Here is a 71635-nt window from a genome sequence, read left to right on the forward strand (position 1 = left end):
GGAAAAACGAAGAGAAAACAAAAGACTCAAGAGAACCACCAGCCACAGGTTGGTGGGGGTATTTATACCCAGCTGCTGCGGCCAGACCGGTCAGACCGGTCCATGGGACCGGTCAGACCGGTCGGGTCTGCAGCAGCCCGCTGTACAGCCTCGATCGACGGCGGGGAGCTTTTTTCTTCGACTCGAAGTCTTTGCTGCGATGCCGCCACGTCGACGAAGTTCCGGTCTGCGGTTTTGGAGGGTCCGCGAAACCCGGGTAGGTGGCCGGTTTTGAGAAAACCGCAAAAACTTCACGCACGGGAAGATTCCCGCCTCCACGCCGTGGCCCTGGACGCCATTCCCGCCTCAGCCTCCTGACGTCCCTAGACGCCGTCGACACCCGTCGCTTCCGTCAGTCCCGAGACCAACGCCCGTGCCTCCACGACTTGGCGTCTTCAACTGCCGTCCGCCTCCTTGGTTTTGTGGCGCAAACCAAGAAACCCGCCTTCCGTCGCCGCTTGCGCCCTTGATTCAGGAGTGGACGCCACAGCTGCCGCCCGGCCTGATCTCCGGTTCCGGCTTCCCTTCACCGCCGTCCACCGCACGGTCCATCGGCCACAGCACCTCCATGGCAGCTCTCCGTCGACACTTGACGCCCGTGTACCTGCAATCCAAAGACCAAACGCACGGCGCAATCTCCACAGAGTCGCGACTACACCACGGTTAGTCCACTCCACGTGTTGACCACCCGTCAACACCTAACGCTCCACACGGGCACTGAAGAAGGAAACACAAGAACATAAACAAAATGCACACACAGCGGTTAGCCTTACACAAACACAAGCCAAAATCAAGCTAACGCGCCAAAACCTTCAAGTCATCACGACAATCACTCATCACAATATATGAGGTCAAGGTACTTGTCAACTTGACCTCTCAATCTCACGATCAAGCTCAATACGCAGCAGCCAAGGAGAAATCTTATCAGGGTCAATATCCTTATCAGACATTTCATAATATGACTGGACAAATTCCACATCCTCTTCAATCATTGTTCTAACTGGATCCGGATCATACCAAACCTCCGTAGCATGGGTCACACTACGCAGTATGGTGTACTCCAAAGCACATTGGACATTCTTAGCCAATTCTTTCTTCTTGTTCACCTCAGGCTTTAGGTAAACAGACAATGATGGAGTTTTTATATTCTTCGTAACATTAATGATCTCTCTCAGCCTGGGAAATCCAAGAGTAACATTCTTGGCACTGACACCTGCATAATGGAAGGTATTAAGTGTCATTTGAGTTGTCGGCTGCCCAATGGACTGTGCGGCAGGTATTAAGTGTCATTTGAGTTGTCGGCTGCCCAATGGACTGGGCGGCCACACATCCAACCATTTCACCAGGAGCCACCAAAGACTGAAAACCTGGACACAATCTCATCAACAATCCATTCAAATGCTTCCCTTGTAAGCCTGTATTCATTCAAGACTCTCTTGCTGGCAAATGTGGCACGAAGTTGGATATTAAAAAACAAAGTTGCATTTTTCTGTGCTTCAATGCTCATAGCATCATCACCAGGCACAACCTTAAGTCTTTCTTGCAGCTTATCTATTGCTTCCACAATTTCCATCGGATGCATGTCCGAACATGCTCTGGTGTCAATCTTGAATATCTTCTGGGCATTCCAGATAAGCCCTTGAGGTTGACAGGCATAGGCCATGCATTAGCACCACTTGTAGCAATCTCAGTCCCAAGCTGGAACTGGTCAGCTTCTCGCTTCTGAAACTCCGCATCTAACATATTTCTGAATTCAATGTTGGTCTTCAAATCATCAACATGGACAGGAAGCAAGTAGTTAGGCCTCCAGTTCTCATCATCCAGTTCATAGCGGAAGACATTATCAAACTCATCCTTTTCCATCTGCAAAGAGTCCAATTGTTGTTCTTCAATCCAAACAGCATCCATGCCATCTTCCCCATATAGGAACTGAATGACATCTCCTAAGGAATTTCTTACGGTACCATCATATTTCACCATGATATCCTCCATAGCTTCCACAAGCCTGCGTTGGATATACCCAGTCTCAGAAGTCTTCACGGCTGTATCAATCAGACTTTCTCTACCACCTATAGCATGAAAGAAAAATTCTTGTGGCGTCAGACCCTGAAGGTAAGAGTTCTCCACAAATCCACGACTTTCAGGACCATAGTCATCCTTTGTGAAATGTGGCAATGTTCGACCACTGAAACCAAATGGTATCCGCTTGCCCTCAACATTCTGCTGTCCAACACAAGCAGTCATTTGTGAAATGTTAATGAAACTGCCTTTGGAGCCTGCAGTGACCATAGCCTTCAAATTGTTGCTTTCAGACAAGCTCATCTGAGCACTGCTTCCAGCATCATCACGAGCCTTATTGAGAACCTGGAGTGGAAAGAAAATGGGTTGAAGTTAAACAATTCAACTGAGAGTGATATTGCTCTTTTGAAAATGAAAGCAATCTATTATCAAGTAAGCAAACAACTACCTGATTTACTTTATTTTCAAATGACTCCATCATTGTGCGTCCAGGCTCAGCTTCCAACTTCCTGTCGCATGCTTGTTTAATAAGGTCCTTCACGTCATTCTTAGCTTTCGAAATTGTCTGATAAATGTTCTCCATAGTGGCCGCATCTGCAATCACATCCCCTATTCCAATACTGAAACCAATTTGAAAAGGCCAGTAGTTGACAAGCCACTGTGTATGACCTAAGAACTTGCGCGCTGAATTTGGACCAACCTCTTCCCTGCAAAGAATTTAAAATGAAACTAGCTTAGTAGAAAGAAATGAGGAAAATTACTAAACCATGTAACTTACGAATCAGAATGTTAATTGCAGCATAATTACCAAATAACATGAATAAGACTTCCAGCGCCTGTTCCCAGAGTCTTTTTGCAAAGTGTACCAGATAGAAGCTCTCCCTTCTCTATCCTGACCTCAGTATCACCAGGAGTAGTAAATCTTGTTTCCTCTTCAGAATGCCAGGAAGAAAACCGAATTAAATTTATTTGCTTGGGGATAATCAGACTAAAAACTTGTTTCCCAGTCCAAATGGGCCTTGGTTTCAGAATAGCAGGAGCAGGAATCTTTCCGTCAAAGTCTTCCCACCACATCAATATGTTCATAAATACATCCTGGAATGAATTTCACAACATTGAACTATAAAACTCAACAGGAAATACTAATGGACAGGTAAGTAGAGTTTATCCTCATTAACCTTATCAATGAGAGTGTCCCTTTTGGTGATTTCGTGACACCCAAGCAGCGTGTCCTGGACAATACCCATCACAGGCCTATTTGATTGTGGACACAATACATTTTGGCACCATCATCAACTCTAGAACTTCAGCTCTGGTCTCAAACGACTGGGGAACATGCATATTCATTTCATCGCCATCAAAATCAGCATTATATGGTAAAGTGACAGACAAATTTAACCGGAAAGTTGAGTAGGGCATAATTTTGATACGATGCCCCATCATAGACATTTTGTGCAAACTTGGTTGCCGATTGAAAAGAACAAAATCTCCATCATTGAGGTGCCTCTCCACCTGGGTGATCAGACATAAAATGGTAAATAAAAAGATTCAGATGGGATTATAAAAAAGTATCAGAGCTACAGTAACAATGATGCAAGTATTCACCTTATAACCAAGCTCCAAATGCAAATCACTACTTTTCTTCACATAACGAAGATCAAGCCTCTGACCATCTTCTCTAATAATGTAATTGGCACCTGTCTTCCCTGGGGGAGGGTAAGCCCCATTTTCTACGAGTTCTTTTAACCTGAGATCATTGGATTTCATTGCAAGTAATCAGAAAAATACAGTAGTTACATGGAACAACAGTGACTTGTTTACCTCTCAATGTTATATGGAGTGACAGTTTCTGGATATGTCAGGTTCAAAGCGATGCTCCTTGGCACACCTAATTCATCAATGTTAATATTTGGATCTGGTGTGATAACAGTGCGGGCTGAGAAATCAACTCGCTTCCCCATCAAATTTCCTCTAACCCTGCCTTCTTTTGCTTTCAACCTGCTGCAAATTGATTTAATAGGCCTTCCAGAACACTGTGTGGCCTGAGAATTTGGGGAAAAACAGAAGCAAAACTTAGCATGATACCAAAGTAACACGAAAGCGATGATTGAGCATTTGATTTAACAAGTAATATGCAGAAAAAAAATTTAAAATACTCACCTTGGGTTGGTCAGAAAGGTCATTATCAAAGTATGTAGCAATGTAAAATTGCAACAACTGGGCAACCTCTGTTATAATATGAGCTGGAGCTCCTTTTGTCTGTTGCCTCCTCAAGTTCTCATTGTGCCGAATTATCATAGATAACTGATGAGTCAAATCATCCTGTAAGAAGCAAATGAAAGGCCCAGAAGAACAACAGTGAGATAAAAAGGTGCATTTGTAATCCATCCATGCATCAAACAATTGGACACAAAATAATAGTGGTACTAGGCTCACCTCACTTCTGGAATAAGTGCCCATCATGACAGATGGTCTAACAGGGGGTGGAGGAATTGGAAGAACCTGGAGTATCATCCAATCTGGACGGGCAAATTTGGGATTCAGGCCCAACAGAAGACAATCCTCATCAGTTATGCGCTTGAGAACGTCAAGGACCTGGTCAAACAAGAAATATATAAGAAAAACACATGATTATAGTATTATTAGAACAACTTGTTGAATTGAATAAAGATCAAATAAATACCATCTCAGCAGAGAGCGACTGCTTTCGTCCCACTGACTCCACTACCATCTTCATACCATCAACTGTAATATTTGGCTGCTGAGCACCGCAACCACCTCTTTTTTTTTACAGGCTTATCAGTGCCTTGATGCTCGTGAATACAAAGGTCATCAACCCTGTCACAGAACTCTTTGCTCTTTGCTCTTTGCTCGTGAATACAATGAGGTATATTAATCTATGATTAGCGGATGGTTACTATAGCATCACTGTAGCAATTATGAATTAATCAGGCTCATTAGATTCGTCTCGCGAATTAGCACTCAGCTGTCAAAAAACATTTATAAACAGATTTTATTTAATACTATAAAATAGTAAGATTCATTTTAATGTGATAGGGACTTATGAAAAAAGTTTGGAACCAAACGGGGCCTCAGAGGAGGCGGCCTCGCGCTCCCCATTGGGCCCCACATGACACCCAGTAGGCAACTGGAAGCCGTGCTCCCGACTGCCCTCGCTGCATGCAAGCCGCTGCCGTCTCACGCGCCTGCTACCCCGAGCGAGACGGTGAAATTGGGGGGCACGGCTCACAAATTTGTGGAGGTGGCGGCGGATCCAGTGGAGAGACAGCGAGGAGGATGGGGCGCGTCTGCGATTTCGATTCAGCATATGCATATGCATCATGGATCTTAATTCAATCCAGAACTCACAGCACACTAGTGTTGGAATATATTTGGAGCAAAAGTGTTTCTATCCCTATTTTACAGTAAAATGGTGATTTTATTTTCATTTTTTTAACTTTGTGGTTTTACTTGGTTGTCCCGCTCCCGCCTCGGCGGCGCCCATTACGCAGGCGCGGCGGGTGAGACCCCACACTCCCACAGCCGCGGTCGCGCCGCACGCGACGCCACGACGCAGGGCCCTCGGAGGGTGGGGAAGAGGATGGGAAGCACCGACGGTCGCTGCCGCCGGGCTCTCCAAACCCTACCTCAATACCTCCGTACGTACCTCACAATAGTTGTGTCGCGTTTCGTTTTTGCGATCCAACCGGATGAATGGAGATAATGCCAAGCACCTCTAGGCATTTTTTATTTTTCAATATTTTTCTTCCATTTAATCACAGCAACCCAAACGGCAAAATCACAAAATTTAAAAAGAAGAGGTAAAATCACCATTGAATGGAAGAGGTAAAAAGAAGAGGTAAAATTTTCAACTCGTTAACATTTCTTAGTAGCTCTTCTCTGAATTTGGGTTTCCAAGCACATTTGTTTTTCTTTTGTATAGCTTCAGTTCTTAATGCTTGTTCACGAAAGATAACAGATCTTCAATTTTTCATCATGATAACTAGAGATCCAGTGCAAAACACAATGATAGCTTCTTTAGAAGAACAATACGGGGGACATCAGATTGGATTTGAGAGGTAGGACCTTTCATGCATAACTAGGCGTATAACCTGCGCATTTGCGCGGCTAGTATTGAAAATTCAAAAATTTGCATGTCGTTGTATCCTTACTTAAAGGTTATACTATTTACCATACATCATCCTGTTCATTATCGTAAATTATGTCTTATTGTTGATTAAAACAATTCAACTATGATCTACCTATAATAACAATTTGATTTGTTGAGCTTTAATAATATTATGCAGATAATTATTCTTATTTTCATTTTATTTTGATTGATTGTTGTTAGCTTTAGATTTTATTAATAGTATATATTTGTAACTGATACATAGCTAAATGATATTTTATATTTAATTTTTCATAATAGCATTAGTAGGTGATTTTTAATTAGCCACAGGGGTATTTTAGGCTAATTTTTATCGTAATGACAGTGGTGGGTAATTTTTATTTTTCTATTTTTCTCCGATTAACGTAAGAATTTCTAGACCTTGAGAGCGAACGTGTAGGCTCCTTTTGTTTTATCGTAATGGCAGTAGTGGGTAATTTTATTTTTCTATTTTTCTCCGATTAATGTAAGAATTTTTAGACCTTGAGAGCGAATGTGGAGGCTCCGTTTGTTGGCCAAATAATAAGATAATTCTACCGTTGGTAACTTTGTTTTCCTTTCCGTCGTCGCCTGGTTTGCAGATATGTTGCCAAGTTCTCTGCGTTACACATGCTGAATGCTCTGCTTTTTTGTGTGATGGAAGCAGAGGCACGTGAGAAACATGGTGCCTAAATCTGGGAGTCGACCTGATCTGAATGAGAAAAGTTGTCATCTAGAATTTTTCGATTTGTGAAACTGTTGCATATTCGGCTGAGAAAAGTTTAATCTAGATTTTCCTTTTATGTATAATGCAGCTTGTCCTTTTCTTGTTGGCCTAAATGGCAACTTAGAAGAAAATCATGCGAATGACCGATACTCGCTTCAAGAATTTTAAATTTCTAAGCGTAGGCATATAATTAACAACTAGTTGATTTCCCCGCGCATTGCTGCGGGAATTTGAAGCTATAGTTTAGATGATGGTTTGAGGTTATTGTTTAGGTAACATATTTGGAGATCAATGAGAAAATATGAATAAGGTATTTCAATGGATATATGAAGATAACAAATTAATTTATAAATGATTAATGGAGAAAAATGTGAATAAGATACTTTCAAGGATATATAAAGAAAAATGTGAATAAGATCCCCGTGCATGCGCATCCTGGACATGGGCCTAGAGTTGCAGGCCTGAGTAGCCGCAGCCGCTCCAAACGGGCAGTCGAAGGGCGCGCACGCAGACTCCTCGTGGCCGCGCTTATCGGTGTATCAGAGGGCCTCGCCGCGTTGTATCTCGTGAACCGGCATGGGGTCACCGTCGGCGCCATGAAGCTCTCCAGCTGCCCGTTGCGGAGGTCTTCGATGAGCTCACTGTAACACCAACACTTCCGATTGAAGCGGTGTCAGTGTTCTCGCCTTCGGGCCACCGGTGAGGAGTTTATAGGCGGGCCTGAGAAAGCCGAGCAGTCAATTGAATGGAACCCGAAGAGCTACGGATTACTCCCTTCAGACCATTTTATTAGGTGCCATGAGGCTAAACACATATACCAAGAAGAAGTGAAACATTAATATGCATATATGCATATGTGATTTTATTAGATTCTGGATAGATTCAGTTAACCAAGGTGAGAGTTACTTGTGAGAGTTAATGTGCATGCATGCAAATTCTCTCCTTGGCTAATGCATGCAAAACCAAACCACCCAAAATAAAATACATGGGGGCATGCAAAACAGACAGACACGCATGCAAAATGGTCATTAGTCTTCTAAGCCACCTTAATGGAAACATAAAAACTGCCTGGGAAAGTAAACAAAAGAATACGGACAGACACGCATACAAATGATTCTCACGTAAACTATTTCTTTGCTGAGAGATAGTGCAACATTTCAATTAATGACGGTTAGTGGGATGGAGGATGATGAATCACATCCTATGCCCAAGATTTATCTATCTACCGAAGATCAATGGTTGAAACAAAAAGGATGGTGTGGCTTAACGTGGTTGCAGAGAAATCAAAGTTAATGATCTTTAGTGGGGAGCTTCTTTATAGGTTTTATATATAATGGAGCCTAGTAACGGGCTACAAGTACAACAAAGGCCTGTTAATAAAATGGGCTTTGGTTGCCTAAGCCCAGCGCGGCATCACCAGAACCATGTCCATGTGACCATGTCTTCCTCAGCAAAGGCCGCGGCATCATCTGCATGAGGTGAAAGTGTGAGCTTTGCTGGTCTGCCATGTTGCTTAGAGGGGTGGACATCATCAGTACCAAGCTCGAATATCCGCTGAAGAGTGTCAATGGCCAAGACGAACAAGTATGGAGAAAGGGGGGCTTCTTGCCAAAAACTGTGCTTGTGTTTGAAATGTTGTTCCAGGACACAATTGAAAAAGCAGGGAACTGAAGATGATAACGAGTTGAAAAATGACTAAATAAGAGCAAGCCAGTCACGCCACCGTGGTGGAAGCCTCTGTATTGAAGCAGCTCAAAACGATAAAGCTACCAAACTAAATCGAAGGCCATGGAAATGTGTAGCTTGAACAGCAGGGACGGTGTGCGTGTTCGATGATATGCACTTGCTTGCGCACATATACAAAAGCACTTTGAGAGCGCGAGATGAGACTGTCCAACTTGGGATCCAACCTGAGAGCTAGGACCTCCAATATAATCTTTTTTTAGAGAAAAGTCCAATTTATATTCTTGAACTAGCGCAAAAGTTCGATTATGAACTTTCAACTACAAAATCGGATAGCATAGACGATCCAACTGCCGAAATTGGGCAAATATGGACCTCAAGGTGGTTTTAAAGTTCATTTTATTTATTTTTTAAAAAAAATCAAAACTAATTCATTTTAAATCAGAAAAATATGAAACTAGTACAATTTTTTTCTAAAAATGTAGCATATTATTGGTCTATTTGAATCTTAGTTGTTTAAAAATAATAGGAACAACTATAAGCAACCAAATATTATGAACATAAAAAGATTGAATCTAAATAACTAACAAGTATCGTGCCAATAGATATGTTACATTTAAAAAACAAACTTTTGATACTCATTTGGTTTTTTTAAAAATAAATTATTTATAATTTTTAGTTTAAATTGAATATTTTTTATTCGCACAAAATAGAAAACTATCTTTAAAACCACCTAAAGGGTCAAATTTGTCCGATTTCAACAATTGAATGGCGTTATCCGGTTTCGTAGTTGAAGGTTCATAATTGAATGTTTATAATAGTTCAAGGGTTTGAACTTTTATAATAGTTCAAGGGTGTAAACTAGATTTTCCTCTTCTTTAAAAAAAAAAATCCTCCAATCTTAGCAAAAGAGTGGATTGAGCTTAGAGGTCGAAAATCCTTCACCATCTCCGCTGCTTCCTTCTTTGGTAAAAGGATGATAGAGGCACTGTTAAGTTTTAACTAAAGGCCCAGTTTTAATGGCAAAGATCCGCAGATTTTATAGAATTCACCTGTAAAACCGTCAAGGACGCATTCTAAACCAAAGATCCAGGGAAGGGAATATCAAAGCCATTGTCCTCCACCTTGCTCAGGTCAAGTTCCTCCCAGTTGAAGGTTCTTAACTCCTTTGTTCTCAAAAGTTCCTGCTACAAATGAAATAGCTAGCCACGAATAACAGATCAAACAACAGCTCACAAGAATTCTGGTAGCTCTGCCCGTCCAAATTGGGCCTGCAATACTCAAAAGAATGACCGTTGATCAGTACTAGAACACACATCAATTTCTGCAGACTGAGAATTGACGTATCCCAAAGTGGTGATTTATTTGCAGGCCAAAGTTTTTTTTTCTTTATGTAGAATCTGGAAATTGCATTCATTTATTGAATTGGGAAACAGGATCACAAGATAAGAGGAACACTGACGCCATGACAAGCCACAAGCAGCATCGTCTCTGAGCATAAATCATACAACGTTTGTTTCAGAAAAAGATCCTAATTTTCCTCTTCACAAGCTTCCAAGCGTAGTCGTCCTCGCTGTCTGAAGAGAGATCCCAGTCTTTGAACACCTCGTCGCGTGCTTCGTCGCTCAGCCTAAATGCCTGAATGCCTCGGCCCTTTCACCGAAGTAGTCGTAGTCGACCTCCACGAATCTTTGGAGGCGTACTCGCGGCGGACCCACGCCTGGAACTTCGCGAACTTCGCTTCATCCTCGTAGCAGAGTCGGGCACAATCGTAGAGCAGCACCGTGAACTCGTCCTTCTCCTCCTCCGGCGACGGCACCAGCGACAGGTTGGCACGCTTGAGCCCTCGGAACTCGGAACAGACAGGCTCGTTCGACTGGGCGAGGATCCAGTCGACCTCCTCCTGCGGCAGCCGCCACATCTTCTTCGCCGGAGCCTCCTCTCCTTCGTCGTCGGCGACTGCCGGCGCTGCCGGCTCCTTCTCCGCCTCAGAACAGTCGATCCTTTTGCTGGCACGTTCCTCCAGCGAACGCTCCTCGCTGGCCAAAGACTCCGCCGCCTTTCTTTTGCTAGGGGAGACCTTCGGCGCACACTCGACGCCGGCCATCGCTGATCTAAGCTCCCCTCGCCTGGCCGAGAGATCTGAGTGGGATTGCGGAGGACCCGGAGATGACACCGTGAGGGATTTGGGACTGCGGCAATTCGTTTTCGATCTGGGGGAGAAGGATCGAAATCCTTAAAGAGCACTCGCGCGCCGTTACTCCTTGGAGCTAACGATGGCCACGTGTGTCCTTACTAGAGAGATACTGCTTCCCAATTTTGCTTCGTATTCAGCCCGCGTCGGCCGTTTCTCAGGTACTGTTTTATATTCCAATATTATTTCGAAATTTCTAGACATATTTTTTTTATCCATTTCCCATTTCCCTTTCCTTTGGTCTCGAGGTGTAGGCAAAAGGGGATCGCCGGATTTGAGGTGATTCGAGGGAGACAAGGCGGCGAATCGCCAGAAATCCGTCTTGATCTCGACGTCGCGCACCGCGCTTGCCGTGCGATTCATCCACGCCGAGGCGGAGTATGCACGAGAAGCGAGCGGAAGCTGCACCGACGCCGAGCTCGCCGCGCCTCCGTTTTGCCTGCTTCGTGGGGAGTACGTCGGAGACGAGGAAGCAGCCGCACCGAGCTTCGCCGCACTTCAGTCCCCTGCATCGTGGGTGGGGGTATGTCGGAGCCGAGGAGGCAGATGCGCCGACATCGCAGCCGTCATTTTGACTGCATCGAGGCAGAGTACGACGGAGAAAGAGAAGGCAAGCCACACCGAGCTTGCCGCGTCTTCGTTTCATCTGCATCGAGCCGAAGTACACCGGAGAAGAGAAGAGAAGCCACGCCAAGTTCGTCGTGCGCCGTCGTTTCGCCTGCACCTAGTGGATCGATGCGTATCGACACCGAGGTAGAAGGGGATTGCAATTGACTCCCCTACTTGCTTTTGAGGGGGGGTCTATCCTCCTCATTGACATCGACCGCAGCAACCGTCGCTGGCCTTCAATTTCAGGTGAGCTACATCGCCCCGTCCTGCCTGTCCCTCGAATGCATGACATGTTCCTCCTGCATAGCACCACGATATCTTCCTCCTGCAGACCACCACGGCAGCACCCTGCTAGGGGAAGCACTTGCACACAAGCATCCGTAGGATTTTGATCTTAGGTTTCTGCATCTGATTATTTATCTCATCGATGAGCTGCCTGCAGAAAGCCTGGCTTTAGTAGGTAAATTTTCATCACAACATTATAAGATTTCAGGCTTTTGGCAATATCACCTTAGAGATTGAATTCAACATACCATTATACATATTGTTCAAATCAAGGATCATCTGTTCTTTTTTTATTCACTAACAAGGAAGACATGTTCCCATCAAGATTTTCTTTTCAGAAACAAGCATGCATAGTTGTTTTCTCTGAAAATTTCAACATAGAGGCATCATATTTTTAATTCTGACCTATACATCATGGGCTACATATAGTCAAAGTAATTATCTGAAATTTAGAGAAAAACTATTGATTATATGTATTCTAAGTTTACAAGTAGTACTCACTGAATGTGTTTTTAGCCATGTGGCTTGAAAAGAAAGTGACATATGAAGTTTTTAGAACATGACATTATAGTTATTTAGCTTTTAGTTACAAAGTTTTTGCCATGATACTTGAAAGTTTGCAGCATCCAAAGTTTTTGACTGTATCATTGTTTGGAGAGGTTTCTTCAACATAAAAAACACCAACATGTTAGCATGTTCCCATTTTTTTGCAGTATATTTTTGCCTAGGCAGCTGCAAAGTTTACTGTTTTTTGGTAGGAGCAAGTGCACTGTGCCATGGAGAAGAAGGTACATATTATTTCTTCCATGTTTTCTAAAATTCTTTTCATTTGCCCACAGACTGGGATTTGCATAGATTCTCTTTTGTACATGCTATTTTTGAATGATATTAGGACTAGCTAGATGTATGTTTCAGATATCACTACTAGGTTATTTTTACTCAATCATGAGTCTACTTGAAAAGGATAATGAGTTTTTATATAAAACTCTTGGTCTACAAATGTAATGTTCAATATATGCTAGCACTAAGTTTCAGATATATGAGTAGGAAGTTTTGTACATGTAATTAAAATCTTTTCAATACCCAATGGGCTAAAATATTGCAATCTGTAATATAAAAGCTTTTACTTGTGAATATGTAATTATCCAAAATGTTTTCGGGATGTACAATGCTCCCTAACTAGCCAACATCTCAATGAGTCAATGGGGTAGACTACTAGTTGAAAAATGCTCAAATGGTCCTTTCTTGGTTCTCTTTAACTTTTTGCATGAAAGTTTAACCTTGCATCTAACTAGTCCTCAAAGAAACTAGCTAGATAAGTGATCTTTTAGCGCTAGAATGAGTAATATTATTGCCTTAATAATTGTTCTATGCCTAAGGTTGCTAGCCCAAGTAGCGACAGTAGCCGATTGGCACCCTGCAGGTCGCGAGTTCGAACCCCGGCTGGGGCGAATTTCAGCCCGCGATTAAAAAAACCCCTTCGATGTGCTCGCCGAATGGCATGGCCCTTGTGGGCATAGGCCAAGATTGGGTTTTTTTTTCCGCAGACGGAGAAGCCGTTGTTGCTTCCTCTTAATGAAATACGGTGGGGGGCATTTCAACCCCCCCCCCCTCCCCGGCCGCATTTTTTTCTTAATAATTGTTCTATAGCTTTGTCACAGTACGACATCTTACAAACAACAGCACTACACTACATACCAAGATTATCTTTTTGAACTAAACATAGTCTCCTCAATCACGCAGATATATTGTTTTTGTACATTGGTTGAACCTCAATTTTCTTTTAGATTTTTTTACTTTAAAGTTTGTGTTCTGGCTAAAATTCATCAGTTTATATCCATAATTTGAATGCTAGACCAAAGTTCTATATTTATAATTTAGAAGTTTGCAACATTCTAGTAGAAAGATTCTGGTATGCAATATGAGAGTTTAGATATAGAAAATATTGTATATATATGTTAAAAGTTTTATATATGAGAGCCAAAAGTTTTTAATAGGCTAGTACAAAGTTCCCAACTTCAAAATGCCAAGTTTTAAGTTAGTTTCTGATTTTGGAGCACAAAGTTCTGTATCTAGGAGTAAAATGTTCGAAGATGTGCTAATACAAAGTTTATGAATACTATTATTTTTGAAAAAATACCTTACTGTGCCTAGTACTCTCCATAAAAAATGAAACTAATGTGTTTTGAGTTGCTAGTATTTGTAGCAATTCACCAAGGCATTTCCACAGTAGGGTCCTTTTGTTTTTCTAAATTATGGTGAATTTTATTTTGTGAGTTGTGACCATGATGTGTCCACATTAACAAGAAGCTTACTAAACTCCTAATGTGTGCAGGTGAGACCAAGGCTCATTGATAGCTCTGAAACAAGACTTTGAAGCCCACCAATTCTCAAGCATTCAGGTGAGATCAAGGCATCCATTTCTGTAAAAAAATTCTATGCATAATTTCTAAGTTTATAAATTCATAATGTATACATATGATTTTTTTACCTGCATAAGCAAAATCTGATATGTGGTTCATAAGTTCTGCATACATTATTCAAAAGTTTTTTGACATGGTGTGTATAAATTTGATACTCCGGTATATATAAGATTTATAAATTTAAATATATATGCATATTCATGGATTCTCGACATATGAGTCAAAAGGTTTTTTTACATTTCATGAGTAGTCATGAATTCTTTACTGATTCAAAGCAATTTTCCTTAGTTTGCACATGTGTGCTGCTAGCAAATGCAGCGAAACGACACATATGATCCAACAAACACATCTTTTCATAGTTTTAAGTTTAAAAGTTTTTGAAACTACAAAGTCTATTATCATGATAGCAGAAAGGTTCATAATACAGATTCCAAATGCTTGCCATGTACCACGGTGCCGAATGACACATCAGTCTGATGCAGTGTTGCCACATACTAGCTACTCCTTCCGTTCTTCGCAAGGGACCAACCAACGGTGCCTGGATGCTTTGCCACAGAGGCGCTCTGGAATCAACTGTTCCCAGATGCCCCGGTACAAATTAAAATACCCCCTGCAGCTAATCATTATGTGTACATGGCAATAATTTTCATCTTCCATTTCATTGATATCTAGTCTGAGGTCCAGAGCACATGCTACTTCACAATTGAGCTAGTCCTACAGCCTTAGCAACCAGCTCTATCTTGTAATGGTAAAATCTGCTAGCATCATCTATTCCCCTCATTCTGACTGAGTCAATTCTGGGGGGAGGCTAATCAGATTGAGGCATACGACTAATATATTTGTATTTGGTTTCAATCTAATTGGCATTAATTTTCTAAATGATTATTTTTTGCATAGGATTAATATAGCAGGGTTACAAGGGTAAGAATCAATTATCATAATTCAAGGATAGAAATCCCAAATTTGCAACCCATTCCATAATTTTCTATTGTTTATTAACTATCATGCTGGAAGCTATTGTACACGAATTTCAAAGTTTTACATCTCTAGGTATAAAGTTTTCAGTATATGTGCCTAAAGTTTGCGCACCAAACTCCACAATAGGAAATAAAACTCTTTTTTATTAGGCACACAAGTTCAAGGTTGTGAATTGAAGGGTTCAAAGTTTTTATTTCATGAATCATGACTTGATATATTCATTATTTTTGTAACTATTTGTCAAAAGTTTCTATATACATGATCTGAAAGTTCCTCAATATTTTCATTCAAAGTTTCCAAGTAGTCATTTTAGAGTTTTAGCATAGAACTTTGTAAATTTGGACTAGTATGTTTTATGCACGTCACAGTTGTTTATATGTTCTAATGTTCAGGATTGTAACATATTTCCAGATAAAGTTTTAAAATCGAGAGTTACAAAATTTATGATAGGTTAGGACAAAGTTCCTAATATGTAATGCAAATTTTTTTAATTATGAAGTATTAGATCTAAAAGTACAAATTTTTAAATGTGGTATAAAAAAGTTCCAGACTTTTTGGAAGAGAAAAGTTGGATTCACGAAAGTACAAAGTTTATAACATGCCACTACAAAGTTTTCTGATTGGGATTGCAAAGTTCCGAGTTTATTTTGCTGAGATATTTTTGACAAGTGATTTGTAAAGATCTTGAGTTGAAAGTGCAAAGTTATTGAATTTAATGTTAATTTTTTATTTCAGTATAAAGTTTTTTATGTAAACATTTATATATATGTATTTATGGAAGGTTTCAAATATCCATGTATAAAGTTTTGTATCTAGTATTATAGATTTTTAAATTTAATTATAGAAAGTTCTTAAATTTACTGTATAAATTTTTGGAATTACAAAGATTACATGTATAAGGCTGTATTCATATTTTTGAGGATTTTTTCTGGTTCGTATTGATTCCATGCCTATTGGTGTAATTATCTTCTCACACACGTCTTGTTGGTTTTGTTAACCCACAACATTAGCTTGGGATTCGCGTGAAGTTTCTAGAGCTGGAGAAAATTTGTTTTCTCCCAATGCAAGATTACATAAGCGGTGTAGTTCGAGAGCAGGGAGCAAGATCATATTTGAGGTGAGCTGGATATCCTCCTTCATGTTCATTCGTATTTTTTGCTGATGCTGCCTACATGTATTAGCAAATTCCCATTCTCTTTGTCTAGACCAGATAGCCCATCCATTTCACTTGAAAAGCCTACCTTTTGTTTGTGAACCACACTTGTTATTTTTATATTTTTGGTCTTTATATGTCTGAAAGTTTGGAACTGTTTTACAGTTATATGTCAAGCATAGGTATCCTATAAAGTTTTATATATAGTAATCAAAAGTTTGGTTATATTCTATTGTAAAGGGTTATGCATGCAAATTGAAAGTCGAGGATATTAGAGTTTTCAATTGTGTTCTTAGAATTTTTTGAACTACAAGTGTAAAGTTTTGTACACTTAGTTCATAAGTTTTTAAAAATACTAATGTGAAGTTTTTAGTTTAGTTATGTTCATTAAAAATTATGGATTCTATATATGCTCTGACATGTTTTGTAAATGTTCATTATTTTTCTATATTTTTCATTTTTTTACCCAAACACAGCACACACCGTGCTCCACACATAGTCTATTCGTGATATATTGTTTTCATATTGTTTTCACGGTTCATGAGTAGTCAAAATATATTAACTTATTCAAAGATCAATTTCATATTTTAAAGTTTGGGACTATAAAGTTTATTAGTGTGCTACTACAAAGTTTATAGTTTCATATTTCAAAGTTTTTGGGGACTACAAAAGTTTATTATGTGGTAGTACAAAGCTCATAGTTTTAGATTTCAAAGTTTTGTTGGACCGGAGGGGGACTATAAAGTTTATTCGTGTTCTTATGCTAGTGCAAAATTCAATTTTTTAGTTTTTCAAATTATTGTGCTAGTACAAAGTTCATAGTTTCAAAGTTTCTATGGCTGCAAACTTAATTTATTACTATGGTACTACAAAGTTCAAGGTTTCTTTTTCAAAGTTTCTTTTGGAGCTGCAAAATTTATTATTGTGGTACCAGAAAAGTTCATAGTTTCATATTTCAAAGTTTTTTGGGAAGCTAATAAAATTTATTAATGTGATAGTAAAAAGTTCATAGCTTCAGATTCCAAAGTTTTTAAACTAATAAGAAACTATTACAGTAATATAAAGTTTATAACTTCTGACTTCAAAGTTTTGAAACTATAAACTAGGTTGCATTTTCTTTTTCTCTTTTTATTTATATTATTTTTTGATGTAGAAAATATTTTAAATAGAATTTTATGTTTTCTCAAGATGCAAAACCATTACGTGAATGCATATTCTACTACTGCTGACAAACCCATGCAACGAAAAGTATGACACCCTTGTGGAGATAAAAAAAATATTAAGCATGCATGTAAGTTCATTTGTGGATATCTTTTTTTTTCTCATTTTTCAAACTTATTATAACAGAGCACAAGAGTCACAATTTCCTTCCAATTTTTTCAGAGCGTCACCATCGAGTTCTATAAGTGAATATGTGCAGTTTACTGTTAAAAAAAAGATAACATTATTGGATGAAGAATATGGACGTATTGTTTATTCTATGTTGGAGAACAACAACCAATCAGTTTTTTTTTAATTTATCCTCCTGTAAGCATAATAACATGGAGAATTGTTCCACATTTTTTTAATCAAATCTCACGACGTTTCTTATTTCTATTTTCTCAATCTTCTTCCTTGCTTCTACATTCATATGTATGTGAAACCCCCCGCCCAATTACTCACTCACACACCCGTTGTCTCGAAAAAAAAAAAAGTAGAGGAGGGGTGGTGGAGGGCGGTGGCGGCCTTATCATTCCGGGTTGCTGGGGGCGGGACGGCTCCATGGCCGCCGGCCATAGAGGAGGGGTCGGGGGCGGCGGCGGCGGCGGCCAGGCGGTGGCGGCGGATCGTCCGGCGGAGGGCTCGGCGGCGCGGGAGCGCCGCCAGCCGGGCGGGGCCGGACAACCGGTGGGCGGAGCCGGCGGCGGGGGCGAGGAGAAGGCGGCGGCGCGCGGCAGCGAGCTCGGTTAGGGAAGGCGGCGGCGGAGGGCGGCGGCGGAGGTGCCGAGGGCGGCGCCGGAGCCTGGGAGGCGGAGGAAGGCGGGGGAGCGGGGGGCGGAGTGTAGCTGCGACAGCTCGGCGCGAGCTCGCGCGAGCGAGGAATAGACGCCCCAGTAATGCTGCCACAGCCACCGTCGTCTTCCCCCGGCCGGAACGAGGCCGGCGGCGTCCGCCTCCCCCGCGCAGCCCCCCGGCAGCGGCACCGACCGCGCGGTGCTGCTCGCCTTCAAGGCCGCGCTCTCCGACCCACTCGGCGTGCTGCGCCGGAACTGGACCGGCGGCGCATCCGCGTGCGACTGGGTCGGCGTGTCGTGCAAAATCTGCATCGTCTGAGGTACATCCGCCTTGATGACAATTACTTGAGTGGGCCGGTACCTTCTTTCATGTTTAACAACACGCCTTCTCTGAGCATGATCAACCTGGATAACAATAGCCTCTCCGGTCCGATACCAGCTAGTGTTGGGTCCCTGTCCGGGCTCACAAAACTTTACTTGCATGGGAACCGACTGTCTGGTCTTGTGCCGCCGGCCATCTTTAATAAGTCTATGCTTGAAGAACTGGTCCTAGCAAGAAACAATGAGCTCAGCGGCCGTATCCCTGATAATAATGTGACCTTCAATCTACCATTGTTGCAAATATTTTCAATCTCTGTGAATAAGTTCAGTGGAAAGATCCCATCGGGCCTTGCTGCGTGTACGTCTCTTCAAAAACTTTCTCTGTTCCTCAATTTCTTCGATGACTTCATCCCACCATGGCTGCCAACATTGTCACAGCTTGATTTTGTTTCACTGGGGGGCAATGAACTTGTCGGGTCAATTCCAACCGGAATGGGCAATCTTACCCGCCTGAATCAACTGAACGTTCTCCAGTCCAACCTAAGTGGAGGGATCCCAGCAGAGTTAGGACAACTAAGACAACTCTCATGGTTGAATCTTGCAGAAAACCAACTAACCGGTTCTATTCCGGCTTCACTTGGCAACTTGTCCAGGATCAATACATTGGATCTATCTCACAACCAATTGGATGGCAATGTGCCTGCAACGTTTGGTCGCCTCAGAGTTCTTCGGTTTTTCAATGTTGAAGCAAATAACCTTGGAGGAGAGCTTCATTTCTTGGGTGCTCTTTCTAACTGCAGGAATCTTCAACTCCTAGACGTTGCGATGAACTCTTTCATGGGCAACATCCCAGACAGCGTGGGGAATTTTTCAGACAAATTGCAAAAACTGCACGCGCAAGACAATCAAATCTCTGGTAGCCTGCCAGCTATGATAGCAAATACAAGTGGTCTCATCTCAATCCGTATCTCTGGTAACCAACTAAGCCAAATGATTCCCCGGGACATATTGCTAATGGAGAATCTCCAGAGCCTAAACCTCCAAAATAATCTCATGGTAGGGGTTATCCCTACTGAAGTTGGCATGCTAAGGAGTCTGGTTGAATTGCATTTGGACTCTAACAGATTCATTGGGCCAATACCTGATGGAATAGGTAATCTTAGCAATCTGCAAAGCTTGACCCTATCTCAAAACAACCTTTCTTCTTCCATACCCAATGGCTTGTGGCACCTCGAAAATATTATCCAGCTTAACTTGTCTCATAACTATCTCAGCGGTACACTACCCGTTGACACCGGGAGCATGCAAACAATAAATCAGGTGGATCTCTCAACAAATCATCTGTCAGGGGTAATTCCTACCTCTCTAGGTCAACTCCGAATGCTAACCTACCTCAACCTTTCTCGTAACATGTTTCAAGACCATATACCAGGCTCATTTAGCAAGTTAACTAGCATAGTCGCATTGGATTTGTCCGACAATTCTCTTTCCGGCACCATACCAGATTCCTTGGCCAATCTCATTCACCTCTGGGACTTGAACCTTTCTTTCAACAAGCTCGAAGGTCAGATACCAACAGGTATGGTGCGTTCTCACATATTGCTCCTGCCTCTTTGGTGGGGAATGGAGCTCTTTGTGGTCTACCGCGTCTAGGATTCTCACCATGTAACGGAGACAGATCCAGTGTTTTAAATAGCTGGCTAAGTCATTTAGCGATCTATGTCTAAAAACAGGCTATAGCCGGCTATAACGGGCTATAGCGGTAGCTAAGAACTAAATTGTATATGAAAAATCTTAGCTAAATCTCTCTCAAACAGCTATAGCGGGAGATAGCGGAAGCCATAGCCGGAGATTTAAAACCTTAGACAGATCCAACTCAACGAAGCTCCATATCTTGAAATATATCCTCCCTAGTATCGCGGCATTTGTTGTTTCCATCACCATCCTGTCACTACTCTTGAGAGCAAAATTCAGGACGCCAAAGGAGGGATCTACTGGGGCCCCCGTAGTGATCGATGCTACTAACCACATGGTAGTATCGTACCACGACATTGTTCGTGCTACAAGAAATTTCAGTGAGGGGAACCTCATCGGCGTCGGAGGCTTTGGGAAGGTTTTCAAGGGCCAACTAAGCAATGGCCTCACGGTTGCAATCAAAGTCCCGAACTTGGAATCCCAGCGAGCCTCAAGGAGCTTCGACGTCGAGTGCCGAGCACTGCGCCTGGCCTGGCACTGCAATCAGATACATGATTTTGATGTCATGTTATTCACTGCTTCCTCTTCCTGTAAAGATAGATAGCTGACTTTTGGACTGATCATACTAGACTCCCCTGGCTCTAGAGGCAAAACGCAAGAGGAACAGACTGTTCCTCTTCGTGCTACTGTGAGCATCGAATTTTTGACGATCCCATGCTAATCCCATGCTCCGTGCTATTGTATCAAAAGATCAATTTTTGATGGCAGAGTTGCCCACCTGGTTCCTTGTCGATGGGCAGGGAGGGCGGGCCGCAGCGGCGAGGTCGGTGGGGAGGGCCGTCGTGATTGAAGGCCGGCGGGAGAGTTGGTGCCGGGCGAGGGAGGCTACCGGCGGAGGAGGTGGTGCCGGCCGAGGGAGGCTACCGGGCAGCGGCACGACGATGATGTCCCTGGCGACGACGTCGGCGGTGGACGGAGCGTGGCCGGGGAAGGAGCGGCAGCGCGGATGGCGGCCGGGGGCAGAGTGATGTCGGGGACGGGATGGAGCAGATCGGGGGCGGAGCAGCGGGGCCCCCGCTAATTTACGGTCAACCGTAGGGACCCCTTCCCTACGGTCGATTCAAATCCGTCCGGTCAATCTCCGACAGCAGGTACTTTCCCTTTTCGGTATATGTGAGGATGACAAAACTTTCTCTTTTCGGTATATGTGAAGATGACAAATTAATTACGTTTCCCTTTCCGGGTTCCGCGTTTTGTAGTCTTGAGCGGCGATTCCGCCATGTGCAGGTTCAATTTTTCAGAAGCTATTTTTTCTCAGGAAGTGGGAAACTTGGGTGTAAAAATTGGGTGGGGGGAGTGAAATTAAAACTAACTTTTAACAAATGAAAATTTCTGGTGGTGCGTGAAAAAGAAAAAAATTTCTTTTCTTAAAATTCATTACCAGACAAAGTTTTGAGAATTGTGTTTCGAAAAAAGTTTTTGTTAAGAAATTTATAGATAAACAAAGTTTACAAATTTAATAAGTATACAAAATATAAATAAATAGCTTTGTGAATTACGAGAACAAAAAAAATTTTGGAGAAAATTTTTGAAGAATAAAAATTTATTGATAAGTAAAGTTTAAAAAGTTTGATTCATAAAATAAAATCCACACAGTAATAAAGTTTAATTTTACGGGCATTGGTAAATTTTTTTTAAGAAAACTTTTTTGGTAGTAGTTAATAAAAAATTCACAGAAAAATACAGGTGGAGGATCAAAACAAAAAACGTGAAAATATGCACTAACACACAGTATGCAAAAACTCTGGCAAATATAGTATAGTAACATTGAAAAAGAAATATATCAGAATACATGTTGTGGTTTTAATAACTAGTATCTGTATTTCTTCTGCTAATCCTTACTACTATTTTTACCAATGCCTGCAAAGAAAAAGGAAAAAAAGGCTATGGGTCAAGACGAAGAAAAAATTATGAAAAATTGGTATAAAAACAGTAGTAAAAATTGAGAACATAAAATGTTTTTGATGGTTAACATTAGTAGGTACCTTTTCCTTTTGCTTGGTCAAACATTCAACAGTTCTGCAACAAGCACACACGCACACTGATAACATAGATGGTGCATCAGTGCCCCCGCACAGGCAATTCATCAATCATTTGACAGGCGAACCAGAAACTTACTTGGATCCATCAATGGCAGCCTTGCACATCTCCCCCTACCAACAACACAGAGATCAGGAACACATTCAGCATGGGAGAATAAAAGAAACAACAAAGTGGAAGGCTCATGAAAATCGCAAGTGTGTTGTGCACCCATCACCGTAGGATCCGCCGCCATGCTCCGACCACTGCTCGTAGTAAGCGGCCCCGCTCGCATCGCGTCGTTCCATCGTGGTCGAAGCTTGCCTCATCTGCCACCGCTTTCGTGAGATCCACGCCATCCCCAGCCCCGTCTCCGTTTCCAGCACTGGAGCGTGTTGAAGGTCGAGCCCGAGCCGCCTCCAAATGAAGCACAATTGACTTGATATATAAAAACAGTGGGCAAACTCCCAAACACAGGTTTCAGAAAGCTCATATCATTTATCAAAAGTAAACAGATCAAGTCATTTACAGACTGACTAAGATGACTTTGCATAACTGAAAAAATGTATTCGGGATAAGAAAATGGAATTGACAATCGCATAAAGTTAGGCCAGATCATATATCTCTGATCGGTCATTGCTGAACTCCTGCATATACTGAGGTGTTTGTACTTAAAGCAGCTTGCGCAAGCTCATTCAAAATAAATTAAACAAGCAAAAGTGTTCCTAAAGCATCTATCCCATCTATTCGCTACAAACTTAAAAACACATACAATTCTATAATTCTATTAGCCAAAGAACCTATTCTAAACTACCTTGAGACCATCACCTGCAGCATGCCATGATAACCCTGTTTGCCAACCAGCACCCCTTCCAATCAAGGAATCCAAAGGATGAAAGGAACAGTCGCAACACATCACCAAGAAACATATATAGCAGGAAACTGAACGTACTTTTGAATGTGTTGCAAGTTAAATATACATATTTTCATGATAAACTTATGTATAAAAAATAATTTAAATTTTAGCAGAATAAACTTTATATAAAAAACAATGTAGGCAAACTTTTTGAGAGGATTTGTTTACGAAAATGGTTTGTAGAGAATTTATATTTTTAACAGACAAGTTTTTGCATATAAAAAACAATGTAGGCAAACTTTCACATAAATTTTTTGGAAGATTTTTAACAAACAATTTTTTGCATAAATCTTTTATGAAAATTTTTTTGGAGAACTTTTATAAAATTTTTACTTTGCTTAGTATGAAAAACTTCTTTCTCAGAAAAACTTAGTTATCAAAACTTATACAACAAACTTATCAAGTTAAACTTTCTGAAGTTAAGTAAAAATGTTGAACCTAAAGTTTATTCAAAAAAATTGTGTAACAAAATTTTCAAACAAATATTTGTACAAACTATTATAGGTAACTTATATAGAAGACTTTTCTAAATAAATTTTTCGTATAGAACTTCCCTAGTAACTTTCTTATAAAACAATCAACTATAAAACTTTGTGAAAAAACTTTGCAAAGAAAAGTTTTGTATAATATTTGTTCCTGGGAAACTTATCTAGAAAACTTGGACTAAAATTACTCCACAAAATTCTTTACGCAGAAATTTTTCTAACAACTTTTGAAAGAAATCTTTGTAAAAGAATTTCCTGGAAGAACTTTGATAAATAACTTACCACTTTTATTTTTTATAGAAATCTTCTTGACGAATGTTAATAAAAAAGTTATGAGCACAACTTCTGTAAAGATTTGTTAGTAGTAAATTAGGAACTATAGAACTTTTTAAAAAATTACGAAAGAGTTTTCACCAAACTTTGATGAATAACTTACTAACATAAACTTTCTTTATTATTTTTAAGGGAAAACTTGTGTTACCAACTGTAGCAACTTCACACTTCACATAAAAGTTAGTCCGGAAGTTTTGCAAAAGAAAAGTTATATCCTATATCTAAAATAAAAGTTATTCAAAAATATGTTAATACCTTAAAGAAAAATGCTAAATGGTAATCCATAAGATAACGGAAGAAGATGCAATTAAAGAAAAATGATGCGCTTGTTCAGCATGGTTGAGGCATACCTTAACGGTGAGGCAACATCTGCAGAGGTAAAAGAAAAAAAGGTTAGGACTGTGGTAATGGGCAGACTGAAAGCATATAGAATATCATCATTTTTTCCCAGTATACATCACAATCGTATAGCATTAATAAACATAGCTGAAACTTTGGAGGTCAGTTGATGTAAAACCAGTTTTTAGTTTGAATTTTTGCTACTTAAGTCACATTTAATTGAAAGTAAGGGGAAAAAATTATCCCACCAGTCAGTGATAAATTTTCATAGGTGATATCAATGAGTTATTGAACATGCAAGATAACAGCACTGTATGATCCATGCGGCTATATTCATAACAGATAAATCTGAATAAAAATCATTGCCAGACAATCATTTAAGAAATAAAGACCAGTTAAATTGAAGGAAGGCCCTTACTCAATGAAGTTATCATATTCAATTGCTCTGCTCTTGCCCTAGTCTTGTCAAATTTAGACACAAGCAGGTCTAGCACAGTTGGAGAGACAGAGTATCCCAGACTGAGAAAGAGCATCACGCAGTTCTGATGAGTCAATCTTACCACTCCGATCACGGCCAAACCTTTCAAATATTGACAGAACAATAGAGCGAAACATTAGTACCAGTGCTAAGCATGACTGGTTTGCTTGCAAGTAAGAGAAAAAGGAATATTAAATTGCAAATCATCTTACTCTCCAATTCTGAAGACTGTAAAACACAGAAGTAAATTCCTTGGGCCCTGAAAGGTTGGAAAAAAAAAAGTTAGCACATGAATACCTAAAAACAGAGAAGGTATAAGATTTAAAAAGGGAAATCATGACTCTAATATTTCGCACTAGTTGAGCAAAAGGACCAAGAAACACAACTTAGCAAGTTAGTTTTCAACTTGTATCGAATGTGTACCAAATGGAATTGAATCTAAAGCATTGAGCAAGCATGAATGTCCATATGGCACAAAATTACCATTACCAGACTACATGCATTACAGGAAAAAAGAGAAGATACAGAGTGACATGCCCAGTAGAACCACTTCATTGTTCGAAAAGTACCATGGTTGCTAACAGAAATTTCCCAGCAGGCCTGGTAGAAACCGTCCATTTCCCTATTCCCGAAGTCAACTACGTTGGGCAGAGTGATGGGCAAATCCGACGGCATTCACGTGCTGTGCTGCGTGCGACGCAACACCTTAACCACAGCATCGCTAACCAGCAAGAGGAGCACGAAGCTGCCCACGACGCACTCGAGGCGAACTAGTCTCAAGGAACATGGCAGGACCGAGAAGGAGGGGAGGAGCGTGATGGGCCTTACCGATCTTTCGGAGCCCGCTGCTGCCACCGCCGCTCGAGGAGCTCAGCCCCAGGGGAGCCCGCCGTCGCCGTCGCCGCTCGCGGAGGTCGACCCCGGGGAGCCCGCCGCAGCACAACTGATTCGCCACCATGGAGCCCGGCCCCATGGACCTTCAGCAGCTACATCGTCGCCGCGCCGTGCCTCTCCCGCTGCCGGCGCGCCGCGCAGCGCCTCCCCGCCGCCGGTCTTCCGCGCCGCTCGCGCAGGGGGGTGGAGCTCTCACGACCGGATCCGGATCTGAGAGACAAAGAAAACGGAAACGAGATTTGGGAAAGGGAAAGGGAGCGCTAGGCCGGAGGGAGGGGTATTCACGTGGGTGTGGGCTCCACCACGTGGGTCAGCGCGTCAGACCGTGAGTTCGCCTGCGGACGGGCGATCGGAAAACCAGCATTGGGAGCGGCGGCGGGGACGGCGGCCAGGCAGATCGAACGAGATGTGAGGCGGGGGGACGGGGACGGAGAATGACAGGTGGGGTCCAGTCGTCAGCGGGAAAAATGGAAGCCCGATTTACTCAATCTGCTAGAGTGGAGGCCCATATTTAAATGAGTAAAATTTAGAAGTGGATTTCTAAATGGATCTTTACTCATCCAAATTTAACAAACCTACTCGAGTTGTTGTTAGCGCCAGCTCCACCCCGGACTTCAAAGCGTTGGTTCTTCAGTACATGCGCAACGGGAGCCTAGAGGCGCTTCTGCACTCGGGAGGCAGCAGGCGGCGGCGCTTGGGGTTTCTCAAGGGGCTAGACATAATGCTGGACGTGGCAATGGCTCGTAGGGCACCTCGACGTGATCCTGCACCTTGACGAGGAGCTCGTAGGGCATCTCGCGGATTTTGGCGTTGCGAAATTGCTGCTAGGGGATGAGACCTCCCCTGTGTCTGCGAGCATGCCAGGGACAGTCGGCTACATGGCGCCAGGTACATGTACAAATATATTCGTTTAATTGTTTCAGTTATGCCTACACAATTCATATTACTTGTGTGAATTAAGCATTATTATTATTTGGTCAGTAGTATCCTTACTTGTGGTGTACTGCATTCAGAGTACGGGGCAGTAGGAAAAGCATCACGAAAGAGCAACGTGTTCAGCTACGGGATCATGTTGCTCGAGGTCTTCACAGGGAAGAGGCCTACAGACCCCAAGTTCGTTGGAGAGCTAAGCGTAAGGCGGTGGGTCCTGGATGCATTTCCAGCTGGGTTCGCTGAAGTTATTGACCCAGACCTGCTGCCCGAGGAGAGAGCAGGTGGTTTTGATGACACGAGTACACGCTCGAATCCCGGCTCTACTCCTACCGCGCTGGACGGCTGCGTGGTGTCAATACTGAAGTTGGGCTTGCTGTGCTCCAGCGAGTCACCTTTTTTTTTTTTGCGAAAGCTCCAGCGAGTCACATGACGGAAGGATTCCGATGAATGAGGTGGTCAGCAAGCTGGAAAAGATCAGGATGGATTTACCATTCCCGGTCTGATGAGCAGTAGTGACCATGATAGCTTGGACAAACTACTACTCTTGTCTTGTTCAATGTTCAGGACCTTGCTCTGGCACCTTTCCCCTTCAGTGATCGTGGATTGCTCATCCTGGTAACTGGTGGTAAGCTTGCCCCCGTGTGGTTTACTTACCCGGCTGGTGTCAGGGTTAACTTTACCGGGGGGAAAACCTAGAGATTGCCGACAAATGCGTTCATTGGATTTCTCGAAAAAAATCAAAAAAAATTCTCAAACTACTCAAAATTATCTAGATTATCTCCAAATAATTTAATATGAAAAACAAGACATCACAATACTTAGAAATGAGAAGACATATGATTTAGGAGGTTAAGAGTGAGTACGGATTCAAAATTACCGAGAATTTTTGTCAAACCGGTTACCACCAATAAAAGTGATTATCGATTTTCTCGAAATTTTTTCTTCCCAGACGGTCTCTGACTCTCTGTAACCTGGCTGCAGACCGAGGGCAGAGCAAGGCAGGCAGGGGAAACAGGCAACTGGCGCGTGCTGTTGCTCCGCCGTCTGCTCCCTTCTCAACGGCTCCTCGCCGCTGCGATCACGAGCGGCGTCCGGCGTGCACGTGCCACGTGACCCCGCCGCCCGCAACGGTAGGCTCAGGAAACGAGTCTCTTGCTGGCTTGCTGCTGTGCTGGTGGTGTGGTATGGAGTCCAGCGGCAGACAGGTGGGCCAGGGCGAGCGTTGCGTCCTCGTCCTCGTGCCCGTCTGTCTCATTCTCGGTACATGCTCATCCCATGCGGCCATGCCTGCTGGCTGCTGCACCGTCCGTCGGTGGGCGGCGAGAGAGAGCCGACCTGATCTGAGATTTCTCCCTCGCCGCGGGGGCATGGCATCGAATCGTGCCAACACCGCAGACGTGTGCGTGACGCTTGTTCCCACGCGGCCACTTTATCTCCGATCCCCCTCTTCTTCTCCCTCCCGAGTTCCACTTCCACCCATAAACCACACACTCCCACTCTCCGTCTCCCCCACCCAGGCAGACAGACTCGCACAAGAGAGTAGCAGAAGAGCTGAGGCTCCCGGCCTCCAACTCCAAGCAAGCTACTGCTAGATCGATGGCGGATTGGGGCCCCGTGGTGGTGGGCGTGGTGCTGTTCGTGCTGCTGTCGCCGGGCCTGCTGTGCGAGCTCCCGGGCTCCCACCGCCACGTCGACTTCGGCGGCTTCCACACCAACGGCAAGGCCATCTTCGTCCACACCCTCATCTTCTTCGCCGCCTTCACCATCCTCACGCTCGCGCTCCACGTCCACATCTACACCGGCTAGTCTGCTCTGGGCCTCCTGGCTCCTCGATCTGGACACGGGGATCCAGTCCAGATCGGGACAAGCCCTGGCTCCGCCGCTGCTTGTCTGCTCATCCTCGACTGAACACAAGTGAAAGTGCGTGTATGCTACTGCTAGCTATGCAAGACATCGTCTGTAATTCGATTCTGTAGGCGGAACACCTAGCTGGTTGCACTTCAATCGATCCAATCGAGGAGCTATTCAGGCAAACCTAGCTACTAGTTACTGCCTTCTCGTTTTGGTGTGGCGTTTGCCGTCTGCTCACCCCGATCCGTCTGCCTGCTCGATCGTCATGCCTCTCGATTTCATCTTCTTTGCGTTCCATGTATGATCCATGGTATCGAGTAGTGTCGAATCCGCCATGTTCTGCGCTACGCTATGCGTCGGTTGTCTTTGGTGGGTGGGTGCGCGCGTGCGCTGCGGGGGATGCTCAAATCGATCTGAATTCCGACGGAATCCGATCCCCAACTCGATCTGTGCCTCTCGTACACACAAGAGCTAGCGGCTGTCACCTCCTCAGCTCTATGCTCAATCGTTTGGAAACCCAGTGTTCAGTTTCAGACCTACTTGGGGGCAGGTTGGTGAATCTAGCTGCGCATCCTCGTCGTCTCACATACTCCTACGGTTTTTTTCATCGCTTCTGTTCTGGAGCTAGGATACGACACGACGGCCGTGATCTCCTTGGATTTGACACATGAGCAGGCGCGTGGTCCAATCCGTGTTGCGTTTGGCTCCTCCGCCTCACCTGCTTGACCGTGACAATGGCGATCTGCAGTTCTGCATCAGCTGACTCCGGCTGGCTGGCCGGTCGCCGCCACGTTGGCGCGTCGCGCACGGGCGTGGCAACAGAGCGAGCGCGCCGCCGTGGCATACGCTGCGCATCTGAAATCAGCAGTTCAGGTAGCAAGCAGGATGGTCAGCTCAGAGTTTATCCTAGTCTACACACACATTCTTCTGCTCCTCCATGTAATAGACGAGACGAGAACACTAGAACAGGGATGTTGTCCCGGCTGGGAACGGGCTTTTGTCCGGTTTCCCAACCGGGATCGCCAGCCCGGGACAAAAGGGGACCCTTTAGTCCCGGGTCAGCAAATCGGGACGAAAGGGGGCATTTGGTCCCGGTTGGTAACACCAACCAGGACCAAAGGTGCTGCCAGAGCTGACGTGGCAGGCAGCCCTTTGGTTCCGGTTGGTATTACCAACCGGGACCAATGGCCTTGCCGACGTGGCACGCAGCCACGTTTCGTCCGGGTTGGTGTTACCAACCGGGACCAAAGGCCCTCTTTTTTTTCCCTTTATTTTGTTTCTTTTGGGTTATTTCATTTTTATTTTTATTGTACTTTTGCATTGGAATTAAACTGGAGTATGAACTCCACTAATATACTTATATATATATATTCATGTTATATTTATCTTTTATATGTATCATATATATATATATATATAGGAATTCACTTATACATATGTATATATGAATTCCTATATATATGGTACATATTAATTAAGGACAAATATTACATAAATAAAACGACGAATACGGCTTCTAATAAGTCCAACATGCTCCTCTGGGCGGAACTCAAGAGAATGTCTGATGCGCTCCAGCTGATTGCGTGCCGACGCCCGAGGCCCCGGGTGGCCGCCCGACGCTCCAATGCATCATGTTGCGTACTCATACTCGCTACACTTGTCCTTTACAACAACAAAAAATTAAATGAATTCTTACAAACTAGAGTGCCAAAATAAATACATCAATAGAGCACAACAATTAATCATTCCTAATAATATATTGTTGCACTTACAATAACTATTACTTTTATTATTTCATTTCAAATCCATTTACACATACTCTCATGGTAAAAATTAAAACTTTCTATTATCCTCATTTGAGTTATACAAGAAAATCAACTCTATATACACAAGAAAAAATAACATCAACACCCTATTCTCATATAGATGAACTAACACAAGCCAAAAGCTTCTACATATGCACAGCTAAAAGTACCATACCACATTTGAGCTCAAACAGTGTAAAAATCAAGAAAACTTTCACAATCTAAATATCTCCTCCATTTATCAATTTCTAAACCATAAAACGAGCTACACAACAAATGCAAGATGAGAGGAACAAGCTCCTAAGCTTTGAAGCTGTTGAATGGATGGAGAATCAAAAAGTCTTCACAAATCGTAGAGGAAATGGGCAAACTCCCCCCACCCCGAGCCAAGAACAGCATGCAAGAACTGAGCTGAATGGCTCGGGGAGGGGAGGAAGAAGGGGTAATAATTGGCCGTGGGAGTTTTGTCCCGGTTGGAGCCACCAACCGAGACCAAAGAGCAGTGTTCCTGGGCCTTTGGTCCCGGTTGGTGGCTCCAACCGGAACTAATGGTTTGGCCGCCACTTGGTCCCGGTTGGAGCCACCAGCCGGGACCAAATAACGAACCTTTGGTCCCGGGTGAGGGCTCCAACCGGGACCAAATGGCGGCGGGACCATTGGTCCCGATTGGAGCCACCACCCGGGACCAAAGGCCTAGGGACACTATCCCTTTAGTCCCGGTTGGTCGCTCCAACCAGAACCAAAGCCCTTGTGCTCCCCGCTTGCCCGGCTAGCCATTGGACCTGGTCGCTCCAACCAGAACCAAAGCCCTTGTGCTCCCCGCTTGCCCGGCTAGCCATTGGACCCGGGACTAAAGTATTCTTTAGTCCCGGGTCCAAAGACAGTTGGAACAAATGGCTTGGATCAAAGACTTGTTCTGTAGTAGTGGAATAATGTGAACTCCGTCCAGCCACATCCATCTTTTGCAGTGATGCCAAGCAACCTGACCTGTGGAGCTGTAGAGCCGAAAAGGAGGGCGTGTAACTTGATGCCCGCGCAAAGCTTTGTGATTTTCCAGGCTTCTCTCCTTCGTACGCCGCACACAAAGGGATCAGTAAAAGAAAACGGCGGTCTTTGTTCAGCGGGTTCCTTTATTCTGTACTAAAATGTACCAGAAACAGGATGAGCTCTTTTTTTTTTTAGAAAAGTCTAATTTTCAATCTCAAACTATAGCAAAAGTCTAATTTTCAACCTTCAACTACATAAACCGGATAACATAGACCATCCAATTGTCAAAATCGGACAAATTTAACCCTTGGGATGGTTTTGAAGGTGGTTTTGTATTTTTTTTAAAAAAAACTAAATAAATCTAATTAGATCTAAAAAAATCAAAACTAATTCATTTTAAATCAGAAAAATATGAAACTAGTACCAAAATTTTTCTAAAATGTAACATATCTATTATTGCTCCATTTGAATCTTAGTTATTAAAAATAATAGGCATAACTGCAAGCAATCAAATATTATGAACATAAAAAATTAAATTTGAATAGCTCAGAAGTCATGTGACAATAGATAGGTTACATTTTTAGAAAACTTTTGATACCCATTTCATAATTTTTTGACTTAAAATGAATTAATTATAAATTTTTAGTGTAAAATTAAATATTTTTAATTCTCACAAAATGGAAAACCACCTTTAAAACCACCCCAGGGGCCAAATTTGCCCGGTTTTGACAGTTGGATGACCTATGTTGTCCGATTTTATAGTTGAAAGTTAAAAATCTGACTTTTGCGATAGTTGAAAGGTGTAAAACGGATTTTTCCCTTTTTTTATGGAGATGAGCTCTCCTTCGACGGCGGCTGGCCAGAGGGACGTATCTCTGGTCTGGCACGATTTTGCTTCCCGTCTCCAACAACTGCCTACCATAATGATTTTGAAATAATGCCGCATCACAACAACTATCAGTCTGAAAAGCCTAGTTGCTGCCTTTCAATAATAAAAAGAAAGGCGCTCATTTCATTTTCTTTTTCACTTTGAGGGAAAAAAAAAGCACCTATTCTGGGCACCGACTGGACAAGGACAATACCACTGGTACTACGTGCGGCCGACGTGCGGTCCAGCTATACGGCTTTACCAGGAAATTTAACTAGAAAAGCAAGCACTACGACTGCATGGACTCGATTTTGTGGAGAGATACTAATACGTAATATTCCACCAACACAAGGCGACTCCTGCAGGTGGGGTGTGAGATCAGTAATCGAGTCGATTACTTAGGTAGACCGGACGCGATCCTCTCTTTTTTTTTTAAAAAAAGAAAGGCGCTGTTTCAGTTTCACTATGGAAAAGTCAGCTAGGAGTATTGGGTGCTAGAAATGGCCTCTTTCCAGTTGAACTATATATGAACTAGGTCAACAGGCGCGCTACGCTGCGCCGGCAGTGGGCTGAATTTTCTATTTTGTTTGGATTGGGCCGGCGGGGTGTTTGCGGGCTGGGCTTTGTTTGTTATGCCTGTGGATTGGGCTGCTGCCACACGTTGTCTTTGTTGCTGTCTGCGAAACAGGCGAACGGCGATTCCAGGAGCCGCGATTCCAGGAGCCGCGTCGGGCGTCCTCTGCCAGGGCACGTGTCGCCCGGGGAGCAGCCGACCGCTGCCGTCCCTCTCCGTCCAGGGCGCATAGTATTAAGAGTATGCTACTATGCTAGTACGTGAGATGTGAGATCTGTGTCGATTACTCGTATTCAGATAGCCCGCCCTAGCTCGCTCCACCTTTCCTCTCAATTCGTTGCTGAAAGACCGAGACAAGGCATCATTCTTCCATCATTCTTCCTGTCCTCTGCCGTAGCAGCCGAAGCTTCCACTACTAAAAACAGGCCTTCGGCACCGGCTGAGAAGGGCCAAAGAAACCGGTTTCCCAACCGGTGCCCCGCAACCGCGACCAATGGCCTCAGTATAAGACACCGGATTTCTCAACCGGTGCCTTAGGCATATATGGGTACCGGTTGGAAAGACCAACTGGTACCAAAATATTTTTGGCAAACAAAAAAATAAGCAGGCATCCTGTTGCCGGCGCTCGGCCCCGAGCTCCTGCTGCCGGCACTCAGGCTCGGAGCTTCGCCTCGTCGCCGTCGCCGCTCCTGCTGCCGCGCTCCGAGCCGCTCGTGCCGGCCGCCGCTCCTGCTGCCGCGCTCGGGCCCGCTCCTCCTTTGGCCGCCGCGCCGCCAAGAACCGCCGTCCTCGCGCCCCTGCTCGGGCGCCGCTTGCCCTTCACCGCCCGAGCGGCCGCCACCGCGCAAGGCCACGCACGGCCCGTGCCCGCGGGGTGCGCCGCCGCCCAACAGAGGTGGGAAAACAGGGGCCGAGGAGGGGGAACGCGCCAGGACCGCTACCGGACCCGACGTCGACCACCAGAAGTGAGGAAGCCCGCTCGCGCCGCCGGCCGCCATGGACGCCGCCTGCGCAGAGCGACCGCGACTCCAGATCCGCCGCGGGCCGCCGCTGCTCCTACCGAGATGGCCCGTTGGCGTGCTGCTCCGCGTGAGCCAGGGGAGCGCCACTCCGGCGAGCGCGGCCACCTCCCCTCCCCATTGCCGCCGCCGTCCTCTCCGCCCCCGCCGCGCCGCTCGGGGAGGCCCAGATCTGCCGCGCCCGCCCCCAGGTCTAGGGGCACCACCGCCGGAGCAGCCGCTGCCGTGCGGAGACCGCAGATCCCGCCGCCGCTGCATCTGGCCGCAGTCGCCGCCTTGGATCCCGCCTCGCGCAAGCTTCCTGCTGCGCGTCCCGAGCACCGCTCCGCCTCGCGCAAGCTTCCTGCTGCGCGTGGCCGCCGGCGGCCCCTTCCTCTGGCGCCGGCCGGGTGTGCACGCCCCCGTAGCATCTCGCCGCCGCCGAAGCGGGCCGGGCACGCTGCCGCCGAAGCGGAAGCTCCTACGCCGGCCGAAGCACCTGCCGAGTGAGAGAGAGAGCTGAGGTGAGACACTGGCAGTGTTTGGAGAGACACGAGAGAGAGCTAATATGTGACGCGAGCACTTAGAAATATCAGAGACACCAGAGGTATGGGTACCGGGTGGTTTCTTCCACCGGTGCTAATGTCTGTTTTATAAGTACCGGGAGAGACAAGTGGTAAAGCAAAAGCATCCTCGCCGTCGCCGGCATGCATGCGGTGATAGGAATCGGCGGACAACCCGAGACTTGGCTCTAGCATCATCAATGGATCATTCCGCGAGCCGATCGACCAGGACCAGCAGGCAGCAGGCAACCAACAATTCAGAGCTAATGCATGCTGCATCTGCTCGTCTATACGAGTCTATGACCGATGATCTGACACCCCAGCAGAGCTTCATTTACACACGTGTACGTGTACTATATAACGGTCGTCATGCAATGGAGTACGTGTCCGTCTCGTCGCCTACGGTCTAGAAAGCCTGCAGCCGGTCGCCCTGCAGCCAGGCGGGCAGGACCGCTGCCGGGCGGCCTGAGGGGCCGGCCGCCCCGCTGCCGGGTGACCAGCCCCCAAGGACCTACGCACAAATATTTTCGCAAATTTTTTTGCACAAAAGCCCCTATCGCCCCGCAGCGGGGCGACCAGGTCCCGGCCACTCGGCAGCGGGGCAGTCGGGGTATATTCCTGTAAATTTCGAAAACGAATATATATTTTTATAAAAAACGAAAATAAAAAAATAAAAAAACCGCGAGCCACGTGCCCGTGCGCGCAGCCCGTTGCTGTTGGCCTGTTGCTCCCCCTCTCCCGCGCGCGCCCCCACCCGGCCACCCGAACCACCACACAGCGCGACCATAGATACTGTAGATTCGTGTGTGATGTACAGACTACTATACAGTAGATGGCGTGGTCTAGGTCGAAGCACCCAATGTCGGTTGGTCGGTGGATCCGTAGGACGACGGAACAATCGCCAGTGCCACGAGTATAAAAACATGCGAGGTGCGGTACTACGGCGCTGCAGCTTTTGCATGGGATTTTTTTAAAATTTTTTTGTTTAGTCACGAAGACAGAGCGCACGTCTGCAATCTGCATGAACTTGAGTTTCGATCGGGCACTCATCCGAGCCGCGTCTTTTTTCCAAAAGGGGAAAAAATATATTCGCCAACGAGCAGAGCACGCACTCGGGTTGTTGATTTTCCGGCTTTATATATTTTTTTTTCCCGCTCCCGTTACGGAAAGGAAGCCTTTTGGTTCGATGATTGGTGGAAGCCCGAAGCAAAGCATCCGTGTCCAGCGCATAAAACCATTTTTCTTGGCACTTGGTGAAAGCACGAGACACGGAGGACAAAACAGTGTCTGTTTTTATTCCGCGGATCAGATCGGATTGTCATTCTTTCTTTTTTTTGCGTCGGCAGCTGATGACCTCGCTCGCTTTCGACCAGACCCGGCGCCGCCAAAGCCTAGTGTACTAGTATAGCATACGTGCACACTGGCGCGGTGCAGGTGCACCTTGTGGTCACGTCGATCCATACTTTTGATGATTTTTTTTCCGGCGATGCGCAACGGAAAGGCAACAGCACGAGACGGAGCCCAGCTCGCATCACGTGCCGGCGCCACCGGGCCGGCCGCCCGCTTCTCACCTCGATGACGTGCGGGCCCGCACAGGCGGTTCGGCCCCACGTACACGCGCCGCTCGAGACCAGCCTGTTTCAGTGGATGCGCGTCCTTCCACCCCGAAGCCATGCAAGCGGTGCCAACTGATCGTAATCGTAGCTCAGCTCGTTCGGAGTCGAGTCCCCGACTCGATACAGATGTTTAAATATTCTGGATTTAGTTTAAAATTTAGTCGGTATTAGTATATCTATCGATAACGAATCTGTAGGTTCATAGTCTCTTAAAGATGCTTATAAACGTAGGGCTGCGTGTGTATTCGTCTAAACGAGTAGTATGCTTTGCGTATTTTGGGCTCTGAGTCTGTACAGTTTTTCTTCTTTAAAAAAAAACAAGGCCGGGCCGCGCGTCCGCGCACGTGTCCCCGCTCGGGGACCCAGGCGCGGGGGCCCGCGGGTCAGCCACCGCCCGTGGCTCGTCTGGCCGACCGTTTGCTCTGCCCAGGGGCTGCCGTGGTAGTACAAGTGGTGAGTGGTGACACAGCCAGCCAGCGCTAGCTCATGCTCCTCCTACAAAAACGCAACGTCTCCTCGCCCGGCGGGCCATTAATTACTCCCCCATCCCCTCCTTCCCTGGCTCCGTTCCTCCGAGCGAGAGGTTTCAAACAGAGGGGGAGGGCGATCCATCCACCCATCGAGTCTCCGGCGCCTGATCGGTTCGTCGTCGATGGCGGACTGGGGCCCCGTGGTGATGGCGACGGTGCTGTTCGTGCTGCTGACGCCGGGGCTGCTGTTCCAGCTCCCCGCGCACGGCCGCATCGTGGGCTTCGGCACCATGCACACCAGCGGCATCGCCATCCTCGTCCACGCCGTCCTCTACTTCGCGCTCATCACCATCTTCCTCATCGCCATCGGAGTCCACATCTACGCCGGCTAGCTCAAGCTGCGGAGCCCGGTCGTCTCTTCCGCCCGCCCGCGGCCCGCCCTTCGCCAAGTCTTCTCTCTCCTCTCGTCTCCTCTCGTCGCTTCCCTTTCCGATCTACTCCTCCTAGTAGTAGAATATGTGACGCCTGCCTGCCTGCCTGCTTGCTCGTGCTAGCAGGGTTAGCAGTGCCGTTGCTGGTGGTGTTATCTTGTTAATTTAACTGCAGCGAAAGCAATCCGGTGGATGCTGCAGTGTGTGTACTGTAATGAAGGGATTATCGTGAGATTCTCTGTTCCTTGTTCTTTTTCATTTGCTTCGATTCGTTCGTTGCGCATCGATCTCGGACGAGATAGATAGATAGATGGTCCGGGGCTATGGACGGCACTGGTTCGATCAGTGGTTCTGATCTCGTTTTCCAACCAACCACTACCTCGAATACTCGATCGAATCCCTTGCATCTTTCACGCACCGACTCTTCTTTGTTCAGACGGCGTGGCGTGTATGCCGTCCCCACTTTGCCCGGACGACCTCAACTGGGGTCTGGAGAAATCGGAATTGTTCATCAGGTCGCCCGAGCTCGTGATCGCTTTGGGTGTCGCTGGAGCCCACACCTCCACGAAACAAAATAACGAAGCCGGAGCACGCTTCCGCCGTCCAGAAATTGCTCGGCTTCTGTTCTGTTTGGTCTACCCAGTAAGCAAGGTCCGCGGGCCCCACCCTCGTTGCCGTCAGTTTCAGCTCTCCCTCTTTTCAGAAATAATAATATAGTAAGTTTCAGCTCTCTTTCGTTGCATTATTTTCCTCCGAAAACATCGCTACCAATTACCCAAGCTAGTGTAGTAGTGCCACTACATAACGCAGAGCCACTCGCTCCACGCAGCAGCATTGAGAGGTACTCGTACCGGATATTAATCCACAATTTTTTAGGTTATGATGCCATATCACCGCTGCAAAAGAGGCCCCTGCTAGGCTGCAAATGCGCAAGGACTGCGACGTGCTGCTACGAACAGAGATAAGCTCCTTTATTTGTGAAGCCTCCTTTTCTTCTTCTGCTTTCTTACCCCTGGGATTAAGCCTTTTGTTTTTCTTACTCTATTGGACTAAGCATCTCCATCAGCGGGACCTTTCAATCGATCAGCAGCGTAGGTTGCAAATGTTTTCCCAAACAATCTCTTGTCAAGTTTGGCAGTTTCCTTCATCAAAAGTCAAAATCCAAGTGAGGGCTTGTTTGGTTCGCGAATTTTTTTGGATTCTGATACTGTAGCACTTTCATTGTTATTAGATAATTAATGTCTAATTATAGATTAATTAGGTTTGAAAGATTCGTCTCGTTGTCTACAGTTAAACTTTGTAATGAGTTATTTCTTAACTGCATTTAATGCTCCATGCATATGCCGAATATTTGATGTGACGGGTACTGTTAGGGGTGGTAATGGGCCATGGCCCTAGTGGCCTCTTCACAGTCTAAAAAGGCCCTTAACTTATTTAGCTCAAAATTGTATAAGATTAGAGTCCGGTTCTTTTAGGGCCCGACCCTTAGATTTTCTAGTTCAAAAACTTGTGCCCTTTACCGCCCCTAGGTACTTAAGGAAAATTTTAGGAAACTAAACATGGCTTGAAGCAAAAATGAGAATTTTTTTATTTTTATATTATTTTTTTCGATTTATCAAAAATGTATATTGAATTTTTTTGCAAATTTGTCACCCAGCCGCCGGTTCATCCGGCGGAAGCGAGATATCGCCGGATGGACCAGCGGTAGAACCTATCGCCGGTTGAATCGGCGGTAGGAGTCCGGGTCGATGGGCCGTGGTGGGCCGGGAACCTACCGCCGGTTGAAACGGCGGTAGCTGCCACTTACTGCCGGCTCATCCGGCGGTAGGTACCTACCGCAGAACCAACCGGCGGTAAGCACCCCTATTAATGCCCCGGCCGGCTCCTCAAGCGCCGCCGCCCGCGCGCTCGCTCCCCCGCGTCGCCGCCCGCCCGCTCCCCCGCGCCGCCGCCCGCCCGCTCCGCCGCCCGCGTCGCGCCTCGTCAGGGCCGCCCCCCGGCTGCAGCACGGCGGCGTGCGCCCGGCTCCCGCGCGACGGGTTTTGGCCGGCCGGCACGGCTCGCCGGCGCTCCCCCAGCCGCCGCACCGTGGTAGCGCTCGCCACCTTGGGTCTCTGGTAAATTTTAAAAATTAGTTTTATTAATAATAGTTAGTAGATTAGCACTAAGAATATTAGTAATTTGGATATAGTTTTAGATGTAGAAATAGTTTTAATAAATATTAGTGATTTGAATATAATTTATTTTAATATAAAATCGTAGAACATAAAATTAAAAATATTAGTTTACTTATGAATATTATTTTACATATAAATATTAATGAGTTCAAATAGACATATTAGTCTCATAAAAATATTATTAATTGATATTATATTACATCGAAAACCTACGAATATATGTCAGTAATAGAAATTCTAGAGAAACAATTAAGATAAATGTAAAAATAGCAGAAATATTTATTAGCATTGATTAAATTCTAAGAACGAGTAATTATTGTCGTAAATGTTGGTAGGCATGTCAGATGATTTGTACTTTCAAGTGTTATATGGGTCAGGAGAAGTTAGATATGATCCTGAAGGGGTAGATGTGGCAGAACCACCTGAATTATCCCGGCTCAAGTGCACATGCCATCCCCATAAAGGCAACACCGGCTCAAACGCACTTCAACGGAACAATTCTTGGTCTGTCCGGTAACGTCCCGATATAACCACCGGTTCTCGGATCGAACAAGCATATCCCGCACGAAGGCGAGTCCAGAGATATTACAACCACAATTTTACAACACAGGCAAAGTAATGATTACAAACCAGTTCAAACCATTATTACAAAACCAACTTTAGTAAAACAGTTATACAAGCCTTGATTGTAAAACTTCAGAGTTAAAACAGCGGAAGATAAAACACGACGGCTACAACACGTCGCAAAAGTATACCAGGCTAGCCCAAGCATGGTATCACTCGTCAGGGTCATTGCCAGCCGAAGACGTATCTCACTCTACGGACCAGCCAGGAGGCAAAGAGCAAGGATAGGTCAAGCTAGTGATCTGATCCTCAAAACTCATACCTAAAAAAGGGTTTCAACAGTAAGGCTGAGTATTCTAATACTCAGCAAGACTTAACCGTCAACGGATATACGTAGCCCACTTTAGCTAGACTATGCAAGGTTCTGTGAGGCTCTGGTTTTCCTTTTGCTGAAAAGCAATAAAGAGTAGGTCTTTACTTTCAAGTTTTAGCTTTCAAGATTCTAGTTGATTAACCATTCTATGTAAGCAACTACTATCCAATTATGGTAGAACTCTAAGCAAACATCAAGATTGATCATAATATTGTTGCTCTTATTACTCTGTGTGGCAAAAGGATCAAGCAGTCCCAAACTGTGAGAAGCAGACGATTCGAATCGAATTTGTTAACCTGGCCAGGCAGACCTAACACACACATTTGGAACACCGTCGGGTCGTTCCCAAACAACCGTTGACCTTTTGTTTCCGGCTTGTGGATATGGTCACTCTCCCCGACTACAGGGCTCCAAGGTTCAACCTTGTCCCTCGAAGTCGCATTGTTGCGCAATATAAAAACAAAACCTATCCCTAATAGAGAGTGAAAGGTATATCCATTCCCCGGTCCAATCGGCTACTAGGCTTGCCGCGTATCATATTTACGGAATGTGGCTAGTACGTTCAAAAACAGAACCACCGCTACCACACACCGCGACCTTAGCAAATTCATCAACACATAAGTTATTCTCCCCACGGATGGCGACATCCCAGCTGCAGTATACTCCGATCCATAGTGCAATTGAATTCGTCGAACTTGCTGGGTACAGAGAGGACTGTACTGTGGTTCTTGTTACGGACAATTACGGCTCACCAGTCACCATGAACATGCGTGTGAAGGCAGATTGATTGATGTTTTTAGTTTCTTGTAACGAATTTGAACATGATGATGTTTCTAAACTTGATGTTTACTGATGATCGATTTTGTGGGAATGAATTCAGAGATGTCCTACTTTGTTTACTGACAGTCTGTGTTGATGAACTTACTAAGGTCGCGGTGTGTGGTAGCGGTGGTTAAATTTTTGAACGTACTAACCACATGTCGTAAATATAGTACGCGGCAAGCCTAGTAGCCGATTGGACCGGGAAGTGGATATACCTTTCACTCTCTCTAAGGGATAGTTTTTATTTTTATGTTGCGCAACAATGCGACTTCGAGGGACAAAGTTGGACCTTGGAGCCCTGTAGTCGGGGGGAGTGACCCTATCCACAAGCCGGAAAGAAAGGTCAACGGTTGTTTGGGAACGACCCGACGGTGTTCCAAACGTGTGTGTTAGGTCTGCCTGGCCAGGTTAACAAATTCGATTTGAATCGTCTGCTTCTCACAGTTTGGGACTGCTTGATCCCTTTGCCACACAGAGTAATAAGAGCAACAATATTATGATCAATCTTGATGTTTGCTTAGAGTTCTACCATGATTGGATAGTAGTTGCTTACATAGAATGGTTAATCAACTAGAATCTTGAAAGCTAAAACTTGAAAGTAAGGATCTACTCTTTATTGCTTTTCAGCAAAAGGAAAACCAGAGCCTCACATAATCTTGCATAGTCTAGCTAAAGTGGGCTACGTATACCCGTTGACGGTTAAGTCTTGCTGAGTATTAGAATACTCAGCCTTGCTGTTGAAACCCTTTTTTAGGTATGAGTTTTGAGGATCAGATCGCTAGCTTGACCTATCCTTGCTCTTTGCCTCCTGGCTGGTCCGTAGAGTGGGATACGTCTTCGGCCAGCAATGACCCTGACGAGTGATACCATGCTTGGGCTAGCCTGGTATACTTTTGCGACGTGTTGTAGCCGTCGTGTTTTATCTTCCGCTGTTTTAACTCTGAAGTTTTACAATCAAGGCTTGTATAACTGTTTTACTAAAGTTGGTTTTATAATAATGGTTTGAACTGGTTTGTAATCATTACTTTGCCTGTGTTGTAAAATTGTGGTTGTAATATCTCTGGACTCGCCTTCGTGCGGGGTATGCTTGTTCGATCCAAGAACCGGTGGTTATATCGGGACGTTACCCGACAGACCAAGAATTGTTCCGTTGAAGTGCGTTTGAGCCGGTGTTGCCTTTATGGGGATGGCATGTGCACTTGAGCCGGGATAATTCAGGTGGTTCTGCCACAGTAGATTTGTCAGAGTTTACCTCGATCACAAAAAAATACCCCGAGCTAGAGAGAGGACTTTGATTTCAATATCCAATTGGCTATTTAAAGCTTTCGCCCTTAATCGAGATGAACATGAGATCTCAGTCATGACAGTGGTCAGTCGAAGGGAACCAGTATTTTGGGAGCTATTGCCGCTTGAAGGGACGCAAAACTGGAGGAATTATGTCAATATAAGTAGTAGTAAGGCTTAAGCTTGTGTTATTTGTTCAAGCATTCGAGTAGATTAGTTTTAGTACTGAAGCGGGTTGGGATCATGAAAGGCAGGAAGATATAGTATCAGAAGATACCGAGACGATGCATGAACCTCATGAAGAAGGTGGTGAACTCGAGATTGTAGAAGATGATAGACATGCTGCACACGAACCTCGTCAAGCAACTGGTCAGGCTGATGAAGGGGAGAACATTCCAGAGATAGTTGAAGAGTTTCAGAGAGGATGAACAACAACACAATACAATGAATGATGATTCCTCGGATGATGATGATGATGATGATGATTATCATGTCCCACACAACTGGTCCGGGTATGATTTTTCAAAATTAAGTGTAAATGAAGGTGAAGCGGTCCCTTGGGAATACAAGCAAAATGAGGTATGCATCAGTTCGGTGTATGGCAACAGTGACAATATGAAGGAAGCTATAAAATGTTGGTCGATTCTCTCTTTGCAAAGACAGTTCAAAGTTGTCAAGAGCAGTCCGAGAACATATGACGTGCGTTGTGTGAGAAGCGAATGCCCTTTCGGGGTGTACGCTTCTATGGGTAAGTGGCGAGATTTCTGGGAGGTCAAAAAAATTGTGGAGCACACATGCCTACTTGAGCAACTAGAACCACAACACCGAAATCTCAGTGCAGGTTTTATAGCTAACTACATGTACCCTTTGATAGTGGACAATCCTAGTTATGAACCTAAGTCAATTATTTGTGCTGTTGAGGAGGAGTTTAAATATAAAATTAGCTACAACAAAACTTACAAAGCGAAGCAAAAAGCGCTGGAGATGAGGTGGGGGACGTATGAAGCTTCGTATCACAATATCCCGGCACTGCTGCACACGATATGCCTTAGAAATTCTGGTAGCTCCTATGACTTGAAAACGTATCCATGTGCCCAGAAACCTGGAAAGCAGGTACTCCAACGGTCGTTCTTGGCCTTAGGCGCTTGCATTGAGGCGTTTCCGCACTGCCGGCCAGTCATTTGCATAGATGGGACATTTTTGACAGGAAGGTATAAAGGCACAATCCTCACAGCTGTTGCAGCTGATGGCAACATGCAATTGTTACCTTTGGCAATTGCCTTCGTGGAGAAAGAATCAGGGGATATTTGGTATTGGTTTTTGTAGAGGGTGAAGCAGATGATTGTCAAAGATGTAGAGAATGTGTGTTTAATTCATGATCGGCACAAGGGTATATTACAAACAATCGATGACATACATAATGGTTCTACTGAGCGTCGTATGACTGCACTTTGGCCGGACCTAAAGAGTAGGTGGTGCATGAGGCATATGGGGGCAAACTTTCATAGCCAATTCAAGAACAAAACCTTATGAAGCTGTTCAAGCGGTTATGCAGCCAGAATCAGGAAAGAAAATTTAACTTCCTATGGAAAAAGTTGGATGAGCTGACAAAAAAGCAAACGGCGGAGCTAGCGAAGAACCCTGTCAATACAGAGGAGGACGACCAGGTCTCACTTGAAGACGTGGGCTTGGACGGTCCGAATGTCAGGCGCAAAAGGAGAAGGGCAATTAAGACATTCTCGGAGTGGATTGAGCACGAACTAAAAGAGAAATGGGCTTTACTATTTGATGAAGGAGGTGCTAGGTACGGTTTAATGACTATGAACCTAGCCGAGGTATACAATTGGGTGCTGCGTGGTGTCAGATCATTGCCACTTGTTGGGATCGTCGAGTTCTTCTTGTATCGCACTTGCGAGTACTTTAGAGACCGTTACGTTGTGGCACAGAAGGATATGGTCGATAATCGCAAAGTTTAAGGATACAAGATTACGGAGTATATGGAGACAGCTTTTAAAAAGGCTCGTTTACACCGGGTGACTCCAGTTGGCTCTATGGAACGTCGGTACGAGGTGAAGTGTAGGGACAAAGCCCGAATGGGGGGCCGGCGTGAGAAGCATGTGCAGGAGTGTTCTCCGTCCCGATGCTTGTATTTGCTCATGTCATAAGCCAAAGCTGTTGCACCTGCCATGCACACATGTCATTGCTGCCTGTTTTGAAGCTGGTGGACTACAACCTCGTATGTATGTCTCAAATTACTTCATGAAGGAAACCATTTGGATGACTTGGAGGCACGAGATTTATGGGTTCCGCATCCAGGGACACTTCATAACTGATCCTGGACACAATGCAACTTACATTCCGGATCCAGATCCAGAAATGTTTCAAGGGGTGGGCCGACGCAAGAAGAAACGCATTCGGAATAACATGGATCGATCGGAGGCTGGTCGAGACGTGCGCCTCTGCTCGAAGTGCCATGAGACGGGTCATACGTACAAGGATTGTACGACATTGAGTTATGGTGGCCGAACAGATGGAGGGGGCCCATCAGAAGCTGCTCCAAATCCGGCAATGCAGCCAACGGGTCGTTGTGGCCGCCGTCCGAACAACGATGGACTTGTGTGATCGATGACGATTGTCATCTGTGTGATTCGCTATTGAATCATGTCCGATGTTAAATTATGTAATGTTAAGAACTACTATGTCATAAACTGATTTCGTCTTGGCGTACGAATATTTGTTGTATTATTTAATATTATTATGCTTAATATTGTTATTTATGTTCTGAAATTTTTTCTAATAAATCCTATTATGCAGGTATGGCGCACGAGGAAGGAGCCACCCCTGAGTTGCTTGATGCTCTCGTCGACAAGCGCCACCGGCCGTACATGTCTGCAGTCTGTGGCATAAGCTTAGGGACGTTTTGGGCTCGTGTGCCCATGTCGACGATGACGATACACCGTCGCTGGGTTCCTAGGTACGGGTTACATTTGTCACATATTTTTATTGTTTCCGTAACCATTCGTTCTAACTTGATGTTTCATTTTCGCGATGCAGGCTACGCGCTTCGGGTCTTCTCCCGATTGCGCGACTTGTGGAGGGAGATATTGCCGACCCTGCACGTCGACCTAGGGATAGGGCTCCACGGTTTTAGTTCGACATGTCCCTCCTCGCGACACTTCTCGACCGTTGGCGTCCGGAGACGCACACGTTTCACCTCCCTGTCGGTGAGATGACTCCTACTCTTCAGGACGTGGCAATGCTTCTAGGCTTTCCGTGTGCTGGACGAGCCGTGGGTGCAGAGGACGTGGGACTCTCGTGGCGCGACGACCTTTTGGCTCGGTTCGCCGGGGTTCAGCGCAACGAGCTAGCATTGCCGAACCGGCCCTTGCCTGCGAACCACGAACACGGACCGACAAAGAGGTGGCTCCTACAGTTCAGTGTGAGTACCTAAATATTGAATCTTTTCATACTTATGTTCCTACGTATTTGCATTGAAGACTCGTACCATTTTGAAGGCGGACTACATGAGGGCAAATGCAGATGACTTTACGGTTGCCAGGCACTTGGAGCCTACTTACTGTGGCTGTTCGGCTGGGTCATGTTCTGCAGCTCCCAGGGTGACTCGTGCCCCAAACAGCTCATTCCTTTGGCGCGGTCGATAGCTGATGCTCCACTTCACGAGGTCACACAGTTCAGCTGGGCTTCTGCAGTTTTGGCTGCGACTTACAAGGGCCTTTGCACGGGCGTGACGAAGGTCTCAGCAGAGGAGCCCATCTTTGTTGGGTGTCCTCTACTGTTACAGCTCTGGTCATACGAGCGCTTCCCCGTCGGTAGGCCAGAGATGGACTTCGAGCCGTACGTCCACCTGTCCCCAGACCACGACGACGTCGACAGACCTACGATGGGTTCGTTGTGGTGCCTCAGGAGGGTACGTTATATCGTTTGTTTTACTTATTGTTACATGCCTTCAGAAATGTACGATTTAGCGGTTAACATTTTTTTTGTTATGCAGCCTTCTTGGGTCGGCGTGCAGACGAGGAAGTCGTACCACGACTTCGTGGGACAGTTTGACGCTCTTGTGGACACAGACGTGAGGTGGACTCCGTACACTGCAGCCGACATTTACGCCCGGGCACCGAGCAGTCTTTCTTCCTTATGCCTGCGAGACCACGTGTACTGGATGATGAGGAAGCCAATCCTTTACGACATCCACATCGAGGAGTACCACGTGAACCGGGTCATGAGGCAGTTCGGTCTCTACCAGCAGACCCCGGTCCCGATTGTGCACTCAGTAGAGGCCCACGTCCACAGGTATCGAATATATAGTTCTGTTAACAATTCATTTTTTTATAACCTACCATTTAGCATTGATTTACTCAATCTTTGTATTATAGGTGGACACGTCAGGGCCAGCCACTAGGCTTGCGGTGGGCCGACAAGGTCCGTCCTTACGTCGACTCCTGGGCCGAGGACGCGCACACATGTCGTGCATGTTTCACCAGATGCTCCGATCGAGGCCGCAAGGGTGTCCGAGACGTACCCCGTAGTTCAAGACCAGAACTTCGCCATAGCGGTACGTTTCTCTAATTGATTTTGCATTCTACAAAACTGATTGCATATGATGTGACTACTTTCTCGGTTCAGTACGATGTCATACGAGCGATTGAGTCCGAGGCTTCGTCGAGCATGGGCCAGTACCATGACATGACGCCCGCGCAGCACCAGAGCACGCTGCAGAAGATCGTCGACATGTGCAAGTGGTTTCGGCGAGCCGTGACTTGTCGTGAGGACGACACTTTGCTCCCACCTCAAAGTTCGGGGCTGGTGCCTGGGGCCGGTCAATAGTCACGATGGTCTGCACCCGCGGCACAGTCAGGTCCACCGCCACCGCCACCCATCACGATGGCGACACCTTCGGCTTCTGCAGCTCGGCCCACGTACGTGCCGCGGCCGGCACATTTGTACTCGGCAGGTAAATCATACTCTAACCTCGTGTCACTTACAGTACCGCATCATGTAAAACTTTATTCATCAACTTGTACTTCTTATTCGTGTAGTGCCCGGCTCGTCGTCGTTTCCGCCGATAGATCCGTACGGCGCCAGATCTTCCTCCCTTCATCGTCCAATACACGATTTAGGTACGTCTAAGACGAGTTGTTAATTTGCGATAATAAGTACATACTTAATTGAACATTAATGGATGGAGGTTTGTGAATCAGAGTACCGGCAGGTGGGAGGAACAGACGACGATGAGGAGATTCAGGACGTGGACGACCTCGTGTAGATGGAGTGGGTGAACACGTTATTCTCTGCTACACCGACGCAGGAGGTCGTCGGCACTTCATTGCTGGGGGGCGCCCCACCCGCGACGCAGGACTACACTCAGGTGGAGCAGACGCCTGTTCCTGAGCAGGGTCATCGGTCCACTCGCGAGACCATCCCGTCGAAGCCACTGACATACTCGCAGCACCACACTAGGGCGGCCCAGGCTGTAGAGCGACGTAGCAGGAGGAGAGGGGGCAAGCGCGGACGCATTTAGTTGTAGCTTGTTAATTACTTTGTTCTGTCAGACTATGTTATGTAGGCCTGTGCAGACTATGATGGGATGTGTCCGTTACGTGCCATTGTGATGAGTAAGCCGGTGCAGTACTTTATTTGTGTTTAATGTGTGAAGATTGCATTGGATTCGAATATGAATGTGTTGAACGTTGTGGCGGACATAGGATGCATACAGTTGTCATTTCGCGCTGCACAGCTGCATCGGGCTCATTTATTCGTGCATTGGATTCGACTATGAAGTGAAGTGACATAAGGTCACGTTCAAAGGACGCTCATTGATTGCTTTGCTTATCTTGGCGTGCGAGTGCAGTACTGTGCCGCAGTGAGCGCTGTGGAGCATGCAAGTGCTGAAGTCATGACCAGTGAGACGTCGTGTCGTTGTATAAAGTGGGAGTAGTGAGCGGTGTTGAGCGTGGGAGGGCAGAAGTCAGGAGTCAGTAGCCTTGCGTGTATAAAAGGCGACCATGTGGTTGCCGAGAGCATAGACTTGCAATTCAGGTTCCACATATTTTTAGTTAGCCCAAACAAACAGCTATGAGCTCCTCATTCTCCCGGGTAGCTTTCCATCGGGAAATGGAGGCTAATTTAGGACCCTCTCCTAACGATCCCAATAGATGTATTACAGATTGCAAGGTATGGCTGAAAGGTATAGAGCAACCAGATTGCTATTGCCAGATGCGTTGTGTTCCGAACATATCTCGTGATTATGAGACTTTTGGCCAGAGGTATTGGTGTTGTAAGAATATCGAGGAAGTCCAAAAGGAGGTGCAACATCACAGGTATAGATTAATTTGTAAATATATTTTGTTATTTTCAATAATTTTGAATCGTTTCTTGTTTGCGAAAGTACGCTGGTGATGACACACATACTCATTGGTGTCATTTCCATGAGTGGATTGACACGTGGATCACTCATCGTGATCAGCAATATATAGAGTGGTTGAAGAAGGTGGATGAAGATGTACGCAAATGCGAGCGTGCGAAAGCAGACAAGGCGGGACGTGATAAGGGTACTGCCCGTGAATGATTGATGTTGTACTGCTCCGTCTGAATAAATAATGTAGCTGCCCGGCCAATATGTTGCGTGTTTATTTTCGGCAGCCTCTTCCGCCTACCTATGTAATATTATTTGTTGGAATTACCTAAGACATGTTAGGTTTTGTCTTGGACCTCGTTACCGTAGTTTGCAACAGGTCCTGACATGTCATGTCATGTGTTGTGTGCGTTGAATTGTGTGGACCACTACTTTATTTGTGTTCAATGTATGAATGGTGATTGTTTTGTTTGTATTTATTGTGTGTAGTGGCCGACATACGCTCATGGAGTTGTCATCACGTCGGTCTGAAAAATTTACTTGTAGACCAATACTTCTTAAAAGTCTAGTTGTAGCTCATGTTTTATGAAACGGGTATTTGTAGTAGAAAGTACACAATGCAGATTAATTAGACATTGAAATTACAAAAACAATTGCACTGGCATGTACATAGAACACGCTAACGTCGTGTTCCATCTAGACCTAACATGCCTTAGGGAATATGAAATTCGGACATTAAATTATAGTGATCTACTGAGTGCACCGAGGATACTTCCCCTTCCTAATAGCCTCGGGCCCCGCCTCCTTCGCACGGCGGGCCCTCTCTCGCTTCCTCTCCCTATCAGCTTCACGCTCCCCCGCCTGCCGACGTTCCACATCTGCGAACCTCTTCTATATCTCTTCTTTATCTTTCTTTCGCTTCTCCTCCATTTTTTCCTCTTGCAGCATTCGCTGCCACCTTTCCGCAGCCCACCTTGCTTCGCGCTCAACGTGTTCCTTAGCTTCGGTCGATTGCTCCGTGTCCAGCCACTGTATGAAATCACAAAGAGATGGTGGACTCTATTTCCAAGCCGAGTTAGATTTAACTTACTGTACTCCGAAGGCGCAAACTAGATACTGCGAAGTGATACCTTCGGTTTGTCCTTACCGTAGCGCTTTGGCGGATCGTACTCGTAGTTGTCACACATGAAGAACCTCCTGCCGAAGTCATCGCCCAAAACTTTGGACTCCATCAGCTTGCACAACAAACCGCAGAAGCACATTGGAACCTGCACTCCTTGAGACACAGGTTCTCTAATCTTATTCCACGGAATGTAGGTAGAACCAGAAGAAGACATGGTGGTAGTGCTGTGATGTCTAGTGATTTCGTATGAGATGGGGTGATGTCCCTATTTATAGATGGAGGTATTTGATCTATAGGCATGGTTCATGCAACCTGAAAAGCGCACAGCTGTCAATTGGCGTACCATCACATCCACACACAGTGAACGAGTGGGGGTGCAGAAGAATCCAATGTAAGGTGATAGGACATCGAAATCGTAATTGGAACTCATGAAAATATATTTTCTCATTCTATTAGAGTTAAATCTAATTTATAGTAGTTTTAAAAAATATTTTCATAAGCGTACATCGTCCGGCAATGGAAACTTATCATACTAGTACTGTGAAAAACGCATTAAATTCGGTCAACTACCTGCACAATCGGTCACCATAACCAATAAAATTTCTGGACAATTTTTAGTTACACCGACCGACCGTCCGTCCCATAGGATCCGACCATCCGCCTGTTAAGATGTTCGGACATCGAAATTATAATTGGAGCTCATGACAATATCTTATGAAAACATATTTTCACATTCTCCTAGAGTTAAATCTAATTTGTATTAGTTTTCAAAAAAGTATTTCCGTAACCTCTGCTATCTCTATTGTTTTTGAAATATCTCTAAGCGTAAAGATAATAATTACAGCACAAAAAACCTATAAAATAATTAAACAAATAATTACAGCCCAGAGATCATATAAAATAATTAAAAAAATATGGGAGGACCTACCACTGTTTGAAACGGCGATAGGTACAACAGTATGGGTCTACAGTCCGGCTACAGCGCGGCTATAGCCGGCTGTAGCTCGGCGGTATGTTAAATGGGCCGTGGGCCAACGAACTTACCACCGGTTCATCCGGCGGTACCTACCTTCCGCCGGATGAATTGACGGCAGGATGACATTTTTTGAAAAAAAATCGGCATATATTTTTGACAAATCGGAAAAAATAATATAAAAATAAAAAATTCCAAAAATGGTTAGCTAAATGGAGTATTGGGCTAAGAGAAGTGTGTTGCGAAGGCCCATTTGCACACAAGAGCCCAGCCCAAACGTCCGGTCCAACAGCTCGTCCTAAACGACCCCACGAACGCATCACACCCTCCGCCCACTCCCCCCACCCCGCACGGCCACACCTCTCCACCTCCGACGACCACCACCACCATGGCGGCCGCCTCCCTCTCCCACCTCTCCCGCCGCGCCACCACCTCCGCCGTCGCGGCGGCGCCCTCCCTCCGGCGCCTCCTCTCGGCAACCTCCACCGCCCCCGCCGCGCAGTCCGCCCCGCCGCCGCCGCCGCCGCCGCCGAGCGCGGCCGCGGCCGCCTCGGCAGGCGCGGATCGGGTGCGGTGGGACTACCGCGGGCAGAGGCAGCTGGTGCCGCTGGGCCAGTGGATGCCCAAGGTGGCCGTGGACGCCTACGTCGCCCCCGAGGCTGTGCTCGCCGGCCAGGTCACCGTCCACGACGGCGCCTCTGTCTGGAGCGGCGCGGTGCTACGGGGTGACCTCAACAAGATCACGCTCGGCTTCTGCGCCAACGTCCAGGAGCGATGCGTCCTCCACGCCGCATGGGCGGCACCTACAGGTCACCCTCCTCACTCGATTCGGTTCTGGAACCTTCGCAAATGCTAGATCTGGTCGGCTAGGACTGTTACCTGGATTCCTGAGGTGACCCCGGACGCGGTGAGACTGTTTTCATTTCGGTTGGTGAAGGAATTGTGCGTGTTTGGTAATTTGGTGATACCTTGTGCAACTTGAGAGTGACACGAAACATTGCATGCCATGCTTTTCTGAATACTTGTCCTCAATGTTTTAGTGATTTTGGGTGAAAATTGCGACAGTCAGCATTTGTGCCATAGTGACTGGTTACTGCCTAACAAATTGTTAAGGAAAATAGAACCATGCTTCCATGTTTGTTTCCTATATATATACTGTAGCTGTGCAAAAATACTTATGTAGGCGGACCTGTCGAATGTATCATTAAGTAATCTTTGATCATTTAGATGGATGAAGGATCTGTGTTAACTATGTTGCGTGGAGTGTGGTTGCAAGCTGTTTCATGGAAAGAAAAGAAGCCACCTCTAGTTGTTATGTATGTACTTTTTGGTTCTGTTATCCTTATAAGCCCGGAATAAATGTGAGTTTATTGTATTTAACTCTCATTCAAGGAGCCACATTTGGGTTTGGATTTTCAGTAATATTACCAATTTCATGTTGTACTTTAACAATTTGCTTAGATTATGATGATCTACTAGTTAGCCTGTTAGTGGAGTTGCCATGTAATGTTTTGGAGCCCCCCTGAACTAATATATGGTGCAAGCGGTGTTAGGTTTAGGGGCCTGAAAGGGTACTTTCCAAGTCAGAGGGAGCTATTTGGTACAACTTAGCCAGTTCAGGGAGCTCCAATGTAATTTACTCATTTTCGTACTACTGAAAAAATTCGGTTCACCTAAATAGTATAAAAATACTGTTGTCTTGTCCTGTGCAACTCCTGTTAACGTGGGCCTCATTTCCATTAGATGTGTCCATTTTGTCTGACATTGTCTGGTCAAGATCCCCATGGCCTGTGGTGCAAACTCCCTAGCATGATCCCCTCTGCCCCCACCACTCTTCTCCTTGTCCTTCACTGGTCTTGGCTGCACAACCCAAAGTCCCCTCCATTACCAGAGCACCGGTTCCTCACTGGGTCCATTCTACCCTCTTCAAACCTACTGTCTCTGGTTCCTGGAAAAAGAGAATCTACACTTTGGGGTACACAGATACAATTCTATTCTGCTACTTTGCTTATTACCCCATCTAATTCTTGCTCCCAGAACTACAACAAACAGACAAATGACCCCACAGAACTGGGGAAAAAGATTCCAAGTTTTGTGATACAGCATCCTTTCATCCTCGCGTAGAAAAAAGTAGTAGTGCAGGAAAATAGTGCACTGCTAGTACCAGGAATTTATGGATGCGTTCTTGGTTTCCCTTTCGCGAATCCTTGAGAATGCAAATAACACTGTCGTTACAGCATGGTAATACTCAAGTGGCTGGTGGGAAGTTTGGTTAAAGGTAACTTTAGATACACGTCAGTTTAGGGTTGAGAAACTGTGGTAATGAAATGATTTGGCAAGGGGAAAATTCTAAATAAAGGGCAGAAGAGATATGGGAGACACGAAAAGGAATAACCATAAAATTGATTGTCACAATATTTGAGCTATAACAGAATCGTTGATCTTTGGATGTGACACAGAAGAACCAATTTTTCCTTTGATAAGTCTTAGCATGGTTTCAACACTTAATTGGAATTTCTATAGCAATGTAAATAGCAGACCAGTTGGTGATAAAGATGTCTGACACATCTACTTTTTCTTAGTTGCATATTAGCACGAAGGTCACAAAGTCATCCAGCAGCAGGCAACTCAAAGTGCTGATTCAATTTTTTAGCATTGAAAAAACATGTTTATTTGATGCTACTCCCTCCAGACACTGTTGAGTTTTTTTGTTTTTTTTGTTTTGGATTGCATGCAGTCAACTATTGTAAACTTTGGTTACAAATTATTTCTTATGTGTTTAGTTTGGATATTTGAAAATGATGGGTAGATTTTTTTTCATAAAAAATGTGATCACTTATTAGATGCTTTCGTTAATTATTCCACCAGATTTACTTACTTCTTATCTGGAATGCATTGACAGTATTAACTGCTTAGCGGGATTATTTGCACATAAGTGGCTTCATTGGTGGCTCAATGTTTAACATTTATTACCATGTTAGTCAATGCCTTAAATTATAATCATGATAACCTAGGAAATTTGTGTGATGTTTATAGGATGGAGGACCAAGTCATGGCCACATGCACAATACTATGTGCATATTGAACTGAGGATTCTGATCTTTAGTTCTGTAAATTAAATTTAATGTTAGACCTGTTTTTAACGGGTTACTGGACCCATGCCCATAAATATGTATGTTCTATTTTTTCAAAAAATCTGACATCTACTGTACCTTGATTCCTTTTTGCCTAATGTCACATTTGTATGTTAAATTTTGTTATAAACAATGAATCTCTTCGGGTAATCCGTATTCCTTGTTGATAGTTGTTCATGATATTGTTATTGCCTTCTATTATAAGCTGTGCTAGTTAAGCAGTTGTTATAGTAAGGCAATTGCTACTTTCGGCATAGCTGGATTGGAAATCCCTTAGTGCTAATACCCAGTGGTGAACTTTCTGTTGTCTTGGAAGTCATCATGTATGATCTGTGTGACTACTTAAATACATGCCCACAAACTTGGTTATTGTGTACTGATATTTGAGATGTATTGTTACTATTAGCATCCTTTGCCATTTTAACAGAAAATTGCACGAGTTGCAAATACAAGCAGTGCTGTTTGATAAAAGAAATCCACATGATATTTGATTTTGTTAGAAATCTACATTTCCTTTTAGAAAATGTCTTCCTCAGTCCTTGCTTGCGCTGTAGGAGAGAATAATCCTTTGTATTCCTCCAACCCTAGAAGGGTGGGTATATATAACACCTATACATGGGCCTCTAGATGGGCCTCTATACACATGGGCCTCTAGATGGGCCTCTATACACATGGGCTCAATATACTCCAACATGCGCACCTTTTGAGTTGTATTTTTCGATCTTCTATCCAATGGATACCATTTTGCCTTCTTTTCTTTGCCTGCTTAGGCAACTTTGCCTTCGAAGCATGTATAATTGGATTTTCACCCTCTTGTATCCTCGTTTTCATAATCTGTATGTATAGCTGTAGTTCCCTGTGAATAGCTACTGTTTTGAGTAAGGCTGGCATTGATCTCAACTCCACTTTCAATGTTTGCAGGACTTCCAGCTGAGACTCTTGTTGATCGGTATGTGACAGTGGGTGCTTACTCTCTGTTGCGCTCTTGCACCATCGAACCTGAGTGCATCATTGGTCAGCACTCGATCCTTATGGAAGGTTCACTGGTCGAAACCAACTCGATCCTTGAGGCTGGCTCTGTCCTGCCCCCTGGAAGGCGGATTCCAACTGGTGAACTCTGGGCTGGAAGCCCAGCCAGGTTTGTCCGGAAGCTAACCAATGAGGAGATCATGGAGATTCCAAAGCTCGCGACGGCCATCAACGATCTGATGCAAAGCCATTTCCCAGAGTTCCTCCCTTACTCTAACGCTTATTTGGAGGTTGAGAAGTTGAAGAAGTCATTCTCGATTCCCCTGTAAGAGCATATTTCCCCCCCACATCCAGCTGAATTGAATGAGGAATAAAGGTGCCCAAATACTAGATGTTTTGTATTGAATCTAACTTCTACTCTGGGTTGATCTGTTGCATCGCAAAATTTTTGTCTATTGTTGTTGTGAGCCTGGGGCCACGCTTGCAGGAACCATATCGTTGTATCTGTTTACCTAATGCAATGCAATGCACTGTTCTCGATAATGTTTGTTCACTGTGTTTTCCTTCATTCTGTTGATGCATAGTTTACTGCTGTAAGGGAAGGGACTGACACTGGAGCTAGTTGTTATAGTAGACACTGATTGTCCCTTGGAGCAAGGCTAATAATTTAGCCAGCTGCTGGTTATATCCAATTACTGGTGGTGTTTGGTTCTAGAGGGCTAAATTTTAGCCCTATCACATAAAAAAGAATTTTATTATTTAGGAGTATTATATAAAGTCTACAAAAATAATTGTAGAACTCCTAGTCTAATTCGCGAGATGAATTTAATGAGAGTAATTCATAATTAGCGGATGTTTACTTTAGTATCATTGTTGCAAATCAAAAATTAATTAGGCTTAGATTCATCTGGTGAATTAGCACCTATAGATATCCAAAAGGTCCAAGGCTTGAGTTTTTGGCCCGGTCCAAGCACGGTATACTCCGATAGTTATCGTGCTCGGACCGACACGGCCCAGTGTGGCGTGCCATGCTTGGGCCGCCAGTGCGGCATGGCAGGCGGCCCGACTCAGCCCGCATAATACTGCAATCTCATCGGCCCGCCAAATATCTCACGCGCTCCTCATTTTTTCTCTCCCTTATCTTTTTTTTTTGTGGATTCTCCTTCTTGCTCGTTGGTCCGCCCCTCCCCTCCCCTCCGAGCTCTGGCCTCTTCCTTTTCTTCTTCGATTCTCTGGCGGCAGCCCAGTCGGTGGGTGCGACAACAACAGACGTGGCGGCGGCAGGCGGGCGTGGCAGGTACGATCAGTGTGCACGGCGGCGTGGCTGGCGGGTGCGGGGTCAGCAAGCGTGGGCGCGGCCTCCATCGAAAATGGTCGGCGGGTGACACAGGCATGACGGAGCCCCGTGCTTTTTCGGACGGGCACGGCACGAAAATGGGCCAGTGGGCCTATGCTTGGGCTGAGGATGCGACACGACGCAGTCCGTTAGCATGGTTGTGCCGGGCCAAGCCCAGTCAGTTCGTGCTCGGGCCAGCCGGTGCCAAGCAATGCCGGACGGTCTGAATGCCCATCTATATTAGCACCTATCTGTGCAAAAGATTTTATAATTAGACTTTATTTAATACTCTAAATAGCAAGAGACTCTTTGATGTGACAAGGCTAAAGTTTAGCCCGGTGGAAACAAACAGGATCTTTAGCTAATTGAATAGTTCATCCATAAAATAGTTTGCCGTGCAGGAGAGGATTAACTTTACAAAGTGGCTTCATAAATGACGAAGCTTGCAGCGTAGGATAAGGTTAACTTAGAAGTATAATTGTGGAAGAAAACAAAGCTAGTTCTTATAAACAGATCAAACAGGTGTAATTTAAACATGATTGCATTTATGAATAAACACAGTTATAACCTATTGAGCAGGGAGGTAACTATATGGTAATTAGAAACTCAAAAATCAAAATCGCTAATCTTGCATTGGTGTCTTTGGGAGTATAGGCTTGTTGGCTTCTCCTTATACTTTTTTTTCCTCTCTTCTTAATAAAATGGCTTGCAGCTCTCCAGTGTTGTTCGATAAAAAAAATCACTAAAATCGTCACATAGCATATAATCCATGTTTTTTTGTATCATGTATTTTTGTATAAGCAATATATTGTACATGCATCAATGCAGCGTTCATATGTGCTGGCTGGATAGTAAACGTCATTGTGAGTGATAGGACTATGTGGGATAGATTGTGTTCAAATTCAGATGAAAATATATTAAAGTGTCAGATGAATAAGGACATAAAATTTAGCTAATATACACAGGAGCACGATGGAATGGTTTAATGAATCATTATAGTCAGGGCCAGAAGAAAAAAAAAGAAACAGATGTACACTGGGCCATGTATGTATATGTATAGATATCGCAAGGAGTGACATTTTGTGGAGTGTAGCAGTAGTGCAGTACCACTGCAGGTCTGCAGCAGTATGAAACTATGAATCATCAGTATGAAAATTTAGACAACACTATGCATGTGTGCCGTTTCCATACTTAGGGGAATTATTCTCAATAATCAGGACCTGCGGTTCTCTTGGGGAGATGTAACTAACACGTGAGAAAACAATATAGAACTGATCATGAGAGACAACAGAGGACTCGATAGGTATACGTCAACTATACTCGATGTTTGTGTTTATGGTCATGACATCATATGGAACACGAACAGGAGGGAATTGACGGTGCTTTATGTGACGGAACCGTCAAATTAAAACTCCAAATTAAGCGTAATGGCCGTCATTTGAACACATCGGGCGCATTAGCTTAATGATTTAATTTGGCGATCCTTTCTCAACTCACGGCCCGATCGAAACAACACCGGCAGTCCCACGCGACGGTGGGCGCAGATGGTACAAGCACGACAATATACTTGAAAATAGAACAACACGACATAAATAATGTACAACTTCTTACAAACCCAGTTCAAACACAGTAGTTCTACACAGTTTACATAAATAAAAATAATTTACAACTTCACACTAGGGAAGCCGGGTTCAAACGGAAAGTAACCTACAACTAATTTAGTGTTCAGCCAGTGCACTACCGGTCAGACCGGTATGCCAAACCGGTCAGACCGGTCTGGCTTGTGTGCGACTCGAGACCAAAAATCCGGAGTATCCGGACATATTCTCGGAGTATCCGGACTCCCAAGTCTGGAGAATCCGGACATAAACCCGGAATGTCTAAACCACCACAAACCCGGAGTATCCGAACCAATGGCCGGACTGTCCGGACCCCTACCGGTCAGACCGGTCTCTCCGATCGGTCAGACCGGTCCTACCCAGACCAAAACCTAGGATTCCTTGGCGCGGCAAAAATCGCCCACTAATTCCAATATCCTTCTAGGAACTAGTTCAGGTATACCTTTAGAGGTTTTGACCAGAGGAAACCACCTAAAAACATCTAGAACTAGAGATCGACCATCACAAGCTAAAATACCTAGGGAGGGAATCACGTAGAGGAAGCTCCCCCACGCCGGTTTGATCCTTCCTTGGCCTTGGGAATCAAAGGAAAGGGAGGATTTGGGGAGTTTAGGGCTTGGGGTGGGAGGGGAGGGAGAGGGAGAGGGAGCTCGAGAGGGCGACCTGGGCACGGGTAAGACTGAGGAAGTTGGTGAGAGAGAGTGAGGTTTACATGATGTGGGGCCAACAAAACGGTTGAGTCAGCCCCCAACCGGTCAGACCGGTTGCCCAGAACGGTCAGACCGGTCTGGCCCAGGCTGATAGAATGAAGTTTGAGTTGGTGATTTATCGCTTGAGTTTTGAACTAATGACTGTGGTTAGTTTAATTATAGGTGATTAACACCTGTGGTGTTACAATCCTACCCCCTAAAAGAAATCTCGTCCCGAGATTTAGAATGAACGTGCCAAATTGAAAAATAGGATTGGGTGGGTACCTTGATATGCTTATAGCAATTCAGGACATTTAGACCGAACAAATTCCTCCGTCTCCCAAGTAGCTTCCCGCTCGGAGTGATTACTCCATTGCACCTTATAGAAGTTGCTCGTTTGATGTCGAGTGACCCGGGTCTTGTAATCCACTATTTTCACCGGATGCTCTGGATAGACAAAATCGGGCTCCAGTTGCACATTCTCCATATCAACGATCTTGGTTGGAACACGAAGGCATTTTCTGAGCTGAGAGACATGGAATATGTTATGCACCGCGGATAATTGTGAAGGAAGTTCCAGGCGATATGCTACCGACCCACATCGCTCGGTGATAAGAAAAGGCCCAACATAGCGAGGTGCGAGCTTTCCTTTTACCCCGAATCGCTAGACCCCTTTCATTGGAGATACCCGCAAATAGACATAATCCCCCACTTGAAATGAGATAGCCTGACGTTTCTTGTCCGCGTAACTCTTTTGGCGGGATTGTGCAGTTTTGTAACACCCTAATTTAATTTCAGCATTTTACTAATAAATTAATTGGCTTTAGTTAAATTTTCTAAGGTTTATTGTGTTTAGTTGGCATTTAATCTAATTTTTGTTCCTTAATTAATTAAAATTTATCATAGGTTTAAATTTTTGTTGCATTCATGCTGGTGCATGGCTTTATTTTGTTTGAATGCATAGGAGTTGAATTCAAATTTTGTTTGAATTCAAATAGCTTTGTTTGAATTAGAACTAGAAAGAGAAAAATAGAAATAGAAAACCCATAGCAACCCAAAACCCAAGACCCAGCCCAAACCTCTTTCCCAAGCCAGCCCAGCCCGCTGGCCCAGCCTCTCCCCCACCCCGGCCCACTTCCACGCGTCTCCCAGGCCAGCTCGCCTCTCCTCTTCGCTCGGCCCAGCCCGCACGCTCCCTCCGCTAGCGACCCGCACGCGTGCCCGCCTCCCTCAGCCCACGCGGCCTGCTCGCGCGCCCCGCCGCTGACCAGCCGGCCCCGCACGTCAGCGCCTTCCCCCTCCTCTGCCCCGCCGCGCAACGCACCGCCGCGATCCCCGCCGGGGATTTCGCCGCGACAGTCACGGGCGCGCACGCCCAGAACCTTCCCCGCCGCCCTATAAGTCAACCCCGACCCCCTGTGCCCCCTCTCATCCACCAGTGCCCCCTCTAACCCTAGCCGCCGCCGTTTTCGCCCGGGGCTCAACTCCGGTGAGCCTCTCCGCCCTGGTTTCCCCTCGTCACCGGTGGCCTTGGCCCGCCCTGACCCCTCTGCCGGCCTCGCAGGACCACCACGCGTCTACTCGTGCAGCCCAGACGCCCGGAGGTGCACGCTGCCATCCCCGCCACCGAGCTCTGCGCCTTCACGCCGCTCGGCCTCCCGCTCGGCCCAGCCACTCCCCCGCTCGGCCCAGTCCCGCCCCGTCGGCCTGCCAGCCAGGGCCCGCGCGTCAGCCCGCACCCCGCGTCGCCGCTCTCTCACCCGCACCGCCTGACCACCCGGGCCCACATGGCAGCTCGTTCCCCTCCGCGGAGCAACGGAACTGCGGGCGCGGCCGAGATCTCCGGCCGCAATCCCCGCCGGGATCACGACGGGCGCCCCCCCCAGATCCCCGGCGCCTCCTATAAACCCCCGCGGAACCCCCCTACGTCCACCCTACCCCGCAGCACCGCCCCAATTCCTAGCCGCCTCTCCACGCAGCTCAGTCGAGCAGAGCAGAGGGCTGCGCCGCCGCGGCCACGCCGCTCCGCCACGCCGGAGGCCCGGCCAAGCCGTGCAGGACCTTCGCCGTGGGACCAGCGACGTCCCAGAGCCCACTGCTTCCCACTCCGACCTCGGCTTCGACCTCGTCACTGAGCTCCGGTCAATCGCCACCTCTGCGCCCCGCCCGGACCTCACCGCCAGCCTCTCCGCGCAGCATCTTCGGCCAACTGCAACCCCAGTGAGCTTTGCCCCGTGACCCTTTTCCTTTTTGGCAGTTTTCCGTAGCCTGTAACTCGCCCCTGTAGCTAGGACACCGACGCCAACATGGCGCCGCCGCCGTAGGGCCGCCTCTGCAGCAGCGCACGGCCCTCCCCTCCATGCAACGCCACGATAATGCCCTAGGAGTGTTGCGCGTGCCACGTACGTCACCATGGCGCGAGGACCCGGTCGAATTAGACCCCGGAGCACCAGTTTTGGCCAGCTCCGGTGCAGCGCCGCCGTGGGAGCTGCTGCTCCGGCGAGCCGCGCCGCCCCCCATGCGCCCTTTCCCTCTGAACCGCCCGATCCCAGACGCACGGCCGAGATTAGATCGGCTTACCTCTTTGATCCTAGCCACAAGATCCAGATCCGATGGCTGACATCCTTAGATACCGGTTCGGCCCGGACGTTTTTCTAAAGAGCCCCTCCCTTTATTGCAAATTAACCCGCCGTCCCTGGTAGTTCAAAAACAATTAGATCCAGGTCCGGTTTTTAGCACTTAACACCCTGAGCTTCTCAAATTTCAAACCCGCCGTCCAACACTCTTTCTTTCACGCGCTAGACCCTGGAACTAATGTTTAATTACATCCGGGCCCTCGGTTTTAGCAGAAAGCCCCCTGGAACTTAGTTTTTCTTGCAGTTTAGCCCCTAGAACTTGTTTTTAGCCTAGAAAACGCGTTTTAGCTCCGTTTTTAGCGTTCTTTATATCCACGCGATCGTTGTAACGCGTAGAACAGTATTAGAATAGTTTAGTGTGCTGTTTTTATGTATTGATGTATTGTTTCTTAGTTTTTGTTAATGTTTGCTTGTATGCTTATTATTGTGCATTGTTTTGGCCATGTGTTCGTGAGTAGACGTTGATCCATCTGAGGAGCCCCAGTACCAGTACCCGGAGCAGCCGTCTTCGGAGCAGTTTGAGCAGCAGCCAGAGCAGTACGAGGAAGGCAAGTATAACATGAACGACCCATCACTTTTAAATACATTTTCATACTGCATTTTAATACTGTATGCCTATAAGGACTTTCCTAGCCACTTTATATCCTCTATATATACCTTTGGGTTGCATTTTGGTTAGTTGTGCTAGGTTGCTGCGCTATAACACACTTTGGTCCTTTTTAATTAATTTGATTAATGGTTTACTTGAACTTAATTCTGAGAGTGGCACTCTGTGTGGCTTGAGTGGCTCACGTCTCGTTAAAATTTGCTTTTGTTAGAAACATGGTTTAGGGGGCCAGCACGGTGCTTAGTGCTTGGTTGGCCACTCTCCATAAGGACCGGTTCATAGAGCGACAACCTGGGACAACAGCGCTACCACAAGGCTAGAATGGGATAGACTTGGCGTAATAATTAGATCTTTTTGGTTTGGAGTAACTTACCTGCGGGGCAAGAGTAGTAAGCTTCAATGGTCCCTGCTCCTCCGGCTTGGTCTGTGCTTGGATTGCGCTCCTGTGCTTGTACCCCCGGAGGTGGGCCCCATCGTCGCCGACCTAACTCTCGCGGTTACGCCTTACCAACGAGATTCTTTTTAAAGGCCTCGTAGTGAGTCGCTGGCCATCTCACCTAAGGAAGTGTGATGAACAACTGGCGTAGCTCACGACTTGTGGGTAAAGATGTGCAACCTCTGCAGAGTGTAAAACTGGTATACTAGCCGTGCTCACGGTTATGAGCGGCCCAGATCCTCCTTTTGATTAGTGAAGTTATCTCCTTCCGACGAGGGAGGTGCTTCTCGGGGTTACCTTGGTGGTTTGGTTTGGTTTGGTCCTCAGTAGTTACATAATTAATTCTGATTAATTACTATGTAACTGGGTTAATGGTAACTCATCAACTCGTAGTAAATAGCTGTAATAAAATTTTGCCAACACTTAAAAGCTAATGCAGTTGAGTTAGCCAGCCTAGAGCCTCATAGTTTGTGTTATACTTGTTGAGTACAAGTTGTGTACTCACCCTTGCCTCTTCTCTACTTTTTCCTCTTGGCTACGCTACTGCTGCTCAGTTCCTACCGACACGAGGGAGTTCGTCCAGCGCTACCAGGACTACGAGGACTTCTAGGTGCTTCGTCTCCCAGTCGACGTCCCTGTGGCGCCCTGCTTCAGCTTCGGAGAGCTTTTATCGTATTTTGTGCTTCGCTTCCGCTGTATCAGACATTTTGTCATTATTGTAATAAATAACATTCGTATTCGCTTTATTATGTCTTTTTACGTGATATGTGCTATGATATACTGTTCATTCTGTTGTATATACGTGTGACTTGATCCTGGCACGTATATGATTGCTCGGTTTATGTTCTTTTATAAACCGGGTGTTACAAGTTTTCAAATTTTTCTGAATGAGCTGGACTTGTTCTTCAGCTTCCCTAACCATGTCAGGCCCAAAGAAATTTCTTTCCTCAACTTCTGACCAATTCAAAGGAGTTCTACACCTCCGCCTATATAAAGCCTCAAAAGGAGCCATTTTGATACTCTCTTGGTAACTGTTGTTATAGGCGAATTCAGCCAAAGGTAAACACTCATCTCATTTCTGACTATAGGTGAGTGCACAGGCTCGGAGCATATCTTTAAGAATTTGATTTATTCTCTCTGTCTGTCCATCGGTCTGAGGGTGATAAGCAAAACTGCGAATGAGTTGAGTACCAAGAGATGCCTATAGCTGTTCCCAGAAGCGTGCAATAAATTGTGAGCCTCGATCGGATATAATGGTTTTAGGAACACCATGAAGACTCACAACCCCGGCAATGTACAGCTCGGAGTACTGGTGGGATTTATACCCAGTCTTGACTGGAATAAAATGAGCGGACTTAGTAAGGTGATCCACTACAACCCAAATGGAGTCATACCCTTTTGCAGTTTTGGGAAGTCCGACAATGAAATCCATACTAATATCTTCCCATTTTCCTGACGGAATAGTCAGTGGCTGTAGAAGACCAGCTAGCCTCAAGTGGCTCGCTTTAACCCGTTTACAAATGTCACACTCAGACACATATTGGGCGATTTCCCGCTTCATTCTTGTCCACCACAACCGCTGTCTGAGGTCCTGATACATTTTGTTGCTGCCAGGATGGATGGAATACCTAGAGAGATGAGTCTCATCAAGAATCCGCTTCTGAAGCTCCAAATCTTTAGGTACCACTAACCGATTCTTGAACCATAGAACCCCCTCACTGTCTTGATAGAAGCATTGAACCTGAGGATCATTCTCACCGAGCCATTGTCTGATCTTATCCATGCCCACATCATTTTTCTGAGCAGCAACAATTTGATCCCAAAGTGTAGGGATAAGGGTAATATTAGCAATTGTGTCTTCAGATACAATAGCCAAATTCATCTTCTCCATTTCTTGGCACAAAGTTTCTTGCAGAACTGTAGCTGAGACACAGCTGCAACTCGCCTTGCGACTCAGTGCATCGGCAACGACATTAGCCTTGCCGGGGTGATAATGAATCTCCAGATCATAGTCTTTGATCAATTCTAACCACTGCCTCTGGCGCAAATTTAGCTCACTCTGGGTAAAGATATACTTGAGACTCTTGTGGTCTGAGTATACGTGCACCGGATTTCCCAGAAGGTAATGGCGCCAAATCTTTAAGGCATGCACCACTGATGCCAGCTCTAGGTCATGGGTAGCATAATTCTCCTCATGCCGCCTGAGGGCTCTGGAAGCATAAGCAATCACCCTCTGGTCTTGCATGAGTACACAGCCGAGGCCCGTACCTGTTTCATTTAATAATTATCAAGGGGCCGACTAATAACCGGCTGAGTTAAATAGGGATGAGGACATAGTGGGGACTCGTACCTAATGCATCACAATATACATCAAAGGGCCGGGTAATATCTGGCTGAGCCAGGACAGGGGCAGACGTCAGAAGCTTTCTCAGGGTCTGAAAAGCCTGCTCACATTTGCCGTCCCAAATAAACTTTACCCCTTTCTTAAGCAATTCCATCATGGGCCTAGCAATTTTAGAGAACTCCGATACAAACCGGTGATAATAGCCTGCTAGCCCAAGGAAACTCTGAATCTCTGAAACAGACTCTGGAGTCTTCCAATTCAATACATCTTGAATTTTGCTGGGATCAACGGAAATCCCCTTGTCTGAGATGATGTGACCCAAGAACTGGACTTCCTTGAGCCAGAAATCACATTTGCTGATTTTGGCATACAGCTGGTGTTCCCGTAGGCACTGGAGCACAATACGGAGATGCTCTGCATACTCTTCTTCATTCTTGGAAAATATAAGAATGTCGTCAATGAAAACCACGACAAACTTATCGAGCTCAGGCATAAACACTGAGTTCATGAGATACATGAAATGAGCAGGGGCATTTGTTAGCCCGAAAGACATGACCAGGTATTCATAGAGCCCGTATTTGGTGGAAAAAGCCGTCTTGGGAATATCCTCAGCTCTAATCTTTATCTGATAATAACCAGAGCGGAGATCAATTTTTGAAAATATCTTGGCCCCGAATAGCTGATCAAACAGAATATCAATTCTGGGAAGGGGATATTTGTTCTTGATTGTGACGGCATTCAGAAGTCTATAGTCCACACACAATCTGAGGCTTTGATCTTTCTTCTTAACAAAGAGTGCAGGACAGCCCCAAGGTGAAGTGCTAGGACGAATGTAACCCTTATCAAGCAACTCCTGCAATTGTTTCTTTAGCTCGGCTAACTCATTGGGTGGCATACGATAGGGTCTTCGGGAAATTGGTGCCGTTCCCGGTTGCAACTCAATGGCAAACTCCACATCACGATCAGGAGGCATTCCAGGCAAATCATCCAAAAAGACATCCGGATATTCACATGCCACTGGTATATCGGCTAGGCTCTTACTCTCGGTGTGGTGCACAATAGGAGTCATCGACTTATGGTTCATCAGGGATAGTGTCATGGAACCATGAAGAGGAGAGTTTACGTACACCACATATGATGACGTATCTAGTAAAACCCCATGAAATTTCATCCAATTCATTCCAAGGATAATGTCTACTTTCTGAGTTGGCAACATAATCAAATGAGTGTCAAAGATTTTTCCTTGGAATTGCAATGGTACTTGCTTAACCGTTTGATTGGTTATTAATTGCCCTCCAGGTGAATGGATATTGTACGGAATCGACATATTCCCTATTTCCAATCCAAGTCTAGTAGCACACTCCTTGCTAATAAACGTGTGAGATGCCCCAGAATCAAATAATACCGTAACAGGTTGATCGTTTATGGAAAACGTACCCGCCATCACTGGAGCTCCCTCAGGAATGCCCTCGAGGGTGGTGTAGTGCACACGCCCGGGTTTGAAATGAGCCAATTGCTGCTTCTGGTTCTGCTGACTCGATTGCTGACCTTGCTTGGGTGGCATTGGGCAATTACGTGCAAAATGACCAGGCTGCCCACAATTATAGGATGGGAATACATTGGGGCGCATCCCCGGCTGCTGCACCCATACCTTCTGCTCATTCTGCTGAGGAACAGAAGGTCTGACAGTCCCCTCAGGCTGTGGGTACTGAGGGGGCCGATAACCCCACTGCTGCTGTGGTTGGTGCTGAAAGGGGGCTCGCTGTGGGCCCGACTGCACCAGGCGGAACCTCTGAGGAGTACTGCTCGAAGAGCCCACTGCCGGTGCCTTTCTCTTTTTCTCCGCCTTGTGAGCCAAGTGGGCATCCTCCTGTATGATAGCCCCATTGACTAGCTCACTGAAACTATCAAACTTGACCATTGCCAAGCGATCTTGGAGCTTGCTACTGAGCCCTTGCCTGAAACACGCCTGCTTCTGCTCATCGGTGTCCACATGGTACCCGGCATACTGAGATAGGGTGTTGAAAGCCTGGGAATACTGTAACACATTATTATTGCCCTGCTTCAGGGCCAAGAACTCATTAAGCTTCATTCTCATGACTCCCGCTGGAATGTGGTGTGCCCGGAATGCTTCTTTGAATTGTGCCCACGTAAACTGAGTACCAGCAGGAAACATAGCCACATGGTTATCCCACCATGTGCGTGCGGGACCCCAGAGCTGCTGAGCTGCAAATTCTGCCTTGTCGTTGTCATTGCAGGTGTGCAGGGTGAACTTGGACTCAATGGTCCGGAGCCAACTGTCCGCCTCCAATGGCTCATTCGCTTTATGAAAAAGTGGGGGCTGAGTACCCAGAAACTGCTCATATCCAGGAATAGGTGGTTAGTGGTGTTGTTCAGGCCGCGGCACTCTGCCCTGCTGCACGATCTCGCGGAGGAGCGCCGTCTGCTCGTCTCGTCCGGTGAGCATGGCCGCAATGGCCTGAGCCAAATCAGGAGGGTTCGGGGGTTCTGCCATTCTGCATTCAACCATGTTTTGGTTTAGTTGCAATACCTTGATTACCCAAAATAATCAACCAGGGAAGAATGTAGAAAGCATAAATTAAACCAAAAGGCCAGAAGTTTCGCAGAGCCAAATCTATCCGAAATGTCCGGACACAAGTCCCGGACTATCCAGAACTATATCCGGAGTATCCGGATATTCATGTCGTTTTCACAACGCCCCCACCCTTAAGATGCAGTTTTTTTTTTAAAACAATGAATGACATGAAAACAATGAATGACATGATGCATGATCGCCCTATGTTACCTTCTTATGCAAAAACTCCAAATCAAAGATAACTTGACAACTTACTATATAGGGCAATAGCGAATAACTACCCCATCCGATTTATTTTAAGTCAGAAATTCACTGTTAACTTAAGAAATTTTAAAATTATTCGTACTCGTTCCACCCCCAGTGCGTTTCGGCTCTGAAACCAGCTGTGACGGAACTACCAAATTAAAACTCCAAATTAAGCGTAATGACCGTCATTTGAACACATCGGACGCATTAGCTTAATGATTTAATTTGGCGTTGCTTTCTCAACCCACGGCCCGATCGAAACAACACCGGTAGTCCCACGCGACGGTGGACGCAGATGATACAAGCACGACAATATACTTGAAAATAGAACAACACGACATAAATAATGCACAACTTCTTACAAACCCAGTTCAAACACAGAAGTTCTACAAAGTTTACATAAATAAAAATAATTTACAACTTCACACTAGGGAAGCCGGGTTCAAACGGAAAGTAACCTACAACTAATTTAGTGTTCAGCCAGTGCACTACCGGTCAGACCGGTATGCCAAACCGGTCAGACCGGTCTGGCTTGTGTGCGACTCGAGACCAAAAATCCGGAGTATCCGGACATATTCTCGGAGTATCCGGACTCCCAAGTCTGGAGAATCCGGACATAAACCCGGAATGTCTAAACCACCACAAACCCGGAGTATCCGAACCAATGGCCGGACTGTCCGGACCCCTACCGGTCAGACCGGTCTCTCCGATCGGTCAGACCGGTCCTACCCAGACCAAAACCTAGGATTCCTTGGCGCGGCAAAAATCGCCCACTAATTCCAATATCCTTCTAGGAACTAGTTCAGGTATACCTTTAGAGGTTTTGACCAGAGGAAACCACCTAAAAACATCTAGAACTAGAGATCGACCATCACAAGCTAAAATACCTAGGGAGGGAATCACGTAGAGGAAGCTCCCCCACGCCGGTTTGATCCTTCCTTGGCCTTGGGAATCAAAGGAAAGGGAGGATTTGGGGAGTTTAGGGCTTGGGGTGGGAGGGGAGGGAGAGGGAGAGGGAGCTCGAGAGGGCGACCTGGGCACGGGTAAGACTGAGGAAGTTGGTGAGAGAGAGTGAGGTTTACATGATGTGGGGCCAACAAAACGGTTGAGTCAGCCCCCAACCGGTCAGACCGGTTGCCCAGACCGGTCAGACCGGTCTGGCCCAGGTTGACAGAATGAAGTTTGAGTTGGTGATTTGTCGCATGAGTTTTGAACTAATGACTGTGGTTAGTTTAATTACAGGTGATTAACACCTGTGGTGTTACAATCCTACCCCCTAAAAGAAATCTCGTCCCGAGATTTAGAATGAACGTGCCAAATTGAAAAATAGGATTGGGTGGGTACCTTGATATGCTTGTAGCAATTCAGGACATTTAGACCGAACAAATTCCTCCGTCTCCCAAGTAGCTTCCCGCTCGGAGTGATTACTCCATTGCACCTTATAGAAGTTGCTCGTTTGATGTCGAGTGACCCGGGTCTTGTAATCCACTATTTTCACTGGATGCTCTGGATAGACAAAATCGGGCTCCAGTTGCACATTCTCCATATTAACGATCTTGGTTGGAACACGGAGGCATTTTCTGAGCTGAGAGACATGGAATATGTTATGCACCGCGGATAATTGTGAAGGAAGTTCCAGGCGATATGCTACCGGCCCACATCGCTCGGTGATAAGAAAAGGCCCAACATAGCGAGGTGCGTGCTTTTCTTTTACCCCGAATCGCTGGACCCCTTTCATTGGAGATACCCGCAAATAGACGTGATCCCCCACTTGAAATGAGATAGCCTGACGTTTCTTGTCCGCGTAACTCTTTTGGCGGGATTGTGCAGTTTTCAAATTTTTTTGAATGAGCTGGACTTGTTCTTCAGCTTCCCTAACCATGTCAGGCCCAAAGAAATTTCTTTCCCCAACTTCTGACCAATTCAAAGGAGTTCTACACCTCCGCCTATATAAAGCCTCAAAAGGAGCCATTTTGATACTCTCTTGGTAACTGTTGTTATAGGCGAATTCAGCCAAAGGTAAACACTCATCCCATTTCTGACTATAGGTGAGTGCACAGGCTCGGAGAATATCTTTAAGAATTTGATTTATTCTCTCTGCCTGATGGTCCCCTGTGACTGTGTGTACTGAGGTGGCCGATAGCTCCACTGCTGCTGTGGCTGGTGCTGAAAAGGGGCTCTCTGTGGGCCCGACTGTACCAGGCGGAACCTCTGGGGAGTGCTGCTCGAAGATCCCGCTGCCGGCGCCTTTCTTTTCTTCTCCGCCTTATGAGCTAGATGGGCGTCCTCCTGAAGGATAGCCCCGTTGACTAGCTCACTGAAGGTGTCAAACTTGACCATTGCCAAGCATTCCTTGAGCTTGCTACTGAGCCCCTGCCTGAAACAGGCCTGCTTCTTCTCATCGGTGTCCACGTGGTATCCCGCATACTGGGACAGGGTGTTGAAGGCCTGGGAATACTGTAACACACTGTTGTTACCCTGTTTCAGGGCCAGAAACTCTGTGAGCTTCCATCTGATCACTCCTGCTGGAATATGGTGTGCCCCGAAAGCTTCTTTAAATTGTGCCCAAGTAAACCGAGTGTCTGCAGGGAACATGGCCACGTGATTCTCCCACCATGTGCGCACGGGACCCCGGAGCTGCTGAGCTACAAAACCTGCCTTGTCGTTGTCATTGTAGGGGTGCAGGGTGAACTTGGACTCAATAGTCCGAAGCCAGCTGTCCACCTCTAATGTTTCATCCGCCTTATGGAAGAGTGGTGGCTGAGTAGCCAGAAACTCCGGATATCCAGGAGCTGGGGGCTGGGGATGATGTTCGTGCTGCTGTGCCCTGCCCTGCGCCACAATCTCCCGGAGGAGTGCCGTCTGCTCATCGCGTCCGGTGAGCATGGCCGCAATGGCTTGGGCCAAATCAGGAGGGTTCGGTGGTTCGCCCATTCTGCATTCAGCCATGGTTGGGTCAGTCCCAAAAATTTTTTTATTACAAAACAATCAACCCTGGAAGAATGCAGAAAATGTAAATTAAATCAAAAGCTGGAATTCTTTTTGCAACTAAATCCGGACTATCCGGATTCTCACCTGGAATATTCGGATATCCCCACCCGGACTATTCGGTCCTATGTCCAGAGTCTCCGGATACACTCGTGGTGTTTCATTTCGTCCCCACCCTCAAAATGCAAGAATCTTTTTAAATCAATGAATGACATGATGCATAATGCATGACCGTCCTACGGTGACCTCTCATCTCCATCCCCATAATCTAGCTGCGACTCTAATACTAACTCTATAGGGCTTAGTACGAATAACCCCACCCAATTTAGTTTAAATCAGAAATTCACTGTTAACTTAAGAATTTTTTTAAAAATAGTCTTACTCGTACCACCCCCAGTGCGTTTCGGCTCTGATACCAGCTGTGACGGAACCGCCAAATTAAAACTCTAATTAAGCGTAATGGCCGTCATTTGAACACATCGGGCCCATTAGCTTAACGGCTTAATTTGGCGATCCTTTCTCAACCCACGGCCCGATCGAAACAACACCGGTGGTCTCACACGAAGGTGAGCGCAGATGGTACGAGCACCACACAGTACTAAAAAATACACACACCAAACGCTTATGAAATACTTAGTTTACAAACCGAGTTTGAAATACATAATAATACACAAGTGTGTCTGCCATTTATACAAAGTTTTATAAACATGGAATCTGCCCACTACAACACATAAGAACGGAAATGAAAATTACACACTCAGCCCATGAGTGTGCAATCCCATATACTCCAAAGCTACGCGCCTGGGTCCTCGACGTTCCATCCATCCGCGTCCAGTCGAACAAACTTGGCGCAACACTGACATAAGTCTACGTGTACGGGTCCTGAAATCATTTTTCCAATAAAGCCCTGAGCAACTAATACTCAGCAAGACTTACCCGACCAGTGGATATAACTTAGCCCACATATCTAGACATGCAAGGTTTTCTGGCTAGTAGTTGGTTTTGCAGAAAAGCACTAGAAGTGAGTCCTTCTTTCCAAATTTTATCTCCCATTTATATCGATAGATCCACTTATAATCTAGGATTTTGCAATTCTACAACAATCAAGGTGAGCAATACATTAACTAAATAACAGCGGCCCTCATTGCATCTCATCTCACTATATTCCATTTCCTTACTACGATGTGACCAAGAGATCAAGGCTCTCATGACCGCGAGACACGGCGAATCGATCCGATTTAACCTTGCAAGGTGGACCTAACCAACACGGCACGCAAAAGCCCTGTCGGACCCCAAGTACCAACCTTTCCCCTCCCCGCCTCGAACTACAGGAACCAGCCCAACGACATATGGTTAGCCAAGCTCAACGTGAGACCACCAAAAGTAAACATATGCATCCCCAATTCTCCGCGACTACTCGACTCGCCCCAGGAGTTGGGTGCGGGTTCCTGTACTTTCG

The 71635-nt window shown here is 45.8% G+C and overlaps 4 protein-coding genes and 2 pseudogenes across 7 annotated transcripts; 3 read left to right on the top strand and 3 right to left on the bottom strand.

Moving 5' to 3' along the window:
• Positions 1–924: 924 nt before the first annotated feature.
• Positions 925–5178, bottom strand: LOC120654488 (annotated as a pseudogene).
• Positions 5179–10022: 4844 nt separating this feature from the next.
• LOC120702492 lies at positions 10023–10963 on the bottom strand (annotated as a pseudogene).
• An 11073-nt stretch (positions 10964–22036) lies between these two features.
• LOC120702501 lies at positions 22037–26099 on the bottom strand. 4 transcript variants are annotated; one of them, XM_039986332.1, is made up of 8 exons: positions 25726–26068; positions 25110–25156; positions 24838–24999; positions 24431–24449; positions 22578–22814; positions 22446–22480; positions 22313–22368; positions 22037–22187 (listed from the first exon to the last, which is right to left on the bottom strand). In XM_039986332.1, the coding sequence occupies exons 3-8, from the start codon at positions 24950–24952 to the stop codon at positions 22131–22133; spliced, it is 519 nt and encodes a 172-aa protein (XP_039842266.1). In that variant the 5' UTR covers positions 24953–24999; positions 25110–25156; positions 25726–26068; the 3' UTR covers positions 22037–22130. The 4 variants fall into 4 exon arrangements, 3 of the variants coding, with proteins under 3 accessions (XP_039842266.1, XP_039842262.1, XP_039842255.1); XM_039986328.1 differs by having other exon boundaries at positions 24838–25013; positions 25726–26047; XM_039986321.1 differs by lacking the exon at positions 25726–26068 and adding an exon at positions 25467–25664 and having other exon boundaries at positions 24838–25013.
• Positions 26100–28063: 1964 nt separating this feature from the next.
• On the top strand, positions 28064–28782 carry LOC120702517. The gene has a single exon (XM_039986353.1). The coding sequence runs from the start codon at positions 28321–28323 to the stop codon at positions 28528–28530; it is 210 nt and encodes a 69-aa protein (XP_039842287.1). The 5' UTR covers positions 28064–28320; the 3' UTR covers positions 28531–28782.
• Positions 28783–36498: 7716 nt separating this feature from the next.
• On the top strand, positions 36499–37138 carry LOC120702519. The gene has a single exon (XM_039986369.1). The coding sequence runs from the start codon at positions 36639–36641 to the stop codon at positions 36846–36848; it is 210 nt and encodes a 69-aa protein (XP_039842303.1). The 5' UTR covers positions 36499–36638; the 3' UTR covers positions 36849–37138.
• A 13778-nt stretch (positions 37139–50916) lies between these two features.
• Positions 50917–55222, top strand: LOC120702520 (gamma carbonic anhydrase-like 2, mitochondrial). The gene is made up of 2 exons (XM_039986377.1): positions 50917–51385; positions 54632–55222. The coding sequence occupies exons 1-2, from the start codon at positions 50965–50967 to the stop codon at positions 55006–55008; spliced, it is 798 nt and encodes a 265-aa protein (XP_039842311.1). The 5' UTR covers positions 50917–50964; the 3' UTR covers positions 55009–55222.
• Positions 55223–71635: the final 16413 nt, after the last annotated feature.

The sequence above is a fragment of the Panicum virgatum genome, chromosome 1K (assembly GCF_016808335.1).
Source record: "Panicum virgatum strain AP13 chromosome 1K, P.virgatum_v5, whole genome shotgun sequence".
NCBI lineage: Eukaryota > Viridiplantae > Streptophyta > Magnoliopsida > Poales > Poaceae > Panicum > Panicum virgatum.

Bases quoted from the DNA above. Each gene is read 5' to 3' on its own strand.
- LOC120702520 (XM_039986377.1), top strand. From the start codon at position 50,965: ATGGCGGCCGCCTCCCTCTCCCACCTCTCCCGCCGCGCCACCACCTCC. The intron at 51,386-54,631 runs GTCACCCTCCTC...CAATGTTTGCAG, and splicing joins CGCATGGGCGGCACCTACAG to GACTTCCAGCTGAGACTCTT.
- LOC120702519 (XM_039986369.1), top strand. From the start codon at position 36,639: ATGGCGGACTGGGGCCCCGTGGTGATGGCGACGGTGCTGTTCGTGCTG.
- LOC120702501 (XM_039986321.1), bottom strand. The intron at 22,369-22,445 runs GTAAGTTTCTGG...CTATGTTATCAG, and splicing joins GCTGCCATTGATGGATCCAA to TGTGCGTGTGTGCTTGTTGC. The intron at 22,188-22,312 runs GTACCTACTAAT...TTTTCTTTGCAG, and splicing joins TGACCAAGCAAAAGGAAAAG to GCATTGGTAAAAATAGTAGT.
- LOC120702517 (XM_039986353.1), top strand. From the start codon at position 28,321: ATGGCGGATTGGGGCCCCGTGGTGGTGGGCGTGGTGCTGTTCGTGCTG.